The sequence below is a fragment of the Meles meles genome, chromosome 7, assembly GCF_922984935.1.
Source record: "Meles meles chromosome 7, mMelMel3.1 paternal haplotype, whole genome shotgun sequence".
NCBI classification, from domain to species: domain Eukaryota; kingdom Metazoa; phylum Chordata; class Mammalia; order Carnivora; family Mustelidae; genus Meles; species Meles meles.
In genome coordinates, this window is record NC_060072.1 from 67,509,713 (window position 1) to 67,570,660 (window position 60,948).

Here is a 60,948-nt window from a genome sequence, read left to right on the forward strand (position 1 = left end):
GAAATTGAAGCTACTCAGAGCTCTTCCAGCTGGGAGAAACCAAAACTATCTGCAGATGCACTTTTCCTTTCAGTTTCCTGTAACGTGGCTGTCTTCTACCATGATCCCATGCATGACAATGTCAACTGCCTCCATATTCACTGCCCCACACTGGAGAGTTGCATATTAGAACCCGGAACCAGTGCCATTTTATACAACATAACAGAAGGTAATGATTTGTGCATTTTGTATTTATGTTGAAGAATGTTGGTAATGCTTTAGTAGAGACGTATAACCTAGAAACTGGCTGGCAACAACCTGAACCACTATTTTCCCATGGTCTCTATCTGGATTAGTTTTGGGCATCCAGGGCAAAAAACTACAAGTAAATTTGCTTTAGTTTGGCATGCTCGGCAATGATGAATTCATTCCAGATGATAACAAATCGTATGTGATCGAAGAAGAGCTTAAGTATTACCTTTATTCCAGGAGCCCCCAGCAAAAGCCAAAAAAGGCATTCCTACTACAGGGGCTAAGGGTACTATTAGGAACAAAGAAAATGCTTAGTGGCAGTTTTGAGGTCTATGGACAGACACTGTATATAAGGATTCTACAAAGATTGATGTCAAGGACAAGGAAATGCACTTACTAACATACATTAGCCTACCAATGGTCCCAAGATAACCATTATTTTAGATAAATACACATTTAAGCATACCTTGCCCATGTATACAAACACATGGTGCAAAAATTGGTAAATGTGAAAGAATAAATTTTTGCCATCCGGACACAAACGCGATAAATTTCGTCATCAATTTTACTTACTGAACACCTAATTCAGTCCAGGAGCAGCACTGCAGAAGAGGGCAGCCGTATCTCTGCCCTCGAGTTTCTTACAATCTAGTTGATGTGACAAGGCTCACGATTAGCGTAGAATGTAATTGAATACAAAAATGTGTGATACTGCCTCAAGTACAAGCACTCAAAAGAAGAGGAGACTAAAGAAAGCTAAATTCAGAGGCAGCTTCGTGGAAGAGGCCAGACAGAAGCAAGCCAAGGAGTTCTGTATCACATGACGGGAGAGTAGAAAACAGGTCTGGCTATAAAAGGGGCACTTTTGGGGTTGCAATGAAAATCTGGGTAAGGATAGGGTAGGCCAGGTTACAAAAGTGTTTTGGACAAAGCAGTGTTTGTGCTTGACTTTGTCAGCAACAGAGAACCAGCAAAGGCATTTAGTGAGAAAGCATCATCATTAAAGTGATGAGTGTGATTGTCTTTAGTCTGGGAAAATGATATGCAGGATGCAAATTAGAATATATAGTGAGGGAAGCATTAGATCTGGAGAAGGTGACCATAACTGCAATGAAGAGGAGGGATGATTACCGGCACATTGGGAGGGAACCAGATAGGACCGACTTTTTGGATGAAGGAAGAGAGAGGAGTCAAAGATTGCTCTGCCGTACATAGATCCCAGCTTGGGTGATGGAAGATTGGTGAGGTCACCGAAAGGGATAGAGAGCCAGACAAAGTGATTTTGGCTTTGGGACTGTTCAGTGATGACATGAGATGTCTAGGTTGGAACTTTCAGTAGACCACAGGAGCAATGAGACCAGGGACCGAGAAAGAGGAAATAATAGGTGATGTGGATTTCAGTGCCACTGACATAATGGTGACAGCTGATGAGGATACTCGTGTGTGTGTGTGTGTGTGTGTGTGTGTGTGTGTGTGTGTGTGGTGAAGGGTGAGATGAAGAGAAAATTCAGCAGAAGACAACGGACTAAAGATTGTGGAAAGCACACAACCAGTTTGGACCAAGGAGAGAACCAGCTAAAGAAAGAAAAAAACAGGCAATCTGAGATAAAGTGCCAAGAGAGTCTGCGTTCCAGGGAGTCTCAAGAGGAGAATTTTAGGGAAAGGATGGCCAGCAGGATTAAGGGTAAAAGAGAAGTCAAAGCAATGAGGTGGCCAGGAAATAGGGAAACTACTGATTATCTCAGAAGCATAATTCTGACAGAGTAGTGTGGATGGAACAAGATGGCAGAAGGCAAACAACAAAGAAAGGAAATGGATATTGTTATGTCAAGAGGGAGAGAGGGAGAGAGACAGAAACTGATAGGAGAGACAACTGAAAAGCTGTTGAGAAGTTTTTCCCCTCCCCTTTATAGACAGAGCAATATTTGCTTGTGTCTGAAGTCAGAGGGAAAGGAGTTCCTTTACAAGAGAGAAAATACTGAAGACAAAGTCAATACCTTCAGGAACTGGGAAGGGAGGAGACAGAGGGCTTTGCTCATGATTTTGAATACAGTTATACTTCTGTATTATTTACTTTTTTAAAACTTTAAGATGCTACATATCTCAAATGGTTACTGTTTTTTTGCAATTCTTGCACTGACATTGGCTATTGTTACCCAGAAGCCCTGGCAGACACAAAGAATCCTCCACGATGTAGCCAGCTGTTTATAACAGAAAGTGTTCTTGAAAGTTAAGATAAATTCAAATGTGGCCAGTACGTTTCTAAGCCTCCCAGAAATATGCAATAGTAGAACATGAACTTAAGCTTAGTTCACTAACTCGGTGGCAAACCCAAGACTTCTCCAAGCTGTGCTTAGATATTCTCTCCTTGAAATAAAAGATAAAATGAATGATGCCTTATTTATCTTTCAGGTATAGATCCAGATTTGCTGGTTTTTGAACAATCACGTCCCACATATCTAAATACCCGTTCCTCATCTAACACATGGGACAGACTAAGGATTTTAAAAGCTTCGCGTTTAGATGAACAACAAACCACCATGATAAACCAAATGCTACCATCAACAGAGATGCCGTCATCAACCACACATCAAGATCTGGTTGTCAACACAAACAGTACGAGGTATTCCAAGGAATTAACCACAGATTCTTGGGCAAAACTCATTTCCCTGAATAACTCCATTACCACAGAGGTAAATATGGTGTCACACAGCACTGATTTCATCAATAATCCAGATAACAAGACTATTTCTCCTTTCTTTGTTCCCATAGACACAAAAGTTTTTCATAGGCCTATTCCATCCCGACTCAACAGTAGCAAGCAATTACTAAATAAAACCAAGGGGTCCAACAGCAGAAACCACACAGCTGAGAATGAAGACATGACACCTGATGGGGCATCTGTGACTTCAAAGACGTGGCTGGCTCCGGTGGCCCTCTGTGCCTCTGTCATCTTTCTTAGCTGTTGTATGATCATCCTGGCATCTGGATGCTGGAGAAAGCAGCAGGGCCAGTATAAGCCAGGGCAGAGAAAGTCAGGATCCAGGCATGTTGAAAAGTTAACACTCTAAAGAAGAACTCTTCATAGTAAAAGTTACAAGGAGATTGTAAGCTTTCGAGGGTATCGTTTTTAGTTTTCTGTAAGACAAGGGTTGTTTGTTTAAAAAGATAATTGCACAGGATGCCCCCCCTTACCAACCTCTAAAAAAGACCAAAATCTTCATAAACTTAACTACTTTGATCATTTCTATTTTGTGAACAGTCTACCCTTTGCCAAAGTTCCAAAATTCTGACCCCTGCACTTGTTTAGCACAGTGTGAGAGATACGCTTCCAAGTGCTATACATGTATTCCCTCATGGCTATAATTTTATGAATTAGATATACTTTTATTAACCACAATAGTATTATTATCACATTTTACAGATGAGGAAAATGAGAAGAGAGAGGCTACCCTAAAGTCACATAGCTTAATATTAGTGAAGGCAGGATTTAACAGATATCTGGTTCAAAAGCTCATGCTGGAAATCACTGTTAAGATTAAAAGCCTCCAAAAAATATGGAAAAAAAGATACGGAGAGGAAAACACCATAACATCATATTTCCTGTCAAGGTCAAATAATTGTCATGTATGTTAATAAAATCTTTCAGTAGATTGGACAGAAAAGCGCTATTATTACGGTTACTAACACATGTGTAAATGCTGCCTTTTAAAAAAATTTAGTTTTGATGTTCAATTGATTAATTCTTCTTAATCCTAAACCATCTTCATTTTTTAAAAGTTGACATGCCTTTAACTCTGGTACTGGAATCTTTGAGTTTGTGTTGATCTCTGTTGAATAAAGCTTGGGAGTTTTAGTTTACAGCCCTCACGTGTATGTAGTGTTTTCCCAGGTGCAAACATTAGCTGTAGGAATTTGAGCTCTGTCCAAATCTTACACCAGATCTACCCCACCCCCACCCGGAAGTGCAGACACTTTAATTCAATCACGTCTCCAATGATTTTAAGGTTTAGGCCCTTAATCTAACCCTTGAAACTCTTTTTAAATATGAGGAGAAATACTAAAAGATAGCCAATAAGCAAGAATAGATAAAAGAAAATCCTATTACAGGATTAATAAAATAGTACTGTTCTCTCTTATGTTAAAACAAATTGTCCAGTGGCTTAAGAGGTGTTTCTGTTTCTTTACCTAGTGTTGATCCTCTGTGGGGGAAAAATGTCTGTTTCTTTTTTTAATATAATAGAAATATAAAAAACTCTATCAGTGGAATATTAGCCACAAATAGAAATTTGATTTTAAAAATGTCATCAATTTACCCTTATTTACTAGTCATGATATTAAATGTTAAATTTTATCAATTTCTTTCCCAATTCATTAGGAAAAAAATTATTCATATTACATAGGGAGGATATAAAGATTTAAATTACCCTAAAATTACATTTCAATAAATAATTCAGGAAGCAGTCTTTAAAAATTATATGTACAATCTCTTAAAAGATTATTTTTCTTTAAAATATATACAAGTTTTTATTTTGTTTTATTTTTTATATACAAGCTTTTAAAGGTTTCCAACCAGGGCTACTAGAAAAAAGTTTTTCTTCCTTGGGGTTTCTTAGAATTTGCTCATTTCCTAAAATTGGTAGTTTTATAAAAAATGACCATAATTTGAGGGGCGCCTGGGTGGCTCAGTGGTTTAAAACCTCTGCCTTCAGCTCAGGTCATGATCTCAGGATCCTGGGATCGAGCCCCACATCGGGCTCTCTGTTTGGCGGTGAGCCTGCTTCCTCCTCTCTCCCTCTCTCCCTGCCTCTCTGCCTACTTGTGATCTCTGTCTGTCAAATAAATAAATAAATAAATCTTTAAAAAAAAAAATGACCATAATTTGAGAAAACATATTTATGTTTGTAAGAAACCAAACTCATACTCCTCTTCTTCAGTCACTATCTGTGACCATCAGATAAACTGAAGACATTTATTAGACTGTAGATGCAATCAGACCAGTGTCAGCCAGGAAGCAAAAATCGCCGAGCCTAGAAACCATGTCCTTCCTGGAAGCCACAAGGACCAAAAGAGAACTTCTGAATAGAATTTAAAACTTTCTTAAGAGGGGTGCCTGGGTGGCGCAGTGGGTTAAAGCCTCTACCTTTGGCTCAGGTCATGATTCCAGGGTCCTGGGATTGAGTCCCGCATCGGGCTCTCTGCTCAGCAGGGAGCCTGCTTCCCTTCCTCTCTCTCTGCCTGCTTCTCTGCCTACTTGTGATCTCTCCCCGTCAAATAAATAAATAAAATCTTTTAAAAAAAAAAACTTTCTTAAGAAACAATAAAAGATTCTCAAGGCCAACAACCAGTCAACAACCAAGGCCAAGATTGTCAAACTCAACTGCGAAGTAACCATGATACTGAAATCCTCCCAACATTGTAACTAGCCAGACCTCTTTTAAAAAGTCTGTACTGTCCAGTATTACGAAATACTTACCACTGTTGGGAAGGATATATGCAAAGAAAGAACTAAAGCATGTCACAATTAAGGGAACAGATTTATCCTATTTCTTAGTTGCCTATGTGTTTAAGCAACTTCTGAGTTATGTAATTTTAAGTTTGACGTCAGCAGTCAATGTGTTATCAATGTAGCAAATATCCCTTAGACTTGTTATAAGGATGACTATGATGTTCATTGTATATATTGGCTCAATTGTTTAATGGATAAAGATCCGATTAATGAAAAACAGTAGTTTAATTATTGCTAAAATTATAATGATCGTAACTGCTTTCCATCTGAGGTAGGTCTGTATTAATCTCACAGGTCTAAGATTTTGCCATTAGGTGTCAGTGCTATAGCCTATCTTTAGGTCAGTTGCCTGGAGATACCCAAACAGCAAAGGCTAGAGGGTACAGTGTGCTCTGTGACACACCAAGTATAAATTTAGAGCGGGAGGTCTGTCTGAAAACCACCCTCAGGTTTGGTAATTCACTAGAATAATTCACAGAACTCAAGGAAAGCTGTTATACTCATGGATATGGTTTATCACAGGGAAAGGATATGGAATAAAGTCAGCCAAGGGAAGAACATAGGATGAAGTCACAGAGGGTTCTGAAGTTATAGTTTCTGGTGTCTCCCCCTAGGGGCAAGATATGTTACTTTTCCTGTACCAGTGTATGGTAATATGCCCAGAGTACTGCCAGCACAAACTTTAGCAGTTCAAAGATTTTATAGAGGCTCTATTGCATGGTTATGACTGAGTGATTACCCGATCTCAGCTGCCAGGTGGACTGATCCCAGGTGACTTAATGCCCCTTCCTCTAATTTTGCCGGCAGGGCTAAGACTGTCAGGTGTGGCCAGCCCCACCCTAAAATCCACTGTGACTGGCTGTCACCCTAAACAAAGATATTCCTATGAGGTCTGACATAGATTACCTCCTAGAAGCTGCAAGCAAAGGCCAGACCTCTCTTTGGGCCAGGTCAGATTCTTTATTACACAACATTACCTCCTCTGTTTTATCTATTATTATAGTATTATTTCTACAAGATGGATGACCCTAACCTACCATCTCTTTACATGTTTCCAAAGGATTTCTCCTCAACCTCTTTTCAAAATATTCCCTTCTTCAATACTGTTTCTGCATCTGAAATTCCTTAAACTCCATGGATCTCTAAGAAATATAACATTTCAATACACTTAAAGTTTGCTTTTTTTTTTAATTTTTATTTTTTTTAAAAAAGATTTTATTTATTAGAGAGAGAGATCTCTAGCAGGCAGAGATGCAGGCAGAAGACAGAGTGGGGGGGAGGCAGGCTCCCCGCCAAGCAGAGAACCCAATTCGGTACTCAATCCCAGGACCCTGAGATCATGACCTGAGCCAAAGGCAGTGGCTTAACCCACTGAGACACCCAGGTGCCCTAATTTACTATTTCAATGCAGTGGATTACAATGTATCTCTTTTTGCAATCAAGGTCATATTATCATACTTAATAACATACAGATTCTTGGCCTTGCTAATACTAAACCATACCTTCATTTCATATAAATCCTTTGGGTAACTGTTTTCAAATTCTTTTTGGCTTTCATTTATGTTCTGTAATTCTGTTAGGCAAAATAAGTTTTGGACAAGTAACAAACTCAATAATTCCTCTATTTTAATTAACTTAACCACTTACAACTTTGAAAGTGATAATGTAAGGGCCTGGTTGCCAGAGGGAGTCATTCTGTGTTTATGTAGTGAACTTAGATTGACCCCACCCCTCCCAGAGGAACTTACTTGCAAAGCCTAGATACAAGGGCGGGTCAGGCCAGGTAAAGACATCCAATCAGTGGGGAGCACATATATCTACTAGGGTAAATTGAAATTCAATTGGCCACCCCTTTTTACCTAGCAGTTTTTTTCTGTGTGTGGCAGACCTAGCATGACTGTGCAGTTTTCTCTGTGTATTGCAATCCCATTGGCCACCTGTGTGTGGGCCAGGCTCAACCACCTCTATAAAAGCTGGTCTGTGAGGCTGCACGGGAATATAGCAGGAGTCAGAGTAGCCAGTAGGGGAGCCACTGGGAGCAGCCTCATCAGCCTCGCCGCCCTGAGCAGCAGCACCAGCAGCAGCCGCGCCCCGGCGGCCTCGCTGCCTCCAGCAGTGGGGTCGCCGGGAGCAGCCTCTCAGGAGCCAGCGGTGCAACCTCGTCATCGGGAGTGGCCTCGCTTGGAGCTCGCAGCCCGAGCTCAAAGCGTCATGAGCATCGTCGGGCAGCGGCCTCGCCAGGGAACAACGCTGCCAGAGTGTCATCATCGGGAAGCGGGAGTTGTCGGGTAAGGGAAGTAATTGGGGTCAGTGTCCTGGTCATCGTCGCCTCTTTGTAAGAGACGGCCCTGATTGGTTGATTTGATTTTTGATGCTTGGCATTGCTGGGAGCCTCGTTGGCTGCGGCCTCTCAGGGAGCGGCCTTGTGGTACAGTGAGGGTGGGGCAGGGAGCCTCCAGGAGGGACCCCAGGCCAGGGAGGTGGTGGCCCCCAGCAAGGCTCGGGCACCTACTGATCAGTTTGGTTTCTAATGCATGGGGCTCGGGCACCGACTGGTCAGTTTGGTTTCTAATGCATGGGGCTCAAGCACCTACCGGTCAGTTTGGTTTCTGGTGCATGGCGCGAAAAAGCTTTGCCTGATTTTCGCTTTGTGTCAGTCTCATTCCTTTGATCACAGACCCTAACAATAAGACATAATAGATAAAAATACTGAATTGACAGTTAAATTGAACGGAATGTTTCATAGGACAGTTCTTATTTTGTCATTTACTCCAAATAATTTCAAGGCCTTACACCTCATCTCTTTTCTGAGCTACAGAAACTCTAACTGGGGAATCTAAAGAGATGAATACCAGTTAATCTCCATTTCCACTTTTCTGCAAGCATTGGCTTGGAGAAGTAAGCCCCAGAAAACAGAAAGAAGGATGCTAAACAGAGTTGAATTAACATAAAGTGAACCCAAAAGAGAGGAATGGAGCAACCTTTTCAGATTAGAAAAAGCATTGGGTGGACAGTAGTTACGTAAAAAAAAGCACTGAACTATATTCAGGGGAGTAGAATCTGGACTTAGCTTCCTAAATAACCAAAGTCATTACAGCTGGTCCTGACTTATTATGACTCATGATTTTTCGAATTTACAATGGTGTGAAAGCAGTAACATACTGAGGAAATCATACTTCAAATTTTGAATTTTGATCTTTTCCCAGACTAGTGATATGTGATGATACATTTTCATGATACTGGGCAGCAGCAGCCAAAGCTCCTATCCAGCCATGTGATCTTAAGGGTAAACAACCCATATACTGACAACCACTTTGTACCCATAAAACCATTCTTTCACTTTCAGGACAGTATTCAATAAACTGCATGAGATATTTAACACTTAATTATAAAATAGGCTCTGTGATAGATGATTCTGCCCAACTGTAAGCCAATGTTAAGTGTTCTGAGCACGTTTAAGGTAGGCTGAACTAAGCTATGATGCTTGGTAGGTTAGGTGTATTAAATACATATTCAACTTACGATATTTTCATCTTAAGATGGATTTATTGGGACATAACCCCATCATAAGTTGAGGAAGATCTGGATTCAAAAGCAACCAATAGGTGCTAATTTGTAGGGAAAGAAATAGGAGACAAAAGAACAACATATGTATATACATGAATATTAAAGTGATGGCAGGAATAAAATACTTTCAAACCAGAAGGAATCACACAGATCTTCTAATCAGTTCTACTGCCACACCATACAATTAAGAAAATTGAATAATCATTGCCATGATGCCTTAGTATGAGAAAATATTTTAAATGTGATGTGGCTTCTAGAGTTAACATGGTGGAGTAGTAATGACCTTATGTTTATCTTATCCCTGGAATTCAGCTAGATAGTTATCAGATCATTCTGAACACTTGCATTTTCAACCAGAGATCTGATAAAAGAAATGCCGCAATGCTACAAAGAGAAAAGTGGCCACTTTTTAGAAATACTGTCGTCTTTACTCTCTCTCTTTCTTCTTTTCTGGACATAATAAGGAGAAACTTAATCACAAAAGAAAGAACAGGAGTTAATCAATATGGATATAAGTAAGATGTCTGAACTAGAACTTAAAACAATGATTATAAAGATACAAGCTGGACTTGTAAAAAGCATTGAAGATACTAGAGAATCCCTTACTGTAGAAATAAAAGAACTAAAATACAATCATGCCAAAATTAAAAATGCTATTATTGAGATGCAGTAAAAAATGGAGGCTCTGAAAGTGACAATAAATAAGGCAGAAGAGAGTCAGTAATACAGAAGACAAAATAATGGAAAATAAGTAAGCTGAAGAGAGACAACTACTTAATCACGAAGGAAGACTTCCAGAAATCAGTGATTCCATAAAGCAAAATAATATCCAGATAATAGGGGTCCCAGAAGATGAAGGGGAAGGAGGGGGGCAGAATGTTTATTTGAACAAATTACAGCTGGGAACTTCCCTAATCTGGGGAAGAAAATAGGCATTCAATCCAGGAGGGACAGAGACACCCCCACAAAATCAATAAAAAGACTGAGGTAATGATAAATCGTTCTCTACCCTCTTACTCTCAGTTTGGAGTTGTGTTTGGACATACCATAATGAAGGCTGCAAATTTCAGATAAAGAGAAAAACCTGAAAGCAACTTAGGACAAGAGGTCCATAACCTACAACAACAGAAACATAAAGCTGACAGCAGACTTGCCCACAGAGACCTGGAAGGCCAGTAAGGACTGGCATGATATATTCAGGGTACCAAATGAGAAAAATATGCAACCAAGAATACTTTATCCAGCAAGGCTGTCATTCAGAACAGAAGGAGAGATAAAGAGTTTCCAGGTTAGACAAAAACTAAAGGAATTTTTGATCAATACACTAGTCCTGTAAGAAATAATAAAGGGGATCCTTTGAGGGAAGAGAACCCAAAAGTAACAAACAGCAGAAAGGAACAGTGACAATCTACAGAAACAGTGACTTTACTGAAAATATAATGGTACAACTTCCTATGTAATTACTTTGAATGTAAATGGACTAAATGTTCCAATCAAAAGACACAGGGTATCAGAGTGGATAAAAAACAAGACCCATTGATAGGCTGTCTATAAGAGACTCATTTTAGACCCAAAGATACCTCCAGATTGAGCATGAGCAGGTGGAGAACCATTTATCATGATAATGAACATCAAAAGAAAGCTGGAATATCCATCCTTATTATCAAACTAGACTTTGTAAACCAAAGACTGTAATAAGAGATGAAAAAGGACACAATATCATAATAAAAGGGTCTACCCAACAAGCAGATCTAACAACTGTAAATACTTATGCCCCTAACTTGGGAGCAGCCAATTATACAAACCAATTAATAAAATTAAAGAAATGCACTGATAATAGTACAATAATAGTTGGGGACTTCAACACACCACTCACTGCAATGGACAGATCATCTAAGCAGATGAACAAGGAAAAAAGGGCTTTGAATGACACACCAGACCAGATGGACTTAAGAGATATATTTAGAGCATTTCCTCTTAAAGCAACAGAATACACATTCTTCTTGAGTGCACACAGAACATACTCCAGAACAGATCACATACTGCATCAAAAATCAGGTCTTAACTGGTAGAGAAAGACTGAGATCATACCATGCATATTTTTAGACCACCATGCTTTAAAACCTGAACTCAATCACAAGAGAAAAATTGGAAGGAGCACAAATACATGTTGGTTAAAGAGCACCTTACTAAAGAATCAATCAGGAAATTAGAGAAGAACTCAAAATATACATAGAAACAAATGTGAAAACAGGATAGTTCAGAACCTTTGGGATACAGCAAAGGTGGTCCTAAGAGGGAAGTATATAGCAACACAAGCCTTTCTCAAGAAACAAGAGAAGTGGGGTGCCTGGGTGGCTCAGTGGGTTAAGCCTCTGCCTTCGCCTCGGGTCATGATCCCAGGGTCCAGGGTCCCCACATCGGGCTCTCTGCTCAGCTGGGAGTCTGCTTCCCCCTCTCTCTGCCTGCCTCTCTGCCTACTTATGATCTCTGTGTCAAATAAATAAAGAAAATCTTTAAAAAAGAAAGAAAGAAACAAACAAGAGAAGTCCCAAATATACAACCTAACCTTAGACCTAAAGGAGCTGGGAAAAGACCAGCAAATAAAGCCTAAATCTAGCAGGAAAAGAGAAATAATATAGAGTAGAGCAGAAATCAATGAAATAGACATTAAAAAAAACAAAACAGTAGAACAGATCAACGAAACTAGGAGCTGGTACTTTGAATTAGTAAGATCGATAAACCTCAGTGTCTGGGTGGCTCAGTCATTAGCCGTCTGCCTTCGGCTAAGGTCATGATCCCAGGGTCCTGGGACTGAACCCGGCATTGGGTTGCCTGCTCAGCCGAGAGCCTGCTTCTCCCTCTCTTATGTCCCCTGCTTGTATTCCCTCTTCTTGCTGTCTCTCTCTGTCAAATAAATATATCAAATCTTTTAAGAAAAAAAAAAAAAAAGATCATGACTAAATCCAGACTAAATCCATGACTAAAGCCAGACTAATCAAAAAGAAAAGAGAAAGGACCCAAATAAATAGAATCATGAATGAAAACGGAGAGATCACAACCAACACTGAAAAAATACAAACAATTATAAGAGAATATTATGAGCAATTGTTTGCCAACAAATCAAGCAATCTGGAAAAAAAAATGGGTGCTAGGAACATGTAAACTACCAAAACTGGAACAGGAAGAAACAGAAAACCTGAATAGACCCATAACCAGCACAGAATTCAATCAGTAATCAAAAATCTCCCAAAACACAAGAGCACAAGGCTGGATGGCTTCCAAGGGAATTCTACCAAACATTTAAAGAAGAATTAATACTCATTCTTCTGTTTCAAAAAATAGAAATGGAAGGGAAACTTCCCAACTCATTCTATGAGGCCAGCAGCACCTCAAACCCCAAATCAGACAAAGACCCCACCAAAAAGGAGAACTATAGACCAACATCCCTGATAAACATGGATGCAAAAATTCTCATCAAAATACTAGCCAATAGAATCCAATAGTACATTAAAAGGATTATTCACTACGACCATGTGGGATTTATTCCTGGGCTGCAAGGGTGGTTCAACATCCACAAATCAATAAATGTCATACATCACATTAATAAAAGGACAAGGACCATATGATCGTCTCCATAGATTCAGAAAAAGCATTTGACAAAGTATAGCATCCTTTTTTGATAAAAACTCTCTGTAGTGCATGGATAGAGGAAATATACCCCAGTATCATAAAGGCCATATATGAAAAGCCGACAGTGAGTATCATCCTCAACGAGGAAAAACTGAGAGCTTTTCCCCTAAGGTTAGGAACACGGCAGGGATGTCCACTCTCACCACTATTGTTCAACACAGCACTGGAAGTCCTAGCTTCAGCAACCAGACAACATAAAGAAAAAAAGGCATCTGAACAAGCAAGGAAGAAGTCAAACTCTCACTCTTCACAGGCATGATATTCTATGTAGAAAACCCGAAGACTCCACTCCACTCCACTGCTAGAACTGATAGAGGAATCCAGCAAAGTTGCAGGATACGAAATAAATGCACAGAAGGCAGTTACATTTCTATATACTAACAATGAAGCTAAGGAAAGATAAATCAAGGAATTGATCCCATTTACAATTGCACCAAAACCTGGAAGATACCTAGGAAAAAGCCTAACCAAAGAGGTAAAAGATCTCTACTCTGAAAACGATAGAGCACTTAAGAAAGAAATCGAGGAAGACACAGAGAAATGGAAAAACGTTCCATGCTCATGGATTGGAAGAACACATATTGTTAAAATGTTGATGCTACCTACAGCAATCTACACATTCAATGCAATCCCTATCAAAATACCATCAAGATATTTCACAAAGCTGGAACAAAGAATTCTAAAATTTGTGTGAAGCCAGAAAAAACCCCGAATACCCAAGTAATTCTGACAAAAGAAAACCAAAGCTGGAGGCACCACAATTCTGGACTTCAAGCTCTATTACAAAGCTGTAATCAGCAAGACAGCAAGGTACTGGCAAAAAAACAGACACATAGATCAATGGAACAGAATAGAGAGCAGATATGGACCCTCAACTCTATGGTCAACTAATCTTCAACAAAGCAGGAAAGAATGTCCAATGGAAAGAAGACAGTCTCTTCAACAAATGGTGCTGAAAAAATTAGACAGCCACATGCAGAAGAATGAAACTGGACTATTTCCTTACACCATCACAAAAATAAACTCAAAATGGATAAAAGACCTAAACATGAGATAGGAATCTGTCAAAGTCCTAGAAGAAAATACAGGCAGCAACCTGACCTCAGCTGCAACAACTTCTTGCTAGATATGTCTCCAAAGACAAGGGAAACAAAAGAAAAATGTACTATTGAGACTTCATCAAGATAAAAATCTTTTGCACAGCAAACAGCTGACAAAACTAAAAGGCAACCTATGGAATGGGAGAATATATTTGCAAATGTCTTATCATTTGCAATATTTGGATACAGAGGGCCAGTATCCAAAATCCATAAAGAAACTTATTAAACTCAATACCCAAAAAGCAAAAAAATCCAGTCAAGAAATGGGCAGAAGATGCCAACAGACATTACCCCAAAGAAAACATACAAATGGCTAACAGACACAGCATCAGGGAAATACAAATCAAAACCACAATGAGATACCACCTCACACCAGTCAAAATGGCTAAAATTAACAAGTCAGGGACAACAGATGTTGGTGAAGATGCGGAGAAAGGGGAACCCCCTTACACTGTTAGTAGGAATGCAAACTGGTGCAGCCACTCTGGAAAACAGTTTGGAGGTTCCTCAGAAAGTTTAAAACAGAGCTACCCTATGAACCAGCAACTGCATTACTGGGTATTTACACCAAAGATACAAATGCAGTCATCCAAAGGGGCATCTCACCCCAATGTTTATAGCAGCAACGTCCACCACAGCCAAAATATGGAAAGCGTCCAGATGTCCATGGACAGATTAATGGATAAAGATGAGGTATATATACACAGTAGTAATTTTATCCAAAAAGAATACAATCTTATCATTTTCAACAATGTGAATGGAATTGGAGTATTATGCTAAGCAAAATAAGTCAGAGAAAGACAAATACCGTATTTCATTCATTCATATGTGGAATTTAATAAAAGAGATGAACACAGGAGAAGGTAAGGAAAAATAAAATAAGATGAAAATTGACAGGAAGGCAAACTGTAAGAGACACTGAACTCTAGGAAACAAACTGAGGGTTGCTGAAGGGGAGGTGGATGGGGTGATGAGGTAACTGGGGGATGGGCATTAGGGAGGGAAACTGATGGAATAAGCACTAGGTATGTTATATGCAACTGATGAATCACTAAACTCTACCTCTGAAACTAATAAAACAAATCTGAAATGTGTAACAATGGGTTTTGTTTTTAGCATTTTAAAATTTATATAAAGTGAGATAATGATTACAGATCTATCATAAAATTAAATCAAGGAGATTTTTCTAAATAAATCACATTAAATTTAATAGTTTCTTCACTGATTCTTTGTACTGAGAAAGGGTATTTTCATTGTCCCCTTCATTCTTAAGACTAACAACAGACTTTTTGTACTCTTCAACTTCTTTTGTAGCAAGGAGCTCTTCTTTATTTACTTCCAGATTGTTCTCAGCAGCTTTCATTTGAAGAAGTGTTTCCAGAATATTTTTTTCAGAGGAGCTATTGTTCCATACATACTCTTCCATGTCTGCTTCAGTCTTACCTTTCTCCCATTCTTCAGTTTTCTGAAAGGAAAAAATGAGTTCTGAAATCTGAGAAATACTATTCCAAAAACAAAGTTTTGTTTTTGTTTTAGGGAAAGAGAATCTGCAAAATGTGGAGAGTCCCTGTGGATACTTTGTATGTGAACTTTGATTTCCCTCCCTTACAGCACTGCTATCCACCTGCGCCAACTGTTTCAGGACCCCACACTCTATGATGTGACTACTCCATTACCACTCACTAATTCTACAGAATTTATCTGGCTTGCAAATTCCACTCACAAAGCAACACTATTTCCCAAAAGATACAGAAAACTCATTTTTTGCAGCTTTCTAATCCCTAAACTCTTAACACATCAACACTTCACATTTCTGAGGTTAATAATAAAGAGTTGAGAAAAGATTGTATTTGTCTTTGTAACATGCCTATGGGGATGACAAGGAATACCAATTATTACAATAAAATAAAAAATATAATATACATGTGTAATACATGATTTTTAGTCCTAATGACTTCACGTATTCTGGAACTTTATTTTGTTATTATCTTTATTTTCTGTTCCTCTAAGGGAAACAATTTTTGTTACTACTTGTTTTCTCTTTTCTTTCTTTTTTTTTTTTTAAAGATTTTATTTATTTATTTGACAGAGAGAGAACACAGTGAGAGAGGCAACAGAAGCGGGGGCAGCGGGAGAGGGAAAAGCAGGCTTCCCTTGGAGCAGGAAGCCTGATACGGGGCTTAATCCCAGGACTCTGGGATCATGACCTGAGCTGAAGGCAGATGCTTAACAACTGAGCCACCCAGGCTCCCCACTTGTTAGTTTTTTCTTACAAAAGTTAATACTATGCTATCTTAGGGAACACTGTTAGGTTTTATAGTAATATAATTCAGATTTATGATTTAGATGAAGATGTAACATTCTGTGAAAAATCAAGGAACGCAGCTGATAAATAATAAGCCCTGGTTCAATGAAGTGCTGAATGCCAGCCACATTCTTTCCAAACTAACACATAATATATTCTGAGCTATATGCTATTATAGAATCATCCAATATTCTTAAAACTTTTGAAGGTGGTAAACCCCATAAATTATAACATTTCTGAAGTATTAAAAGAAAGACAGATTTGTAAGGCTGTCAAAAATATTTTATCTCTGAAAACTCCTCTTGAAAAAGACCCCAACTTGAGCAGACAGAGCTCAAGTCTGTTCAGAATTAAGTGAGTACCAAGGAGACGGTTTCCACTTCTGCCTCCCTCCTGTCCCCAACCTCACTATTAGAGTCCATGAAAAGAGAAAAAGCACAAGAGGGGCGCCTGGGTGGCTCAGTGGGTTAAAGCCTCTGCCTTCGGCTCAGGTCATAATCTCAGGGTCCTGGGGCATCGGGCTCTCTGCTCAGCAGGGAGCCTGCTTCCTCCTCTCTCTCTCTCTCTGTCTGCCTCTCTGCCTACTTGTAATCTCTGTCAAATAAATAAAATTTTTTAAAAATCTTAAAAAAAAAAAAAGAAAAGAAAAGAGAAAAAGCACAGGAAATGCGTCCCTCAAAGGGTAAAGAGGAGCCCCACCAACTGCAAATAGGCCCCTGGACATGCCATGGACTCAGCTAACCCCATTCAGGTTAACTGAAGGCCAGGAAAGAGTCTCCTCCACCACAAAGAACCATAAGAAAAAGAAATCCTGTTTAAATCCTTCAAACTAAATAACCTTTCCTTCAAGATAAACCAATAGGATGTGGAGTGTTTCCCTGATCTTCAAATTCCTTAGCCAAAGGGGCTATACTCACAACTCCCTATATACTGTTTGCCCCACCTCCCTATCCTGAATTTATGGCCGAGGAAAACATCTCAACTAACGTTCTAAAAACATTATCTGGTTGAGAATTAACGCTATACTCCTTTTTTAATCTGGCTGTGATTCACCCCATAGGCTTGGCAAAGGGTTGGGGTGGGTGAATAATGTGAAACAACTTCTTGTGTCTTGTGCATACAAGCCTGTTGCAAATAACTTCTAACAGCCAAACTCTGAATTTTACATTAAAAAGAAAACTGACAAAATCATCCTACCCTACCTATTTTTTACTGTAATATTTGGGGAAGAAATAAATGTCAGCCCCTTAAAAAAAATGCCCTAAATTAAATGTATCTTTGGTCCTATCTACTCTTAGAAGTGCTTTAAATGCTGAAACAGTGTCATAGTTTCTTCATAATTCTAACTTACAAATGAGTATCCTTAAGATTCCAACAAATACATTATATAAAGCACTACGTAAAACAGTCAATCTACCTCATACTTTAAAAAAAAAATCCTAATCTACCTTCATTCTTGACTGCTAGAAGACAATTAAGAGAAGCAACTTAGAGATGAAAAATTTTAAAAATTATAACTTTCACCTAGGTTTATGTGGATTTTTTTCACGTACTCTGAAATAGATACTTAAAGAGGTAACAAAAGTAAATTCACGGTAATCTCCATCATTTCATTTATCTTCCGCTTACGTTTGGTGTACACAATTCTAGGCTGCTTTGTCAAAGCGTTACAGGTGTGCCATGCTATTGATTCCCTCGGCCCTCAGGTGGCCAGGTGAACCTGGAGCAGCGGAGCACAAGCACCCTCTTCCTTCATTTATCTCAGTAAAGACTTTTCTGTGTGTGCAGCGACACCAAAAAGGTTAGGAAATACTGCACTAAAGGATAACAAACATTTACAGGAGAAAATCATACTGTGTTAAATAGCCAGTGGTAAGTGAAAGTGACTACAATGTGTAGAAGGCATAGTTTCCTACTAATCCTACACAGACATAAAGCAGTCTTAGGCTTCAGCTGCAAGCTAAACAAAACTCATGTTTTCAACAATTCTAATAACTTTAGGATCCAAACTCTGCACAGTTGAATAAAAATTCCAAGATAATGATAGTAAAATACCAATAAATTAAATACTTATATACCATGGACCTTAAATGCTTACATACATTAATTATTTCATATAATTCTTATTAAAACCTACTGGGTTCGATGTTAACATCTCTACAGAAAGAAAATTATGTATTATGGAAGTTAAATAGGGGCCACAGCCACCTGGGAATGTCTCAGATTTCAGAATTTTTTGTATTTTAGAAAATCAATACAGTGCATACACCATATATTTTGTAACATTTCCAGAGAAGATCGACCACAGGACACCTTAAATCAAATACATCACCATTTTTGCAGCAACGTGTATGCAGTCACACTAAATGGGATAAACAAAGGCTATAAATGCTTTTTATCCATTCAAGTCTCATTTTGCCACCAAATAAGTTATGAAAAAACTAGCAATTTCCAAAGCTTTGGGGGTTAGAGAGTTAGGCTGTGTATGTATGTGATTTGCTCATGATCGCACAGGGAGGTGGTATGATACAATATTTAATATGGGCTTTGGTGTTTTACAGAACTCAGTTTACATCCTAGCTTCAGCACTTACTACTGTGACAGACTTGTGTTACAGAAGAAGCGATTCCAAGGGTTGTTCTGTGAATTAAAAGAGGTAAGGAATAAAAATAAAATAAAATAAAATAGGGGCGCCTGGGTGGCTCAGTGGGTTAAAGCCTCTGCCTTCGGCTCAGGTCATGATCCCAGGGTCCTGGGATCGAGCCCCGCATCGGGATCTCTGCTCCGCGGGGAGCCTGCTTCCTCCTCTCTCTCTGCCTGCCTCTCTGCCTAGTTGTGATTTCTCTCTGTCAAATAAATAGAAAAATATTAAAAAAAAAAAAAAAAAAAAAAAAAAAAAAAAAAAAAAAAATAAAATAAAATAAAATAAAATAGGTAAGGAATATCCATTGTACTTAGAGCAACTGGCTCAGAGTAAACACTAAATAAATGCTTGCTACTAATAACAACATAGCTTATTAAGATGAATGAAAGAGAGTGGGATTCAAATCCTTGTTAGCCTACCTACAAAATATGTTTCTATGTCAAGGGCATCACTACCCCCATCAAACAATAAATAGAAACTTTCAGTAAATATAAACACATACCAAATTGTTCGAATGTTCTGCAGTTATTCCCACTCACAAAAGTGTATCATTATTTTTATAATGTTTAGATAAAATAGTTAAAGAAACAAGAGGTCTTTATTTCTTACCACTGATATAAAGGTAATGTTTTTCATGGTTCTTGTAACTTCATGTCTTCTTGATAAATGCTATCACTGATCAAATTTTCCCAGTTAATTGCCTATTCTTACTAAGTTATCTCCAGTTTTCCTGCAGTTTCCTTTGGGTATAGGCATTTTATGTCTAATCAGATGTAGATTAGAAAACACAGACACATACACACGCACACAAAATAGCATTCTTTTTTTTTTTTTAAGATTTTATTTATTTATTTGACAGATAGAGATCACAAGTAAGGAGAGAGGCAGGCAGAGAGAGAGAGAGGAGGAAGCAGGCTCCCTGCCAAGCAGAGAGCCCGATGCGGGGCTCGATCCCAGGACCCTGGGATCATGACCTGAGCCAAAGGCAGAGGCTTTAACCCACTGAGCCACCCAGGTGCCCCCAAAATAGCATTCTTGTCAAGAAAAAGAAATTTACTTTTTTGAAGTCCTGTGTTAAATGTAAGAAAATATCTTTACAACATCTTTAGAATGTCTCTGTTTTTCAAGCAGGAAAAGTAAAAGCTACTTATTATCAATATATTTACTTTTTGAGGGAAATCTTTTCTAGTCATTAATGTATAAGTTTTCACAGATGAGTATCAACCAAATAGAGCTTGTCAGTGAAGAGAGAACAGAACTAACTAAAAGAGATGCTGTCTATAAATGATATATTAGGAAGCTATTCTAAAACATCTTAATCTTTGTCAATGATATAAAAGCAGTAATACTGTCCATAATACTTGTCACATTAGAATATTCTTCATTTCTGAGAGGTATAAATATAAAATCCTTGGGGCACCTAGGTGACTCAGTTAGTTAAACACCCAACTCTTGATTTCAACTCAGGTCATGATCTTAGGGTCCTGGGATAGAGCCCCCAGTAGGCTTCATCCTCAGCAGAGAGTCTGCTTGGGAATCCCTCTCCATCTGCCCCTCCCCGGCTCTCACTCTTTCTCTAAATTTTAAAATCTTAAAAAAAAAAAAAGATATCAGAGAGTTACAGAATCAGTGATGACTAGATGAATGTGAATTCCAGGCTGCAAGGATGTGAGGAGGATCCTTCTGAAAATCCTTAACCATTTTCTTTCCTGAGGGCATTTTCCAATTCTGTACAAGACTGGCACTTGGCACATGCAGGATTCTACTTGGGTATAGAGAAATACGTGAAATTTGAGCTGTTACACAGGGCTTTGTACAACAGAATGGAACTGAAGAATCCCAAACATGACTGGTTTTAGTTCTGGGGTTACTTATGGAGAAGTTGCGGAATCAGAATCATGCCTCTAAAAAGCACAGTAAAATCCCCCATAATTTCAAAGTGTTTAGGAGACAAAGTCCCACTAGAAGGAGGAAGTGTGTTTTAAATGCACAACCAATCACCCCCCCCCGCCTTTTTTTAAGATTTTATTTATTTGACAGACAGAGATCACAAGTAGGCAGAGAGGCAGGCAGAGAGAGAGAAGGGGAAGCAGACTCCCTGCTGAGCAGAGAGCCCAATTTGGGGCTCGATCCAGAACCCTGGGATCATGACCTGAGCTGAAGGTCCCACTGAGCCACCCAAGCACCCCCCACCCCAATCACCCTTTTAAAACATCTGCCAGATTCTGCTTCAAGGTTAGAGGTTACCAAGCTAAGCTCAAAACTTCTGAAGAGTACAAATGACTCTACAGCAGATATAGAAGTTGATTAACCAAGTTCCCAATCAAAAGCCTTAAAGGCTATGCCTAAGGAAGAGCTGGACTAAATCTTAAAAAAACTGCAGCCCAGCCCTGGTGTAGCTAAATCATGACTGGACTAAAATGATAAATCCCTGGACCTTTCTGCCTAAGAGAAAAAAAAGAGGAAATTCATTCTGATGGATGACAGCAGCTGGAGCATCTGTGAGTCTTTTATACATAATGTCTAGAATGCAAGAAAGTTCCTAGGCATTTGAAACATTTGAAAAGAAGAAAAATGTAATTAATAACCAAGGGGAAACAAACAATAGCAGAACTCCAGATGATCCAGATAATGAAGTTAGCAGAGAAGGACAGTAACTAAGAAAAAATGTGTTAAAGAAAAAAGAGGAAAAGAAAACCAATATGACCAATATAACAATATGACTTAAATAATGAAAAGTTTCAACACAGAATTAGTATCCATAAAGAAAAAGCAATTAAATGAACACCTGGAATTGAAAAACACAATATCTAAAATTAATAAATTATTGCATGGGATTAATAACAGTCTAGATACAGCAGAAGTCAGAATTAATGAATGCAAAAACAGACCAACACAAAACTACATTGTTATATATATATCAGATCTGTATTATGGGATTATAACTATGAGATTCTGAAATCTTTTTATATTTTATGACATAACTCCAAGATTCCCAATGATTCTACTTAACAAGTTCCAACAAATCTTTGGAGGATAACTCTTAACATATTTCTTATAGACTGAATGCTAGGGTCTCCCCCCCTCCCCGCCCACCCTCAGTTCTTGTTGGAATGGAACTCCCAAAGTGGTGGCACTGGAGGTGGGGTCTTTGGGAGATGCATAGGTCATGAGGTAGAGCCCTCATGAATGAGATTAACACCCTTATGAAAGAGCTTCCGGAGAAAGCCCTTGCCCCTTCTGCCATGTGAGGACACAGCAAGACGACAGCTGTTTATGAAACAGGAAGTGAGTCCTCACTAGACACCCAATCTGTCAATGCCTTGATCTTAGATATCTCAGCCTTCAGAAAAACAAGAAACAAATCTTTTGTTTATAAACAGACCAGTCTGTGGTATTGTGTTATAGCAACCTAAATGGAATAAGACAATGTCTTATACAAATAAAAAATCAAAACTTATCTTTTAACTTTGCAATAACAAATTTTGGGAAATTTAGTCTGGATCAATTTTCTTAAATAAGTTTATTTAAAAGCCTATAATTTTCACCATCTAAAACATAATTTTTCTATAACTTCAAACTTAAAGAACTAATAGTGCTAAGTGTCACAAAAATAATCCAATACCATAGACTTCCTGATGGGAGAGCACAATACTAATTACACAGTAGTTTAAAAAAAAAAATCAAAATAGAATCTGACGAAGCTCTAGATCCAAATATCAACTTAAAAAATTACAGTATGGTGATACGATCAGCAGAATTCAAATGATGGAAAAGCCCACAGCTAACAAGAGCCCAAGTTTTCCTCAACAAATAAATTGCAAGGAAAGAGCTCAACAGAAAAAGCTCCCTTTCGGTCTGTGACTGCTCCTGCATAGTCTTTCAAAAAACATTTCCTGAGAACCTACCATGTGCTAGGCAGTACTGGGAGAAGCAGGATGTCTCTAGGCACCTTGACTAAAAATGAATGTTTTCATATCCAAGTATTTTAGAAAAAGGGTACCTATGCTTGTTCGTATTAGGCATCTGCTGATGAAATAAAAAACAGAAAAAATAAAAAATTCCTCATTATTCAAATACAATAATAATGTAGTGGAACAAAATCCATTTTTTTTTTAAAGATTTTATTTATTTATTTGACAGACAGAGATCACAAGTAGGCAGAGAGGCAGGCAGAGAGAGAAGTAGGCTCCCAGCTGAGCAAGGAGCCCGATGCGGGGCTTGATCCCAGGACCCTGAGATCATGACCTAAGCCGAAGGCAGAGGCTTTAACCCACTGAGCCACCCAGGCGCCCCTAAAATCCAATTTATAAGCTAATTATTTTTTTTCTAATTCTTTCTTTCTTTTTTCAGAGAGAGAGGGCACGTGCTAGCAGGAGGAGGAGCAGAGGAAGAGGGACAAGCCGACTTAGTGGTGTGCATGGAGCCCAACTGGGGGCTCGATCCTATGACCCTGAGATCATGACCTGAGCCAAAAATCAAGAGTCCAACACTCAATCAACTGAGCCACCTGGGCACCCCTAAGTTAATTATTTTCTATGAGGCTAAATACATTTTGTTTTTGCAATTTAAAGGAGTCTGTTACAAAAAATTTCAAACACATACAAAAGAGAATAGCACTATATAAACTCTCACGTACCCATCAACCAGTCTCTCTCCACCGCCCCCCCAAAGATTTTATTTATTTATTTATTTGAAAGACAGCAAGAGCGAGAGCAAAAGAGATAGCATGAGTGGGGTAAGGGGCAGGGGGAGAAGCAGACTCCTGGCTGAGCAGGGAATCCAATGCAGGGCTTGATCCCAGGACTCTGGGATCATGACCTGAGCTGAAGGGAGAGCTTAACCAACCGAGCCACCCAGGCGCCCCAAGAGTTTCTTCTTTTGAAGTGTAGTTGCAATGTATTAATTTTAAAGTATAAATAATGGCATCTTCAAATTACTGGGTGGCAATTAAAAATACCACTAAGCTTAAATTGATCACCATTTAGACAGAGTTTAATTCACCTATAGACTCCTATTTTAATACTTCAACCACTAAACATTTATAATTTTAGCATTTAATTTGTATGAGTGTGTATATAATACATATACATATATCTGGGCTCTCTTTTTTCTTCCCTGCCTACAAGGAGAGAACCTGCTCTGACTACAACCCTAGTGGAAGCAACCTTCCATTCCACATGATCAGTTCACCTCTCTACAACTGCCTCAATTATTCATTCTCTCAATAAATATTTATTGCACAACTACCCTGCCAGGCACACACTGTGCTGTCCTGCAATTGCCAGTCTAGCAGGAAACTTGGAGTTGAGTAGGTGCCAATCAAATGGAAGACTGCGATCCCAGCAGTGAAAAGAGCATCCACAAAGACCTGGAGACAGCAAAGAGCTCAGTATATTCACGGAACTGAATGGAGGTCAAGGTGAGGAAAGCAGTATGGGATAAGTATAGCTATTAGAATACTTTAGAATATTTACTACGTATGTCAGCACCTTACATACATTAATTCACTTAACTTCCACAACAACCCTATGAGGTAGTACTATTACTATCTGCTTTACAGACCAAAAACTGAAGCCTAGACCCATTAAATAATTTGCCAAATCATACTGATTTTTACTGGTAGAACAATATATTCCAAGAAACACAGAGACACTGTAAAAAAGAATATAAAGAACAAAAGAATAATTTAACTGAATCTATCACCTTTTTGTCCTCTTGTAAGCATAAATTCAATACAAAGAAAAACACTGCATTCCATGCATTGGTCAGTGTATTCTGATATAATAGAAGGCAAAGAAATAGCTGTTCCACTGAACACACCACGTTGTCACCTTCTACCATCTTATTTACAGCTGCCTTTGCCTAGAACATGAATCACAGTAATATTCCACTTCTCATGATTATAAGTAAGGCATTGTGCTACATGAGGAAAAAACAATTTAACCATTAGGAAAAAATTCAAGTTATCTGAAAATCATAAAAAATAAGAAGAGGTAAATATCCATAATGGATTTAAAAAAAAAGGAAGACTACTGCCAATTCTTTCAGTTACCATGGCCAAATGTTTAACTGAATATGTCAAGGAACTCAATTTAATTCAGATTGGTTTTTTAAAAATTTACTGAATGCTGTTTTGCCAGACATTGTACTCGGGGTTGGGAATACAACAATAAATGAAAGGTACGTCTTTCCCCTCAGTAATCTCACAGTCTAACAGGGTCAGTCAGACATGTATATGGACAATTACCATAGAAGCAATAAGAAGAATGCTAACAGGAGAAGGGGAAAAGGATGCACAGATAACTTCTAGGACATGCTACATCTGAAGAGTATTAAAAGATTCGTATGAATCGGCAAGGCTGATCAATTTGAAAAAGAGATCATAAGCAGAAAGAACAGCATATGTAAAGTTATAAAAGAATACATTATGTTCATTACAACTGAGATACAGAATACATAGCTTATATTTCCTGAGAACTGGTAATGAGGTGGCAAACTGTTGTGAACAGACAGGCTAAGTAGTTCAGATTTTATCCTGGGTAATAGGGAACCACTCACTGAAGGACTTTATAAAGGAATATGACACAATAGACTTGCTTTTTAGAAACAATTACTTTAACAGCAATCCAGAAGATACGGGATGGGAAAATCAATAAGGCTATTACAGTTAAAAGATGATGAAGACTCAGGGTGGTAGCAGTAGGGAACAAGAAGAGAAAATAGTTTTAAAGGTGTAATATGATGTTTTCCCTGACAGCAAAGAGAAGTGTCACCTTTATTGTACCATCATCCAAGAATACAGAACAGCTGCCTACTGCCTAACACATCAAGTCAAAAAAGTCCGTATCAGAGACAAATTTTTTTGCTCTTATTCTTTTATTTTTAACGATCTTATTTATTTATTTGAGAGAGAGAGTATGAGAGGGTAGAAAGTCAGAGGGAGAAGCAGTCTCCCTGCGGACCTTGGAGCCCAATGCAGGACTCAATCCTGGGACTCCAGGATCATGACCTGAGCTGAGGGCAGTCACTCAATCAACTGATACTAGATACATATACAAAAACCATCTTAAAAGTGATATACCAGCCTTCAGTGTAGTTTCTTTATTAAGAAGACTCAAAGATTGGGGAAATTATTCACATCAGAACTTACATCAGACTCCCCTGTGGAGACTTTAAAATGAAACCTTCCTGAGTTTCACCACTAGAGATTTTAATTATGTAGAGTTCATGGATCTGTAGTTTAAAAAAAAGCTTCCCAGGTGAGTCTAACGCAACCCCTAGCTGAAAACAGGTTAGGGGGATAAATTTTCTTTCTTTTTTCTTTTTTTAAAAAGATTTTATTTATTTGAGAGAGAGAGCACAAGCCGGGGTAGAGGCCGAGGGAGAGGGAAAAGCAGGCTCTCCCCTGAGCAGGGAGCCTAATAGAGGGCTTTCCATCCCAGGACACTGGGATCATGACCTGAGCTAAAGCCAGAAGCTTAACCAACTGAGCCACCCAGGTGCCCCGGAATCAAAATTTCAACTGTCAATTGTTCAGTTTGAGAACACAGTAAGCTAGCAGCTAAAGTGCATATTTGATTTCATCTCTTATTCATAATCTGTTTTAACGGAAGTAAAAGTTGAATAACACTAAATATGATACCATGGGAAGAATATGAACTTTGAAGCTACAGTTCAAGTCTCGAGTCCCTCAGCTAACAAACTGTAACCTTGAGAAAAAGTACGTATCTCTCTAATTCTTGATTTCTCAATTTATATCATGAAGAGGTTGTAACAGATAAATCTGATTCCTGATTTTCAAAGTCAGTACTAATTTAAAATAGATGGATACACTAAACACTATTGTGTTCAGAAAAAAGACACCATTTTAAAGCACTTTTTAAAAATGGAGCTCCTCAGAGCACCTGGGCAGTTCAATCAGATAAGCGTCTGCCTTCAGCTCAAGTCATGATCCCAGGGTTCTGGTATAGAGCCCGGCATGGGGCGCCCTGCTCAGTGGGAGACTGTTTCTCCCTCTCTCCTCTGCTCATCATGCTCTATCTCTCACTAGCTTTCTCTGTCAAATAAATAAATAAAATCTTAAAAAAAAAAAAAAAAAAATGGAGCTCCTCTCTCACTCCTCATCCCCTTTTTGGTTTCCTTTGTATTTTTATCCAGGGTGATCATTTGGAAAGCAGAGGTAAAAAAAGAAAGAGACACAGGTGACTCCTGGAGCAACACTAAAAATTTCTTTTAAAACGAAAGCCAAAGGGAGCCTAGGTGGCTCAGTCAGTTAAGTGTCGGACTCTTGATTTTGGCTCAGGTCATGATCTCAGGACTGTGATACCAAGCCCCACATCTGGCTTGGTGCTGGATTTGGAGCCTGCTTAAGATTCTTTCTCTCCTCTCTGCTCCCTCTCTAAAAATAATAATAACAATAATAAAAATAAAAAATAAATTAAATAAAGGCCAGATGTGCTATTTGCCGGAAATCAAGGAAAAGGTAGCAAGTAAGCACTCTTTATTGTTACTAGTCTACTACAAATACTCAGACTCATCATGGGAATCCAATTAATGTGTTTAGTTATTTTTTTCTTTAATAAACACTGTAATATTAGTTTATACATAATTAGATTACAAAGAAGTTTATGCATAAATACATTTCACATTGAAGAGATGTACCCTGTTAGAGCAGCCATTATTTTTCTAGAATACAGAGGATATTATCAATATCAATTGTCAAATATAAATTAGCATCAGGAAATAAACTCATAGAAGCAAATGTTTGTGGAAAACTTCCAAAACAATAAAGAATTAAGAATACTTTTTAAGTGTTTGAGAAAACATAATCAAATGAAAAGCAAACCTAATCTACACATAAATCATACATCCATGAAAATTAAGTATCTCAAACTGTTGCAAAGATATTTCTTATAAACTGGGCATAATTATGATTGCTGATTATTAATAATTTTATCAATAGATCATTAATCTATACCAGTAAGCTAATTATTGCTAACATCTAACAAGTATGCTACATTTTTACTAAAAAGGGAGTTTGATACTTTGTCGCCTTACTTTTGAAGACTTCTACTTCAAAAGTCTATGGAAATCAGGCACCTGGGTGGCTGGCTCAGTGGGTTAAAGCCTCTGCCTTCAGCTCAGGTCATGATCCCAGGGTCCTGGGATCGAGCCCCACACTGGGCTCTCTGCTCCGCAGGGAGCCTGCTTCCTCTTCTCTCTCTGCCTGCCTCTCTGCCTACTTGTGATCTCTGCCTACTTGTGATCTCTGCCTGTCGAATAAATAAATAAAATCTTAAGGAAAAAAAAAAGTCTATGGAAATCTAAAAGAATGGGCAACTGTTATTAAACATTCAGTGTTCTTATATAGCACTGACCTAGATACTATGAAGAACAAAATACAGAAAGATTGGATATATGCTAATGAGGACCTTATGATTAGTCAGAAAGACAAAACATACATGGTATAACAAAAACACACATGGGTAACAGTCAACTGTTTCCAGTCACACATGGCACAACTCTCTGTGGTCAAGGGCCCTATTAACCAATATAGATGAGACAGTATAACTTGCTATTTATGTGAAGTAGGAGTTACACAAAGAATAAGAGGCTCAAATCCATCTGTTGAGTTAATATCCAAAATATATAAAGAACTCATAACAACTCAAGCAGAAAAACAATTTGAAAATGAGAAGATCTGAATACCCACTTTTCCAAAGACATACAGATGGCCTAAAAGACACATGAAAAGATGCTCCACATCAGTCATCAGTGAAATGCAAATCAAAAGGACAATGAAAGACAATGAAAGAATACTTCACACCTGTTACAACGGTTATTCTCAAAAAGACAAGAAATAACAAGTATTGATAAGGATATGGAGAAAACTGAACTCTGCACTGTTGGTGGGAATGTAAATTGGTACAGCCACTGTGGAAAATAGTACAGAAGTTCCTCAAGAAAGTAAAAATATAACTATCATAAGATCAAGCAATTCCACTTCTGGGTATACATCCAAAGAAAAGGAACATTAACCTGAAAAAACACCTGCACCCTCAAGTTCACCTGCAACATTATTTACAATAGCCAAGACATGGAAACAATCTAAGTGTCCACTGATGGATAAACGGATAAAGAGTTAAGTGTGTATGTATGCAAGCATACATACATATACACTATGGACTATTATTCAGCCATAAAAACGGAACTCCTGCCATCTGTGACAACATGAATGGCTCTTGAAGGCATTAAGCTAAGTGAAAAAAAAAGTCAGAGAAAGATATATAACATATGATCTCATTTATGTGTGGAATCTAAAAAACCTCAATGCACAGAAACAGAGCAAATTGGTGGCTGCCAGAGGCTAGGGTTGAACAAAGTGAGTGAAGATGGTTAAAAGGTACAAACTTCCAGTTAGAAAGCAAGTCATGGGGATGTCATGTACACCGTGGTGACTATAGTTAATAATACTGTACTATATATTTGAAAGTTACTAAGAGTAAATTTCAAAAGTTCTCATCACAAGAAAAAAACATTTTTAACTATATGCAGTGATGAGTGGATGAATGTTAACTAGACATAATGTGATCATTTCATAACATATATATTATGGAAGCATTACACTTTACCACCTGAAACAAATATAATACACATCAATTATATCATAAAAAATAGGCTCAAAGCAGGTATCAACTGAAGTCTTGAAGGATATATAATAAATAGAAAAAATTAAAAATTAAATAGTACACTATATACACTAGTATATATACACTAGTAAACTATACAATAACACTTTTGTAATATTTACTACTAAACCTTGTTGCTACTAATGTTCCTCAATGGAAAAGACAAAGTCTTCCTCCTTATATATTAATCCCCATATGCAACAACACCAAGCAATTAATAGGCAACCAGTACACATTCACCCATCAATCAATAAACAGTTCATTTTAATGAAAGCACACCTGACATTTGCTATACGGATGGTTTACTATTTCATAAACATTAAAAAAGTGAAAGGGGTACCTTTTCAAACAACTAGTAAAATGCTACCTCAGCTCAATTTTGCCCTCTGGATACAATTTTACACTCTGTAAATAAGCTATACAACCCGTTCACAACCTGGCTCTCACTTGTCTTCCTCCTCTCAACTCCTTACCTCTGCCCTATCAGCCTTATACCCCGGCCACACCCAACTTCTGCGGGCTCTCTACATCCACAAAGCCAGAGTCCTTCACCCACTGCTCTACTGCATCTTCCTATTTATCTCCCAGAACCAGTCACCAGTTCTTGTGAAGCTTCCAGGGAGAATTAATACTCATCAGTGGCTCTCACAGCACCATGTTCCTACCTCTGTTACTGAGTGAAACAGACTACATTATAACTACTGGTTCTCTCCAGAAATAAAGGTACCTAAAGGCAGAGCTCTTTCACTTTCATAGTCTGAGCAATACCTAGCACTGTACCTGGTACACAAGACAAAATCACTGCTGAACGCAGGAAAGAGTACACAACATTACAAACATCATTCAAGAGTTCTTTACTATCACCTGGAAATGTAGGTGCATTCCATGTATTGCACGCATCATAAGGAACTCACAGACCAAACAGATTAAATGGTGATGATGGAGCTGCAAAAGGACTCTTCATTTGCATCAGATATATCTGCGATAAGGTCTGCTTTAAAAATGAACTTTTTTTTTTTTTTTTAAGATTTTATTATTCGAGATAGAAAGAAAGGGAGAAGCAGGACCCCACAGAGCAGAGAGCCTAACATGGGGCTCAATCCCAGGATCCTGGGATCATGACCTGAGCTGAAAACAGACGTTTAACCAACTGAGCCACCCCACTGCCCCTGAACTTCTTACTTTAACATGAACTCTTTACTTCAAAAAGGAACTCTCTAAAAATGAACTCTGGGGGCGCCTGGGTGGCTCAGTGGGTTGAAGCCTCTGCCTTCGGCTCAGGTCATGATCCCAGAGTCCTGGGATCGAGCCCGCGTCGGGCTCTCTGCTCCACAGAGAGCCTGCTTCCTCCTTTCTCTCTGCCTGCCTCTCTGCCTAATTGTGATTTCTCTCTCTCAAATAAATAAAATATTAAAAAAAAAAAAATGAACTCTGAATGTGAAATTACCCAACTCAGAAGTTTGTTACATGACTTTCCAGAACCAATTTAGTACAAAGCTAGATGTATTTTTGACCGGCAATAAGACTACCATGGAATCCACATAAGAGAGTTGAAAATTCAAATTTTAAAAAGGAACTATTAGTAATTAAATATCAAAATCATTCAAGAATCCTTGGAATTTGATTTCAGATCTCTATAAAGTAAGTGTTTTTTTCTTCCCCCGGTGTCTTTTGTGCAAATCATTTTACAAAATGTTTCATCTGATCATTACTTAACCAAATTACTTGTGGAAGCTTTAAAGAATATCATGGCACAAAATTAAAATTTAGGAAGTTTTGTTATTATCAGCATTTCAGAATGCCGAGTAGGATACCTGTTCTAAAAATCCAAATACAACAGGGCACGGATCTGATTACCTATATAAAGTCTCTGTCAAGTTAAATGGGAATAAATGAATTTGAAATCCAAAGATAAATCTTTCCTCCTTTTAGTATTAACAATAATATTAATAGCCACCATTTACTGAGAGCCTGCTACCTGCCAGACATTTCATGCAAATTCTACCCGAAAACGCTTAGAAGAAAAGTGAACCTAGGAGGCCAAATAGCCGGCCAAAGCTACATAAGAAGTAATAGAATTCAAATTCAGGTCTATCAGGTTCCAAAGGATAAAACTTAATTCACTCCTATTCTAACAACGTGTCACACTGAAAGACAGAAACAAATTTCTACAACTCTCTTTCCTTCTTTGAACTGCGGAAGGATAAATGGTCTAAAGCATGTCTCTTATCACCCCCTAGCACTGCCATAACCATTCTTTAACTCACTGCTTGAAGTCTATGGTATGTGAAATCTATGCTTTTCGACATCTACTTTGATACTTCCAAAGTTAAACTGTTTGAATAGCATACAGTAGTAATTTCTTTATCCTCAAGTCCAGATGAACACATTTTCATAGAAGTTTCCGAACTGTGTGCTACATAAAATCAACTACTTTCCCCTCAACACTTAGAGGTAACCTCCACAAAAAGGTTAAAAAGTCAGAAAATTAAGAGCAGCTTACTTTTAGGTATTAAATATTCCAAAACTAGTTTAAAAATAAAGAAATGGATTAAAAGGGGGTTCTCTAAATATTTGATTAAATACCAGCTTGGTAACATAAATTTCAAGTCTGAATTCCAGAAAGGAAGGAAAGTAAAGGAAAAAAGAACTTCAATTCAATAAAAATTCTGTTCCACCAGCTTTGCAAAATTTCACGGTTCATCTGCATTCTCTTAAAGCTTCTTCACTGATGGTACTTATTTAGAAAGGATTAAGAGCCAACTTTAATATAGAAATTCTTTAACTGTATCTGTTTAGGACAGATGTATGTGGCTACTTATTCTGGCATCAAAGTAATTAGCATTAAAGATCAAAGGCTACTTGTGTGAATCCAGAATACAAACTTGTTTGGATTCTATGTCATGGAACCACAGAAAGAATCCAATAAGTCAACTTTCACTGAATTTATTTATGCCTGTCATTTCCTTTGGGGCAAATTCATTTTACAGGCTGCTGGCAAAAGAGACTCAAAACTGGTCAGTTTTTGGGGCGCCTGGGTGGCTCAGTGGATTAAGCCGCTGCCTTCGGCTCAGGTCATGATCTCAGGGTCCTGGGATCGAGCCCCGCATCGGGCTCTCTGCTCCGCGGGGAGCCTGCTTCCTCCTCTCTCTCTGCCTGCCTCTCTGCCTACTTGTGATCTCTCTCTCTCTGTCAAATAAATAAATAAAATCTTTAAAAAAAAAAAAAACTGGTCAGTTTTTATTGTTTGGTATTAACTCTTTCAGGATCAGCCATAGAGCTGTAGCTAATTCAGCCATGTTGCTGGTTCAAAAGAGAATTTAATTACATTAAGCCAAAGGCATTTATAAAATCAATTGACAGGAAAGAGAGATTAACTGCTATTATGATGTTGCTCATGAAGCCAGGAACTAGAAAATCCGGATGAATTATGATAATTAGAATACCTCAGAAGAAAAGAAAAGCTACCAGCTACTTTTTGTTCTTTACTAACCTGGCAACAAAATTTCCTTTTCTTTTATTTTCCACCTAAGCTCTTGTGCTACAGTTTTACTGTTATTATGAAGGGAATGCTGTGAGCAGTCTGGAGAATGGTTGCATGTGTTTACTCAATTACAACATCTCAGGGATGGCAGGAGATTCCCAAGGGCAACTAAACAACTATCTATCCAAAGAGAGTGATCCTTTCACCACCATATCCCCATTAAGTAGCCAACGGATGGAACGTTCTCCACCTATTAAAAGTAGCCCACTCCATCTTTAGAGGACTCTTAGAAAGTTTGTACTCAGTGACAAAGTCTGTTTCTCTATTGCTTTTACCTTGTTGTATATCTAAAAGTCATGAAAAACAAATCTAACCTTTCTTTAATATGAAGTCCTTCAAACATCTGAAGAGAGTGACACTCTCCTATCTCCATTCCTTCAAATGTTCCTAATAGAAAATACTACTGAGTCCCATGTCTGTTAGGCAAGCCACAAAAAAATTAATTTATGCATATTCAAAATTATTTTAATTTTTAAAAATAATATTTAAAACTTTGAGTTACCCAAACATATTAGATACCAACTTTAAATTAGTAAGTTGATGCTCAAGCAAAAACTTCTTTATAAATAAATGTGTATGCCTGTATTAAACCTCAATAAACCCAGACATAAGACTATTTTTAATACTAAAATTAAATAAATAATTGCCCTTAATTGTCCCTAATGTAAACTAGTGAAATGTTCACACAAAAGGCTATGTGTTAACTAAAAATTTTAATAGATATTTAAAATACCTTTCTATAAAGTTTTGGGGTTTTGTTATGAAGTTTATTTGAACAGCAGGATGCATTCTAAATTCTCAAGTTATACAGATGAACTCCCTTCTATAACTTTGACAATTTTCAGCCAAAGTCAAACAAAAGAAAAAAAAAAATTCAACTCTTCCAACCGAAGACAGAAACTCTGAATTTTAAAGGCATTTAGTATTTGGTCATCTGATTTCTGTAAGATGGAACTGAGATGGACTGCATAATCTATTTCAAGGTCCTCAATTTCAATGTCAGTAGAAGTTATTTATAACATTTCATCTGTAGTTTAGTGGTTCATTAAATCCTCAACTGAGTACTTGTCACAGACTGCTTTGAAAGGTTAACACCATCTAAATTATACTGACAACATTATTAAACATTCACACAATCACTTACCCAAGACTCATGGTATAAAACTGTTAGCAGATATAGTGCATAATCATAATTCTGTCTCTTTAAAGGGCACCTGTAAGAGAAAGAGAGAGAAGTCAAAATTTTAAAAATACAGTACATAAAATAATTTGCAAAATATACAAACACTAAATACCAAGGATAACTTATATTCAGGTATTCTCTATATTCAGGGAATATCCTACCTTTTATTTCTCTTTGTTTTCATCACTAATGGAGTTATTTGTATCTGACAATAGTTTTACACTATTTTTAATATGATTGTGTCCAATCCAGTGCCCTTCACAATCTTAGGGCTAAGAGTCTGCTGGACAGTGTGAGTGTATCTACTGAGTTCATTTTTAAAATAGAGATAGACTAAAGACAGAGGCTAATCAAAATGTTCATCTTGATTTCTCCAGAGCCAAGTTTTTAAAAAATGAGCTATACTATTCAATGCTATATTGAAGTTGTTGTATTTAAAATGGAGTTAATGACCTATTAGATAAAGCTTCTATATAAATATGAGATAACAAATTAAGCTTTTAGAAATCATTAATTCTAATTTCTTTAAATATAAAATAAAATCATCATTTGACAGGAGCACATGGGTGGCTCAGTAGGTTAAGCATCTGCCTTTGGCTCAAGTCATGATCCCAGGGTCCTGGGATGGAGCCCCACGTTGGACTCTGCTCAGTGGGGAGCTTGTTTCTCCCTCTGCCTGCTGCTCCCCCTGCTTGTGCTCGCTCTCTCCCTCTTTCTGTTAACCAAATAAATAAAATCTTAAAAAAAAAAAAAAACAACAACCGGGGCACCTGAGTGGCTCAGTGGGTTAAAGCCTCTGCCTTTGGCTCAGGTCATGATCCCAGGGTCCTGGGATCGAGCCCCACATCAGACTCTCTGCTCAGAGGGAAGCCTGCTTCCTCCTCTCTCTTCCTGCCTCTATGCCTACTTGTGATCTCTGTCTGTCAAATAAATAAATAAAAATCTTAAAAAAAAAAACAACCATTACATGACAAGTGACTTTAACGGTACTCTGCTTATTCTATATATTTAGGTCTAATAGTTCTCTAAATAGTTGCTACCATACCCCAACATCAATTTCAAGTCTGAAAGTAAAGGAAAAAAGAACTTCAATTCAATAAAAATTAAAACTTAGGGGAAAAAAAACCTTTGTCAAATACTTACAGAATTTCAAAGAGCAACACTTTAAAAGTATTTTTAAGTTGCACAAACTAAAAACTCAACCTTATTTTACATTTTCTAAAGACAGCAAAAAAGATTATTACTAATATATTTCAAATCTATTTTCCCCCATAGAGTAATAATCTAAAACCAGGGTTCCCAAGTTTTTTGCACCCCCACATTATTGCCTTCATTTATATATGCCATACTACTTCTTCTCACCATGAAGAGGGAAGACATAAAACTTAATTGATATTGACTCCTCCAAGAGCTTTGAAACTAGAATGGGAAGGGAGAGAAGAAATCTGCCCACTTGCTTTTCTCTAAAGGCAGGTCTTTATATTTGACATAATTCAGAAACAGCCAAAATGGTAAGATAGAAATAAAATAATCCTGGGACACCTGGTGGCTTAGTCAGTTAAATGTCTGACTCTTGATTTTGCTCAGGTCATGATCTTGGGGTGACAAGATAATGCCCCGTGTTGGGCTCTGTGGTGAGCATGGAGCCTGCCTTAAGATTCTCTCTCCCTTTCCCGCCTTCCAGAAACAGAAATAAAATAACCCTTTTGTAAAAACATACCAATAACCCTTCTTCACCTTAAATAACCTAATTTATAAATTCATATGAGGTAAATTTAATACTGTTTTTATGAAGCAAATTCACTAAAATTCTTATTTACAAAATTGCCTGGGTAAATTAAATTTCCGTATTTCATCATTTAAATTTTGAACTGATGACTTTGTAAAAATCGGTTTAAACCTTAATCACTAGCAAATCACACTTTTGTTCTCTTCTAACATCTTCCCTGAGTCTTCTACACATGGATATATTAGAATCAAGACTGAAAAATAACAATAATAATTTAGGCAGTTAGGCAAGCCTCACCCTGTCCATAAAGAGGACAGCAACAGTAGACTAGTGTGAAGATATTAAACACATGAACTGCAGGTGGCTGGGTGGTTCAGTTGTTAAGTGTCTGCCTTCGGCTCAGGTCATGATCCCAGGGTCCTGGGATGGAGCCCTGCATCGGGCTCCCTGCTTTGTGGGAAGCCTGCTTCTCCCTCTTCCACTCCCCCTGCTTGTGTTCCCACTCTCACTGCATCTCTGTCAAATAAATAAATAAAATCTTAAAAAATAATAAAATAAACACATGAATGGAACAACTTCACTGACCTAATACGTTAATGTATGTTGACGTAAAAGGCTATCCCGATTTTTTTTTTTTAATATTTTATTTATTTAACAGAGAGAAATCACAACTAGGCAGAGAGGCAGGCAGAGAGAGAGGAGGAAGCAGGCTCCCTGCGGAGCAGAGAGCCCGATGCGGGGCTCGATCTCAGGAACCTGAGATCATGACCTGAGCCGAAGGCAGTGGCTTAATCCACTGAGCCACCCAGGCGCCCCCCGATTTTTTTTTATTGTTTTAATTTCTTTTCAGTGTACCAGAATTCATTGTTTATGTATACCCCAATTTTCAATGTCATTTCTTAAGGAAAGGACTGCCAGAGGACTGGAAGATAATAAAACAACACAATGACCAATAAAAACAACACAATGACCAATCCGCTGAACTTTTCTTTACCTGTCTGTTTTGATGGTAAGTACATCTGTAGTCTTGCAGTATCGCTCTCCCACAAGTTTAATGAGTTTCTTCTTTGCATGATCATCTAAATTCAAACTGGAAAGTTTAACCTTAAAAATACAAGAAAAAGTTATTTGAAAAGAATTATTTCAGATACTTTTAGTGAAAAGAAAACTCAAAAACCCAGTAACTATATTATTCAATGTTAAACTAACCAAAAAGAAACTTTTGCAACCTGTACCTTTATCTATATAGCGTTAGCAACCGGCATGCATTATGAAGCCTGATCTTACTCATGGGGAAAAAAAGGAGGAGGAGGAAACTGTTTTGAGTTGAAAGTTCTGGGCATTAGCACCTTTCCTGTAAGAACCAATAACAAGTCTCTTAAATAAATGATATTACCGCTTATGAGTAACACTAAGAATTAAACTCAATTAGTATTAGTAAAGCTGGAATATAAGAATACTTGGATAAAACAAAAATGCTTTAAGATATTTCCACCATGCAATTATGAGACTTTTATCATTGCAACTTGCTTAGGGGTATTTATTTTAAAAGGTGCAGGTATCTCACGGAAGATGGTATAGAGCATTCATGAAGGATCAAAACATTTGAAATTCAGCTCAACATTTCTCAAAATGTTAGTACTAGTCCCAGAGGCTTTTAAGAAGAATTATTTCTCTAAAAAGGCCATTTTTATTCAATACATTCAGATAATACAAAGTTAAACTGGGTTCTTTATGGAAGGAATTCTTAGAAGAGGTAATATGCTAATGAGCATTCTGAAATTTCAAGACGCAGGGTTCTTATGTAACAATTTCCAAATTTATCTGACCTCATATTCTATTTTTTTTTTAAGATTTTATTTATTTATTTGACAGAGAAAGAGATCACAAGTAGGCAGAGAGTCAGGCAGAGAGAGAGGAGGAAGCAGGCTCCCCGCGGAGCAGAGAGTCCGATGCGGGGCTCGATCCCAGGACCCTGAGATCATGACCTGAGCCGAAGGCAGCGGCCTAATCCACTGAGCCACCCAGGCGCCACTCATATTCTATTTTTTGAGGGACAGTTCATGGAATTAGTCTTCCTTAAAACATATTTTGGGAAACACTGGACTATATGAACAGTTTTTAATTTAGAGAGAATTATGGCATGGATTGAAGGTATCTAAAAGTAGATTAGACTTGACATAGAAAAATAGGTTAGATATTAGAATACAGCTAAGTAAGGTAAACCACACAGTGTTTTTCCATGGACGGCATTAAGAATAAGAAAAATCCATAACTATATGAAGAGAAAAAAGGCTCAATAAGATTTTACAATCACATCCACTTCTCTCTAGCTTCAATTAACCCTGCACTTCCCTCGAGACATTATAGCAGAAGAGCTTATTTATTTTTCCATTTTTCCCACTAGACTGCAAACTCTCCAGGGTAAGAATGGTATCAGTCCTATTTTTGGTGATGGCCTAGCACTTAACATATGACAATATTTGTTGAATGAACACATAAATGAAAAAAAGAAAGGATACATTATTTTTTTTAAGCACTGTGAATTTTTATTTGAACTACAGAAAATATAGGAAATAAATAAATAAATAAAAATAAACCTTTAAAGGACAAATGCAGGAAAAACATTGACTATTAAGTATCAACCTAACAGAATGGTCCTATGTGCAGGCAGTGCAAATTACCACAGTCGCCTGGAAAGAACATGTATCAACAACCAGGTTATCAGCTTGAGGGATAAAAGAATATAATTCTGATTATTAACAATAAGAATTACTTATAAGGAAATAGTGAAATGAATGTACATTATAATTATTAACATATTTGTACATATGCATGCATACAGATACAGTACAAAGAATAGTTTTGACGTTAGAATAAGAGAATGGAATGATTTTTTCCTTTTAAAACTCCCTTCAATGTAATCATTTTCAACAATAAATTTAAAAATTTACAATTTAAAAAATTTAAGTGTTCTAGCTTTTCATGTAAGAAGTGGTTAAAAAAAAAGGCACCAATGCTGATTATTGTAACTGCTTTAAAAACTTACATTCACATTAACATTTTGAATGTTCAAAAATTATACAGCGTTTATGCCAGAAACTCAAAATATTTTAGAGCTATGTGGTACACTCACGCCACCTGCTAGCACTCAAAGGCACTGCAAAATTGTATTCGTTAACCTAGATTAATAGTCTGACTCTGAAGTTGAACAGCAATCATTACCATTCTTTTTCCAAAATTCTAAAGAATGCTTGGACTTTTCTTTTGCTGCATTTTAAAGCATCAATACGGTACTATTAACATTATCCCCAAAAGCAACACTGACATTTTCAAATCACAGGAGATCATGGTTTTATGTATGTACTTTCAAATGCCCATATTTAAGAGTTACATAAATTGAGAAACATCTAATTGTGTGAAATATCTTCTCTATTTAGAAGCATAGTACAGTTAGTTAAAGAACTATAGCTATATACAAAAGACAAGACCTGGGTTTGATTTCTAGATTTGCTACTTTATTTGCTAAGTGACCTTATATCATTTGATCTTACTGTTTCCTCATTTACAAAACAAAGTACTCACAGGAATTTTGTCAGGAATAAATGAGAATAAATAGAAGAAAACCATTTTTAAAGAAAGTCCTACACAAATATTGTTTTTAATTCTGCACTACCTTTATGACTATCAAGAAAAATATACCATCTTTCTTTCTCTGAATTTAAAAATTTGAGTATCCTTTTTTTTTTTTTAAGATTTTATTTATTTAGGGGCGCCTGGGTGGCTCAGTGGTTAAAGCCTCTGCCTTCAGCTAAAGCAATGGTCTCAGGGTCCTGGGATCGGGCCCCGCATTGGGCTTCTCTGCTCAGCGGGGAGCCTGCTTCCCCCTCTCTCTCTGCCTGCCTCTCTGCCTACTTGTGATCTCTCTCTGTCAAATAAATAAATAAATAAAATCTTTAAAAAAATTTTTTTTAAAAAAAAAGGAGACAAAAGAGGATGGTGGCCTGATAGGTAAGTGGTATCTTGTGGGATACTTCAAATAATGCAGTCAGATTATTTTTATGTAAAATAAAATAAACAAACAGAACAAGTAGGGAACCAGACCAGATGGCTATTCTGGTACTGAAGATTAAGGCCCACAAAAAGTAAGGCAAAATTCTAGATTTCCTGATTCTGAGTTCAGAGATTTTTTTAAATCACTTAACATAGAGCTTGACAACAGTTGGTTGTTATTATTATCATTATTATTAAAAAGAGGCAACATTTACTGAATTATTAAAAATGTATCAGGTAGGGGTTCCTGGGTGGCTCAGTGGATTAAGCCACTGCCTTCGGCTCAGGTCATGATCTCAGGGTCCTGGAATCGAGCCCCCGCATCGGGCTCTCTGCTCAGCAGGGAGCCTGCTTTCCCCTCTCTCTCTGCCTGACTCTCTGCCTACTTGTGATCTCTGTCTGTCAAATGGATAAATAAAGTCTTAAAAAAAAATGTATCAGGTATTAATTACCCCTAGGTACTTTTTAAAAAAAAATTTTTTTAAACATTTTTAGGTAATCTCTATACTCAACATGGGGCTCAAACTCACATCCCTGAGATCAAGAGTCACATCCTCCTCTGACTGAACCAGCCAGGCACCTTACTCCCTAGGTAATTTATATTAACCTGTGGAATGTTGGCCAAGCATAATTTTAAGGCTTTTTTTTTTCTTTTTACCTAGATTTTCTAAAATTTATATAGTAAACATGTATTGTCTTTTGTGATTTTAAATATTTTCAATTTCTCCAAACATATAAATATAATGCTATGATATTTAAACTATTCTAGGGGGGAAAAAGGCTGACAAACTTTGTAAATTTATTTCATAAAGAAGGCACAATCCTGGGGCGCTTGGGTGGCTCAGTGGGTTAAAGCCTCTGCCTTCTGCTCTGGTCATGATCCCACGGTCCTGGGATCGAGCCCCACATTGGGCTCTCTGCTCCGCGGGGAGTCTGCTTCCTCCTCTCTCTCTGCCTACTTGTGATCTCTGTCAAATAAATAAATAAAATCTTTACAAAAAAAAAAAAAAAAAAAGAAGGCACAATCCTGATACCAAAACCTATCAAAGAAAATTACAAATCAAACATTGATGTACCTCTGATAAAATTTCTAGAAATTAAAGTTTATCTATTTGTTACCTTATAGTGTAAAAAATGTTTGCAAGATTGTCAACATATTTTTGCAGTCCACATGGAATGTTCTTTTTCATTTTTTTTTTTTAAAGATTTATTTATTTATTTGACATAGAGAGATCACAAGTAGATAGAGAGGCAGGCAGAGACAGAGAGAGGGAAGCAGGCTCCCCGCTGAGCAGAGAGCCCGATGCGGGACTCGATCCCAGGACCCCGAGATCATGACCCGAGCCGAAGGCAGCGGCCTAACCCACTGAGCCACCCAGGTGCCCCTCTTTTTCATTTTTTTAAGAAATACTTTATTTATTTATTTGACACACAGAGAGAGAGATTACAAGTAGGCAGAGAAGCAGGCAGAGAGAGAAGGGGAAGCAGGCTCCCTGCTGAGCAGAAAGCCCGATGTGGGGCTTGATCCCAGGACCCTGGGATCATGACCTGAGCCGAAGGCAGAGGCTTTAACCCACTGAGCCACCCAGGAGCCCCTTCTTTTTCATTTTTTAAAAAGATTTTATTTATTTGACAAAGAGAGAAAGAGTAAAGGGGAGGGAGGGAGAGAGAGAGCACACATGAGCAGGGGGAGGGGTAGAGGGAGAAGCAGGCTCCCTGCTGAGCAAGGAGCCCGAAGCAGGACTTGATCCCAGAACCCCGTGATCATGACCCTGGCCAAAGGCAGCCGATTAACTGACTGAGCCACTTAGCACCCCATATATGGACTGTTCTGATTTAAAATACAGACTACATGGAGTACAAAAACTAATTTTTTGAGCGTCCTAGAAGGTATCTCAAGAAAGGGACAGTCAACCTCCAGAAGAGATGAATCAAAAGTACATTAGTCAGGGCTCCCCAGAGAAATGGCTGATTCTAGGACTGGGATAGGGAATGTGTATTATAAGCCTGGAGTATTTTGTGGTACCCAAAAAAATAAAAAGTATTTAAAAGCAAATGATGGGGCATAGCAAAGTAACAGAGTAGCCAACTGAAAGAGTTACCAATGGCCAAAGCTGGAACAATTTGAGCAACAAAACAAACAATGTATTATTGGATTATAATCCAAATACTAAAATAAATAATCTGTGAGTCCATACTGATATAAATGGTTGAATAAACAGATAAATGGAAGAGAACAGATGAATCTCCCATATAGAAGAATTACAGACAATTTATGGGTATTTCTCCCTGAAGGAGGCATAGCATAACTGCTAGCTCCTTAAGTATGGACTATGCATTGTGACTTTCTTCTACAGGGTGCAGTACAGAAAGGAAGAAAAAAAGAATACTTTCATAGTGAAGAAAACTTGCAAATAATACCTCAGCCAGGTAATCAAGGCATCATCTTTAGAAACGGCATGTTAGGAGCCTCTACCCTTGGGGTGCCTGGGTGGCTCAGTCATTAAGCGTCTGCCTTCGGCTCAGGTCATGATCCCAGGGTCCTGGAATGGAGCTTCACATTGGGCTCCCTGCTCAGCGGGAGGCCTGCTTCTCCTTCCCACTGCTTGTGTTCCCTCTCTCACTGTCTCTCTCTCTCTCTCTGTCTGTCAAATAAATAAATAAAATCTTAAAAAAAAAAGGGGGGGGGTCTCTACCCCTGCTATGATGTGATGAAATGGCACTTTACTGGTGAGGTTTTCCTCCCCAAAATACATACCAGTCTAAGCATGAGAAGAACATTAAACATATCTAAAATGAAGCACATTCCACAAAATACATAACCAGTACTTCTCAAAACTGTCAAGGTCACTAAAAACAAGTAAATTCTGAGAAACCACCACAGTCAAGAGGTGCCTAAAAAAATCTGATAGGAGCACCGGGTGGCTCAGTCTGTTAAGTATCTGCCTTTGGCTCAGAGCAGGATCCCAGGGTCCTGGGACAGAGCCTGGTGTCAACAGGGCTCCCTGCTCAGCAGTGAGCCTGCCTCTCCCTCTCCCATGCCCCTCAACTCATGTTCTCTCTCATGAGTGCTGTTTCTCAAATAAAGAAATAAAATCTTTAACAAGAAAATCTGAATAAAGTATAAACTTTAATTAATAATGTATCAATATTGGCTCAGTTGTAATAAATGTACCATAATAGTAAATATGTTAACAACATAAGAAATTTGGTGTGAAATATAGGGGAATTCTGTGAACTATACTTGAAACTTTTTCATAAATCTACAACTTTTTTAGTTAAAAACAAAAAAACAAAAACCTATCAGGTAACTGCTCTATGACTGCTGTGTGAGAAAGCTATGCCGCAGTGGTTTCAAATACTAACTTGGAAGTTACTACAGCACGACACTTGGAGCTGCAATAGTATGTGACATGCTCTTGATGGGTAGGGGTGAGGATTTAATGTTTCTCCAAAGCAACATGAGATGAGGACGAACGATCCTAAATAAAATGCTAACAGAGCAGATCCTAGTAAAGTAAAAGAATGATGTACTATGAAATAATCAGGGTTCAGAACACTTCAGTAAGTGTAAACATAACAATATAATTCATTACTACATTAATTCAAAGGAGATCATTTCAAAAATGCTATAGGACTAGGACACATCATTAACATAATAGAGGCTATTATCTCAAACTGAATACCAATGTATACTTGGAAGCCAAAAGTCAGAGGCACATCCATTGTATAGGACAGCATAAAGGACTACATAAACATTATTTTAGAACTTTCACCTAATGAAAAAGACAAAAAGAAAAGATAAAAACAAGGTATAGATATTTAAAAAGAGGAATTAAAACCACTATTATCACTTATTTCCTAAGAAATCTCTGAAAGAGTAAACAAAAAGCCCAAATATTCAGATTTTGGTCTCTTATTATATATCAATTTTCAGCCTCAAACACTCTCTTAGCACAGAAAAGACCCTGATTTACGTTATTCTATGTAGCCATTAATAATATATTAAAGAGGGGCACTTGGCTGGCTGAGTCAGTAGAGCATGTGACTCCTGATCTTGGGGTTTTGAGTTCAAGCCCCACATTGGGTATGGAGATCACTTAAAAATAAAAAAATAATAATAATATTAAAGAGTGATAACTTTGTATGCTAACAGATGGTAACTGCACTTACCATAGTGAGTATTTTGTAACGTATATAATCGTCACTAGGTTGTACACCTGGTATTAATATAATAATATATGTCAATTATACTTCAATAAAAAAATTAAAGAATGTTTAATAACCTTAGAAAATTTTTAATTCATATTGTTAAATAAAAAAGAACAGAAAACTAATCAAAAATAGTATCATCCTATTAACATACACAAAGGTCGACTATATATATACTAAAATGAACTCCAGTAGTCAAGGTTACTTATAAGTGGTAGAATTAGAGGCAATTTTATTTAATACTTTAAAACTTTCACTGTTTTCCAAATTTTCTAAGGTATCAGTTTTATATATACAAAATGTTATTTTGAATTAATGTATTATAATAATTCTTATTTTAAAAAAAATATTCCTTACCCTTAAGGTTACTACTCGTGCTTTGGGGTTTCGGATAGATGGTCCTGCTGAAACATAATCAGTTGTGTCCACTTCAATGGGAAAATGCTTCTCACATTTTTCATCACTGTCCAGAGTAGCTGGCCACTCAGTGCAGAAATCTGAGAATTAAGAAAAATAATCTCAAGTATAGTTTTCTTGTTGCAATGTGCGCTACCAGACAAACTCAAATTACTGAGGGAGATGACTCTCGAGCTACATGGAATGAAAGAGCAGACTCTCTTCCACACCTCACAAACACATCATCATCCTTCACCCCTTTTCTTCTCAGATGAATCCTAGTTAGGGAATGTGATTACATGAATGACTCAGATAACTTGGATTTGGTGAGGAGCAGTAAGCTTGGTTAAAAGGAAGCTATGACTTGATGGAAGTTTATTATGGCTTCGCACATACCCAGTTATGGGAGAGTTTAATCTCCCCTCACTCACCAACTAAAAGCAAACAGTTCATAGTGCTCAGAGTGTTAATTATTTTTGAGAAAAGGAACAGTGAATAGTAATTCATTCCCAAATGAAAGTTACTAAAGGTCTACCGAGGAGAACTAAAAGAGGCTCTGAAAGAGCTCTGAGAAGAGAGATACGGTCTCCATTCTCTCAGAAACTGAGGTGAATAGGGCCTCAAACTGAACAGGTATAGTCTAGGGCATTATTAAATAGATTCTTACAGTAACTCATGTTTCCTTTAGGTGACTTCTGTGCCAATGAAGCTAAATGGAAAGAGGAACAGACATGTCCTCATATTCAGGCAACACAACTAGCTTAGAGGGAGGTGGGACTGGCTGTGAGAAGTGGGCCACAACAGGAAGTTTCAAGCACTGTGACAAAAATGTGGTGCACTATCTCCACAGCACAGAGATATAAACTCAGGCCTCCAGTGGAGGGGTGGGGCATAGGCGAGAGGGGACTGAAAAGAAAAAGAGCTCCTGGCATGTCCTATAAGCTATCTATATTGAGGGACTCCGTAAGATTGTAGCTGATTTTGTTTTGCCCTATTCCTATAAAGTTAGTGTGGTAGAGGGCTCTCAGCTTGAGATGAAAACTTCTGGCACTATCAGCCTCCCCTCCATGGAAATTTCACTGCATTCTAAGAATCTTCATTTAAAGAATACCTAAAACTAATCAGTTTCTTAGGTCAAACATATTAAACCTCAGGGGTCTGTGCTTTCTCCAAAAAGCATGACTGCAGGAGAGGCTGGTCACAAGCACAGGCATATGTGGGAACTCTTCCATGCGATGATTTAAAGGACAGTGAAAGGTACTTTGTCAATAACATTTCCTATAGTTAACAATTTTCTTATAGTAGGTACTATATTTAGCTCCCTTTATAGGCTTTAATACCAGTAAGCAAAATGCCACTCTACGTTACAAAGACTCTCCAAGATCTGTAACTAAATATATCATAACAAATTAAGTATAGCTCACACCATTCCCTAAACACCCTGCTTAAGAGAGCAATACTCACACACTTGAGGGGAAAGAAGGAGCTCCGCAATTCTGACATTTAAATAAAATGAAAAGAGCATGATTACTGAAGTTAAATTTTATTCCCATCATGGAATAATTCCAGTATCCTGCACTATAAGATGCCACACTGCCAAGCACTTTATAAGAGACTAGTTTGGAGAATTTTATGAGTTCTTGGGTTTGTACTGAGTCCTTTATTTTTTATAACTTTGAATAAGTCATTTCAATAACCAGATGATAATTACAACTTTTAAATTACCGGATTATATGTCTAAAAAATATAGCCAACTGGAAAGTACATAATAGACCCCTATTCATCTGATAGGTAGAGCAACAGACTAGACTTCGGAAGACCTTGGTTTTTACTTAACTTCTACCACTGATTATTAAAGTTTGGGTAAATTACCTAACTTTCCTGTGCTTCAGATTTTCCACTTGCAAGTTAGATATAAAATCTGAACTGACCTACTTTAAAAGAAAATTGAGAAGAAATATTTTAAAAGCTTTTGAGTTATTTGGAAGATACAAGCTAAATCTAGAGGCTGGCAAAAGTGTAAAGACAAAATCAAAGAAAGATTAAACACTTAAAATATAATGCTACTCTTCTGAATGTGCTATATGAAAACCATTCATTTAAGAATTATGAAGTATTTTAGAAGTACCTCATTTAAAAACCCATTTCTAAATTATAAATGCACATTTATATGTTTAAAAAGGAGAAAAATGAGATTTATCAGTGTAGTACATTCCTTAACTGGCTTCACAAAGGATCAAAAAGTGCTACATGGTTTGTGCCAAACAAGGAACAAATCTGGAATAATGATCAGTGTCAGTCTATCACTAGGCACCAATGAAAACAGGAACATACTAAAAGGATAGAAATGCATTCTACTATCCCAAAAAGAAGACCACATACATGAAAGAAGATAGGAGAGACTATTCTTCCCTCATGTAAGAGTAAAGTCATTCCTATTTTTTAAGACTTCTTTATTTCTTCCTTACATTTCTCAATAAAAAGCCCTTCCAAAAGCTCAAATTTTATCATAATCATGATCACTATACTATTTCTCCTTCCAGCATTATCAGGCTGCCTGTAAAGAGTTTTTACATTTCATTTTCTTTTCTGAAAAGCCTTAACAAGTGTACTGAGCATTTATATATCTCCTTTTTAATTAGCATGAAGAATTCATTCAAAGGTACTAACTCTTGAATTAAACTACACAACCAATCGCTAACAGCTGTGAACCTAAAACAATCCCAATGTCCTTCTGTATGTAGTCCAATGCAAATTAGATGAGAAATTGAGTCTATGTATATGTATGAAAACATGCATGAAACTATGAAAAAAAATTCTTTGCCTTTACCTCCATGCATGTGGGAAGGAAAAAGAATAAGTGAATGAGGGGTATCTGGGTGGTGCAGTCAGTTAAGCCGACTCTTGGTTTTGGCTCAGGTCACAATCTCAGGGTCATGAGACTGAATCCCCTGTGAGGCTCTGTACTCAGCAAGGAGTCGGCTTCAGATTCTCTTTCCCTCTTCCTCTCTTCCTCCCCTCTGCATGCTCTCTCTCAAATAAATAAATCGTTAAAAAAAGAGGATAAGTGAGTGAAATCTGTTTATATCTAGGAATCAATAAATATTGTTCAAATTCAATAAATTTAGAACTGGAAATATAATCATGGTCTGGTGATTACTTCCATTTTACATATGTATAACGAAAAATATATACTAACATAACTATACATATATAAAATATATAGAGAAAGAATATATAATAAATATTATATAGAAAGAGACTATGTGGGGCACCTGGATAGCTCAGTGGGTTAAGCCTCTGCCTTCGGCTTGGCTCATGATCTCAGGGTCCTGGGATCAAGCCCCGGGCTCGAGCCACTGGGCTCTCTGCTCAGTGGGGAGCCTGCTTTCTCCTCTCTCTCTGCCTGCCTCTCTGCCTACCTATGATCTCTCTCTCTCTGTGTCAAATAAATAAATAAATAAACAAATAAATAAAAGAGACTATGTGGAAAAATAAGCAAATATACTCTCAGCAAGTAATTATCAGACCTAAACAATGACTAAAAGAGAACACTTCTAAAATGAGGGGCTGAGGGGAAAGGAGAAATAAAAGACTACTGCTTTTCATCATCAGTTTTTCTGCTACTTGATGTTACCACATCTATGTATCACTATGAAGTTCTTATTTTAAACAATTTCTTCAAGATAACTCTCTGCAAAGTATCCCGTTACAGACTCTCTTAACTATTGACTTGGATCTTTCTACATTATCTTCAGTTTGGATTATACTGATTTCTATCTATTGGAAACACTCTGCAATATTTTCTTCCATCACTTTATGTATGTGCTATCTATAATGCAACAATTAAGTCCCTAGCCTACCTGAACAAGGACTACGATTTCTGGTTCTATTTATTATTTGTAGCCACTTGCAGAGTAGTCTTCAAAAAAAAAAAGGAACTTGCAGATTTGACACCTTAACAATTCACTGAAAACTTGAAAATTTTTCTAAAAAAGGGAGAAACTAGCAATGAATATAAGGCAATTTAATACACTAAAAATGAGGTTTTGTTCTTCCATTTTTATTGAGATATAGTTGACATAAAACACTGTATAAGTTTAAGATATATTGACTAGATGCACTTATATATATGTTGCAACATGATTACAATCACAACGCTAACACAGTGTCACGTAATTACCATTTCTTTTTGTGTTAAGAATATTTATGATCTGCTCTCTTGGCAAATTCCAGTTATAGAACACAGTATTAATAACTATAATCACTATTCTGTATGTTAGATTCCCAGAGCTTATCATAAAACTGGAAGTTTGTATTCTTTGACCAACATCTCCCTCCCCCACCCAGCCCCTACTATTCTGAGTTCTGCCTTTTTAAATTTCACATGTAAGTGAAATAATAATCCAATTGTCTTTTTCTGTCTTATTTCATTTAGTACAATACCCTCAAGGCCCATCTATGTTGTCATAGATGGCAGGATGTCCTTCCTTCTCATAACTAAATAATATCAAACACACACACCACTTCTTTTTTTTTTTTTTTAAGATTTTAATTTATTTATTTGACAGAAAGAGAGACAGTGAGAGAGGGAACACAAGCAGAGGAAGTGGGGGAGGGAAAAGCAGGCTTCCCACTGAGCAGGGAGCCCAATGCAGTGCTCAATCCCAGGACCCTAGGACCACAACCTGAGCTGAAGGCAGACGCTTAATGAATGAGCTACCCAGGCGTCCCCCACTTAGGGCAAAAATGTTTCCATTTTTTGGTTGTGGTAAATAATGCTGCAGTGAACAGAACAGTACAGATATCTCTTCAATACCATGTTTCCTTTTCTTTAAAAAAAAAAAAAAATATATATATATATATATATATGTGGGAGTTCTAATTTTTTAAGGAACCTCCATACTGTATTCCATACTGGCTATATCAATTTACATCCCTAACCATCAGTACAATAGGGTTTCCCTTTTATCCACATCTTCACCAACATTTGGTATCCCTTGCCTTCTGGGTGATAACTATTTCTAGCAGGTGAGAGGTAACGGCTCCTTGTAGTTTCGATTTGCACTAATCTTTCCACAATTAGTTATACTGAGCATCTTTTCACTTGTCCACTAATGATCTGTGTGTCTTCCTTGGAAAGACATCTATTTAGGTCCTCTGCCCATTTTTTAATCAAATTATTTGGGGTATTTTGGTGTTGAGTTGTGTAAGTTCTTTATATATTTTATATACCCCTTATTAGATATATCACTTGCAAATACCATCTCCCATTCAGTAGCTTGCCTTTTCATTTTGTTGATGGTTTCCTTCATTGTGCTTTTTATTTTGGTGGTCTCAAAAGTTTATTTTTGCTTTTATTTCCCTTCCCAAGGAGACATATCAAGAAAAATAGTACTAAGATCAATGTCGAAGAAATGCCTGTTTTCTTTAAGCAGTTTTATGACTTCAGGTCCACATTTATGACCTTAATCCATTCTGAGTTTATTTTTGTGTGTGACTTAAGTCACTGGTCCAATTTCATTCTTTTGCATACGGCTGTCCCATTTTCCCAACATCATTTATTGGAGACTGTCTTCTTCCCAGTGCATATTCTTGCCTCCTTTGTCACAGCTAAATTGACCACATAAGCATGGGCTTATTTCTGGGCTCTCTATCCTGTTCCATTGATCTATGTGTCTACTTTTGTCCTGATATCATACTGTTTTGATTACTATAGCTTATAGTATATCTTAAAATCTGAGACTGTGATATCTTCAGGTTTGGTCTTTCTCAAGACTGTTTTGGCTATTAGGGACTTTTGTGGGTCCATACAAATTTTAGGATGCTTCCTTCTAGTTCTGTGAAAAATGCTGTTGGTATTTGATAGGGATTATATTTAATCTGTACTTTGTTTTGAGTAGTATGAACACTTTAACAATATTAGTTCTTCCAATCTTCTATTTATTTTTTAATTGAATTGTCGGGGATTTTTTGTTATTGAGTTGTATGAGTTCTTTATATATTTTGGATATTAACCTCTGACCCGAGGTTTGCAAATATTTTCTCCCATTCTGTAGATTGCCCTTTCCTTTTGTCAATGGTTTACTTTGCTCTGCTATAGCTTTATAGTTTCGTATAGTCCCACCTATTTATTTTTGCTTTTGTTGCCTTTGCTATTGGTATCGAATCCAAAAATCATTGCCAAAACTCACGTCAAGGAGCTTACTGCCTATGTTTTCTTCTAATTTTGTTTTGTTAATGTGATACATCACGCTGACTTTTATGTTGGACCATCCTTGTATCCCTGAAATAAATCCCATTTGATCTGACATGATCCTTTGAATGTACTGTTGAATTTGATTTAGTAATATTTTGTCAAAGATTTTTGAATCAATGTTAATCAAGGAATTTGGGCTGTAATACTTTTCTTGTAGTACCCTTGTCTGGTTTTGGTCATCAAGGTAATGCTGTCATCATAAGATGAGTTTGGAAGTGCTCTCTCTTCTTCAGTTTTGGGATGAATTATTTTTTAAACAAGATTTTTATTTATTGATTTGAGAGAGAGAGAGCATATGTGGGGGAGGAAGAGAAACAGAGGAATAAGCAGACCCCCACTGAGCAGGGAGCCCCGTGCAGAGCTTGATCCCAGGATCCCAGGATCATGATCAGAGTGGAAGGCAGATGCCTAACTGATTGAGCCACCTTGGCGCCTCTTTTTTGGAAGAATTTGAGAAATATTGGTACTATCTCTTTAAATGATTAGAATTTGCCTATTAAGCCATCTGAGCTTGATTTCTTTGTTGTTGTTGTTGAGAGGTTCTTGATTATTGATTCAATATCCTTTTTTTTTTAAGATTAAAGATTTTTTTTTAAGATTTAAGATTTTTAAGATTTTTTTTTTTTTAAGATTTCCTTTATTTATTTGAGTGAGGAAGAGTGAGAGACCACACGAGCAGGGTGAGGGGCAGAGGGAGAAGCAGTCTCCCTGCTGAGCAGGAGCCCGACAGAGGACTTGATCCCGGGACTCCGGGATCATGACCTGAGTGGAAGGCAGATGCTTAACCAACTGAGCCACCCAGGAACCCTAGATTTCCCATTTCTTCATGGAACCCTTGAACCCTAGTAAGCTGCATGTTTCTAGAAATTTATCCATGTCTTTTAGGTTGTCAAATTAGTTCGCATATAATTATTCATAGTAGTCCCTTATGATCCTTCATATTTTTGAGGAATCAACTGTAATGTCTCCTCTTTCACTTACAGTTTTATTTGAGTCCTCTCTTTTTTCCTAATGTGCCTAGTTAAAGGTTTGTATACATTGTTTATAGCACCAAAAAACCAGGTTTTAATTTCGTTCATCTTTTCTCTTTTTAGTCTATACTTCCACTCTAATCTTTGTGATTTCCTTCCTTCTACTAACTTTGAGCTTAGTTCTTTTTTTCTAGTTCCTTGAGGTGTACACTGAGATGTTTATTTAAGATCTTTTTTTTTCTTAATGTACGCTAACAACTCCCCTCTTAGAACTATTTTTGTTGCACCCCGTAAGTTTTGGTACGTTGCTTCCATTTTTAATTGTTTCAAGATTTTTTTAAACCTTTCTTTTGATTTTTTCCTTGAACCAATGGTTGTTTAGGGGACATGTTGTTCAATTCCCATATATCTGTGAATTTTCTGGTTTTTTCTTGTAATAGAGTTCTAGTTTTATACCACTGTGATCAGAAAGGGTGCCTGATACGACTTCAGTATTTTAAAATTTGTTAAGACTTGTCTTTTGGGCTAACATATGATCTGTTCTGGAGAATGTTTCACATGTGCTTGAGAAGAATCTATATTCTGCTTCTTTTGGATGCAACGTTCAGTAAACATCTGCTAAACCCATCCAGTCTAACATATAGTTTATATCCAGTGTTTCCTTACTGATTTTCTGACTGATCCATCTATTGTTGGAAATGGTATACTGAAGTCTCCTATTGTTGTATTGCCATCTGTTTCTCCCTTCAGTTCTGTTAATATGTGCTTTATAGACTTAGGTATTCCTATCATAGGTGCATAAACTAAGATACATAAATTTAGGTGCATAAACAAATGTTGTATCTTCTTGTTAAACTGACCCCTTTATCATTAGAAATGAAATTCTTATGTTCAAAGTTATTGTTAAGTTCATATACTGAAACAATCACTTACCTTTAAGAGCTTCACAGTGCTTTTTAATTGCTACAGGAGTTAAATGCAGAAAATTGGGGATCTAAAATAGAAAAATTTAAAGGATAAATTCGCCTACTCCCTCAAAAACATAAAAAAAATTTCATAAAACTAAATCCTAAGCACAACAAACCTTGTAATAAATAAAATCTAGTTTTTACAATATTAATTCTATGTCACATGTGTTATGAATTCAATAAATGAATTCAATAAATAGAATTCATTTATATGAATTCTATACATATATATAAATAGATATATATAAATATGAATTCAATAAATTATTCAATAAATAGATTCACGATGTATCTTATGCCATTGTGGGAAAAAAAAAATCTGTTTTTATAGTACTCTTCCTGCCAAAAATCTACAGTTACACATATTTTAGTTATAAAACTAAAAGCACTCAAGGACACAGACTATTGTTTAATCATCCCAATTTCCCTGGAATACAAAAAGAAATAAAAATTATTCAAGGTTCTATAGTCTTAACACTTTGGTTAACATCCTTGTAGACATCTCTTTAAAAAATAGATACATGTATACGACTTTACATAAATGGATTCATACTGTTCTAGAAACTGCTTTTTAAAGACTTACTTATTTGAGACAGAGAGAACATGCACATCTGTGCACACAACTGGGAGGGGCAGAGGGAGAGGGAGAGAATCTCAAGCAGACTCTGCACTGAGTATGGAGCCCAATGTGGGGCTCGATCTCACAACCTTGAAATCACGACCTCAGCTAAAACCAGGAGTCAGACACTCAACCACTGTGCTACGCAGACACCCCAAAACTAAGATCCCTTCTTTCATTTAAAGAAATGATACGTTTCTTCAATGTTTGTTTTCTTTTATCCTTTGAAAGATTCAGATTTCCAAATTTCATTTACCCCTCTCGAGCAGCAGTCAACTCCTTCTCCATGTTACCGTCTCTTTAACCATCATCTTTTAGCAATTTTTTTTTGTTTTTCGGTTTTTCAATACTGAACATATATATATGCTATGTATATAAAAGTAGCATACATATGCTAAGTGAAGTAAGTCAGAAAAAGACAAATACCATATGATTTCACTTATATGTGGAATCTAAAAACAAAATAAACAAAAAGCAGAAACAGACCCATAAATTCAGAGAACAAACTGGTGGCTGATTGCTAGGGGGGGGAGGGATATAGAGGGATGGGAGAAATGGGTGAAGGGGAGTGGGAGATAAAGGCTTCCAGTTATGGAGTAAGTAAATCATAGGGAAAAAAGGTAGAGCATAGAAAATATAGTCAATGATATTGTAATAGTGCTGTATGGTGACAGATGGTAGCTACATTTGTAGTGAGCACTGTATAGCACACAGACTTGTGAAACCACTACATTGTATACCTGAAACTAATGTAAAATTGTACGTTAACTATATTTCCAATAAAAAAAAGAAGAAAAAGATTCTCATATAGTGGAAAACACAGTTTATGACAATTATACTGTATATAACATGAACCATCTAAGATATGCCTTCTCAGGAAAAGCATATTCATATTTTCTTTAAAAAGCTTATAGTTCATGGCACCTGGGTGGCTCAGTTGGTTAAGTGTGTGTGTTCAACTCAGGTCATCCTGGGATTGAGCCCTGCAGTGGGCTCCCTGCTCAGTGGGGAGTCTTCTTTTCCCTTTGCTCCTCCCCTTCCCTGCTCATGCTCCCGCGAGTTCACACGCTCTCTCTCACAAAAATAAATAAAATCTTTAAAAAAAAACTTATAGTTCATAAATCATTATAGATGTTACCAACTGAAGCATTTTATATGACATATTTTGCTTCACGTAATAAAGAAGTTTAAGGACTATAACAATATTAAATGATATTCTACTTTTCTGGGCAGAACGTTTTAGAATCTCTTTTTTTTTTTTTTTTTGGAGTATAATTTATTCAAAGCATTTCACATTAAAATTATATTAGGTTCAAACACATGAACATACAGTCACAATCTCTTTTTTAAAAGTAGATTTCAGGGGGACCTCGGTGGCTCAGTTGTTTAGGCGCCTGTGTTCAGCTCAGGTCATGATCCCCATGATCCCAGGGTCTTAGAATCAAGCCCTGCACCCTCTGCCTCTCCCCCCATTGGTGTTCTCTTTTGTGCATGGTTCCTCTCCCTCTCTCTCTCAAATAAATAAATAAAATCTTACAAAAAAAAAAAGGGTAAAATTCAGTCACTATTCTCAATCTCAAATTAGGTTATTTCATTTTTCTGAGTTCCACTCGAAAGATATAGGTAGAAAAAATACAACAGAAAAGAAAAAGCCCGCAAGGAAGCCATAGGACCAACTGGTTATATCTTAAATGCTCAGGACTCTTTGAGTCTTCTTTACCATGGACAATCAGAATACATCATCCATTATTACCTGAAAGAAAGTTTAAACTAAAATACAATACCTGCTGCTACATACTGAACCCTCAAGTACAAGGCAGGGTAGGAGTGGGAAGAGGACCAGCATTTATTTAGAAATAAGTCTTAGCCAATGAATCAGCAAATTATCTTACCTTTAATAGTTCTAGATTTCCCTCCTTTGCCATAGGCACCCCCCTTTTTACTGGATAGCCCATTCGAATGGGAAGAGGTACAGCAGAGGGTTTAAATGGTGCTGCAACAGGATAAACACTAGGCCAATCTTGGTCAACAGTCATTTTCTCTGTCCTAGGAGGTAGTGCCTACAGAACATAGAATGGTTTAGTATTTTAAATATGAATATGATCTTTAATTTTAAAGCAAAAAAGCTACAAAAACAGAAACACAAGCAGAATTGCAACCGATGTAAAATCTGACCTCTTATAAAGCTGCTGCTATTCAAATGAAAAAACACCAAACCTACCTAATATTTTTGCACTGTTTCTGCAAAGCTTCTGGTAAGGATCTCCTTTAATAGCACACTTCCTTCACTAAAAATTTCTTTAGTTTAAAAATTTCTTTAGGATTTAGACTTTTAGCAAATTTTTTACATTTTGTCAAAGAGTAACAATGTATTTTGAAATACAGATCTTCCTCAACTTATGATGGATTTATTGGACACTCGGTGTTTAAGTTGAAAACACTTTAAGTTAAAAATGCTTTTAATACACCTAACCTACCAAACAGCATACGTTAGCCTAGCCTGCCTTAAATGTGCTCAGAACACTTACATTAGCTTACATTTGGGCAAAATCTTCTACAACAAAGCCTATTTTATAATAAAGTGTTGAATATGTCATATAATTTATTGAATACTGTACTGAAAATTACAAAAAAAAAGAATGGTTATATGGTACAGACTGGATGTTAAGTATATTGGTTATTTATCCTCATGACTCTGTGGCTATGCCTAGCTGCCACTGCCCAGCATCGTGCAAGCTCATACCGCATAATGCTAACCTAGGAAATGATCAAAACTCAAAATTCCTAGTATAGTTTCTACTGAATGTGTACTGCTTTCTCACCACCATAAAGTTGAAAAATTATAAGCTGAACCAGTATAAGGTGGTGACTGTTTATAGTTTTCAGAACTTTATTGATGGAAGTCAGTACAGGAGAAGACACTGAAAACTGAGAAATAGAGGAAATATGAAATAAATAATAAGAACTCATAAATAAGTAAGTAGTTTAAACTGAATACAGATATAATGACAGAGTATATGTCTCCTAGTTTCAGAGAACAGCTATGTGACAGTTTAGTCAATCACATTAACATACATGTATTTTTTTAAAAACTGTATTCATTAGTAGGGGATGGCCAGCATATAAAAGTAGGGTTTAAAGAAGCAAAATCTGGCAATGCCTAACAATGCAATACCAAAACTAGGATAGTACATGCCCCAGAAGAAGGTAATATTCCTGTGAAAATAACTACCTAGATAATTATAGTTTGGTACTATTTAACTTCCATCTAATAATTTGTCTCTGTTCTGACTCCATCCTCAACAAGTGACCTTAGGAATCGGATTCTTTTATAGACTTGCCTACAGGGTAAGACCAAACTGGTGAGATTAATACACACATCCCAGGCTTCATAATTATTGAAAGCACCATCAAAAATAATTCTATATTCTAGTTTATATACCTATTTCCCAGGAATATGAGTCTATTTCTCAAAGATGATCCATTTCTTGAGGTACTGACAAAAACCAGTCAAAGACTAGAGCCAAGGCTCTGGCAGTCACCAAGTACGCATCCCCTTGTGAAGCCTTCTTGGGCAGCATTCTTCTGCCTGATCATCAATATCTGCCTCATTTAGAACTTCAGAGAGCATGAAGATAATACATAGTAGAGTACATTAATTGTTTACCTTTCTTCTCAGTGGTCTTTCATATCTGGGTGTTCTGTCTGCTGTACCTAAAAGATAACACAGTAGTTACAGAGAACTGAATATGTACAGTTGTTCAACACTGATCATGATCCCAAAACTCTGAGATTATTTCAGGTATTCATGAAAATGAAACAATAATCCATTTTCTGTAAGCACTGGGACTAAATCATCTTAATGAAAAGTCAGAAATAGTTAAGAAAAGTCCAGTTATTTAAATATAAAGTGCATTGTGACTGATGATATAGTGAATTAATAACCTAAAGAAATATTTTTAATAAATGTTAAGGTTCACAATCAAACTCACTTTCCCAAGTTAAAATATCTAGTTAGAAATAAGAACTTTTAGGGCGCCTGGGTGGCTCAGTGGATTAAGCCGCTGCCTTCGGCTCAGGTCATGATCTCAGGGTCCTGAGATCGAGCCCCACGTCGGGCTGTCTGCTCCGCAGGGAGCCTGCTTCCTCCTCTCTCTCTGCCTGCCTCTCTGCCTACTTGTGATCTCTCTCTCTGTCAAATAAATAAAAATAAAATCTTTAAAAAAAAAAAAAAAAAAAAAAAAAAAAAAAAAAAGAAATAAGAACTTTTAGGGCGCCTGGGTGGCTCAGTGGGTTAAGCCGCTGCCTTTGGCTCAGGTCATGATCTCAGGGTCCTGGGATCGAGTCCCGCATCGGGCTCTCTGCTCAGCAGGGAGCCTGCTTCCCTCTCTCTCTCTGCCTGCCTCTCTATCTACTTGTGATCTCTCTCTGTCAAATAAATAAATAAAATCTTAAAAAAAAAAAAAAGAAATAAGAACTTTTACATCTTTAAAGATATTTGAATGGAAATGTTTTAACTATAAATATACTTGCTCATATTTGGCATTATTTGGTTCCACCAAAAAAAAAAAAAAAAAAAACCTTTGTTTTTCCTTCTGTATTGCATATTAGAACTGCCAATGTTACCGTAATGCCAGTAATAACAAAAATCATGGCCATTCCTAAAAGCCGTGTAAGATCAGATCATTACTTACCTTTCTGACATCTTAAGACTACCACTTACCTATGTTCATTTACCTCATTGACCTTCTTTCTGTTCCTTGATTACACCCCTAAGCTTGTTCTCAATTCCTGGCCTTTGCACTTGTAGATCCCTATGTCAACAATGCTATTCCCCCCGGATCTTGGCATGGTATATATACCATGGGCTCTGCTCAAATGTCACTTCCTCAAGGAGGTCTTTCCTAACTACCCAAATTTTATCTACCCTATAGCCAGTACTCCTCCAATCCATCATTTTCAATACTCTATTTTCCTTCAAAGCCCTAATCACCACCTGACACTGTACTGACATTGTTTTGTTTATAGTCTGACTTACCCCAAACAATATAAACTTCATGAGGTGAAAGACCTTGCTATATCTCATTATCTAGAACACTACCCAGCACACAGTAGGAGTTAAGTATTTACAGAATGAATAAAAAACTTACAAGACACAATCATTAAGACGATAAAGGGCCACTCTGACAAGTTAAGGAATCTATCCTATCTTAAAGCAATGAGAAATCATTCACAGATTCTGAACAAGGGAGTGGCAAGGAAGATTCGCTTTTTGAATACTTCACTCTATGGCTTCTCGGTTCGCTTTTTGAATACTTCACTCTATGGCTTCTTGGCCTTTTGGCTAAGATCAAGCGTGAATACTTCACTCTAGTTGTGAGAATTCAAGGTAGGAGAGCATGAGCAGAAATAGGGGCCAGTAAAGAAACTACTATAGAAGTGAGAGATGGTGGCCTAGACTGAACTCTTGGTAATTCAAAGATTAGTGATTAGTACAGAAGGTAGTTTGGAGAGCAGCGGGTGAATGACTGGACACGCCCCCTCTTTGACACAGTTTTCCCCGACTCCCTCCCGCGGGCTCTTCCTCAAATGCCCCTGTTACTCTATTCACGCTTCCATTACAGCACCTCACACTGCACGTAGTACGACTCCGTTAACAGATCTGTCTTTTCCACAGATTCTTCCAAGTAAGAACAAGTGTCTTGAATGAAGGTCATCTCAATGATGTCTGTTGAATGAAGATCATCCCATTTGGTTGCCTAGCTAGGGCTGGAATTCAGAGCTGCAATTTGTCCCACGAGAGCTGTATGCTTCTCTTAACGTTCGAGAAAACCCATGGTTCAACACTGCCCAACAAACATCACCTGGCCCCAGTAACTAGCGTGACCCTGTGCCAGTGGCCGCGCAAAGGGAGGACCAGAAAGCGCGGGTCACTGTAAGGGGCTAGGGGCATCAAGCTCGCAACGTTCAGCACATCCAGAAGCAGAAATCCGCGACTAAAAATCCGATGACAGGGGTACAGAAAAGAGACCCACACGTGCGGCTTTGCTACCGGGAGCAAAGGACGTACCAGCTTCCCCTAGGACTTGCGGACTCCGCCACCGCGGCGGCTAGCATGGATTCGGTGTTCCGCCCTTTCACCTCCCCCAAAGCCCGAATGGGATGCGACAGACACTCACGCGGGCTTGGTATCGCGGAGCGAGTGGCCGGAGACACGGAGGTACAGAAAGCACGCAGGGTCCTGGTCCCCGGCTGTAGGGCCAGCCGCGCGGCGGCAGCCGCCATGGTCGCGAGGACGGAAAGCCGGCTGGGACATGCGCAGTCTGGAGTCACGGGGCGGCTCTGAGGCCGCTACCGCGCAGGTTCGCTCCGCCTTGCCCCGCCCCTACGGTGGAGAAACAGGAAATAGGCGGGCCTGAAAAGTGCACTTGGAGTCAAATGTGCAAGAAGATAGTCTCAAAACAGGGAAAACTAAAAAAAAAAAAAAAAACAACAAAAACAAACAAACAGGGAAAACTAATAAAAGAAAACAAAAAGGTAACAAAATTTAAAAATAAATAAATAAATAAAAAGAAGCAGTGAGTCCAAAGAGGACCCTAAGGGATGGGAGAATATGTGGCTTACAGAAGGCAAATGTGATCTGGCTGGGATTTCAGATGACACAAGAGTCTGGCAGTTTACCTTAGGGCCCTGCTCCTTTGCCATTGCTGCCTTTCCACACTTTCTCGGTTTAAAGAAGTCTTGAGCTGGTGCAAGTGGTATACTCTAAGAGCGAGACAGTATCTGAGAGTAGTTAAAAGGATGGCCTCTAGCCAAACTACTTCTGTTTAAAACTTGACTTCATTTTTTCTTGGCTGGGTTGATCCTAATCAAGTAAATATAGCGAAAGCTCTGGGTGAACTGTTAGCCTACAGTGAGCGCCCTGTGTGCCTAGGCTGTGACTGTTATTAATGATTTCGTTAACTTCTTTGTAGATCAGGTTAGAATTACAAAAAGACCTCATCAGGACCTCAAAAATAATGGTCATTCTTCTTTTTTAAAGATTTTTTAAACAGTTTATTTGACAGAGAGAGCGCACGAGGGAGCATGAGCAAGGGGAGCATGAGCAGGGGGAGCGGGAGAAGCAGGCTCCCCGCTGAGCAGGGAGCCCCATGCGGGGCTGGAGGCTCAATTCCAAAACCCTGGGATCATGATCTGAGAGAAAGACAGACACTTAATGACTGAGCCACCCAGGCGCCCCAATAATGGTCATTTTTAAAATGAGATTTTTTTTC

The 60,948-nt window shown here is 37.5% G+C and overlaps 2 protein-coding genes across 2 annotated transcripts in view; one reads left to right on the top strand and one right to left on the bottom strand.

Annotated features, from left to right (window-relative positions):
- Positions 1–3,891, top strand: part of MANSC4 (MANSC domain containing 4) — an 8,706-nt gene extending 4,815 nt beyond the window's left edge. Inside the window, exons 3-4 of the mRNA XM_046010947.1 lie at positions 74–208; positions 2,644–3,891. Coding sequence (XP_045866903.1) covers positions 74–208; positions 2,644–3,302 — 794 coding nt within the window. The 3' untranslated portion in view covers positions 3,303–3,891. The remainder of the gene's footprint in view (positions 1–73; positions 209–2,643) is intronic.
- Positions 3,892–15,281: 11,390 nt separating this feature from the next.
- MRPS35 (mitochondrial ribosomal protein S35) lies at positions 15,282–59,988 on the bottom strand. Its single transcript, XM_046010948.1, has 8 exons — positions 59,854–59,988; positions 57,342–57,388; positions 55,567–55,734; positions 53,021–53,081; positions 44,819–44,958; positions 37,191–37,300; positions 34,429–34,498; positions 15,282–15,565 (listed from the first exon to the last, which is right to left on the bottom strand). The coding sequence occupies exons 1-8, from the start codon at positions 59,957–59,959 to the stop codon at positions 15,296–15,298; spliced, it is 972 nt and encodes a 323-aa protein (XP_045866904.1). The 5' UTR covers positions 59,960–59,988; the 3' UTR covers positions 15,282–15,295.
- Positions 59,989–60,948: the final 960 nt, after the last annotated feature.

Excerpts from the sequence above, each read along its gene's own strand:
- MRPS35 (XM_046010948.1), bottom strand. The coding sequence starts at position 59,959 with ATGGCGGCTGCCGCCGCGCGGCTGGCCCTACAGCCGGGGACCAGGACC. Across the intron at positions 57,389-59,853 it reads CTCCGCGATACCAAGCCCGC|GTACAGCAGACAGAACACCC; the intron begins GTGAGTGTCTGT and ends GTTATCTTTTAG. Across the intron at positions 53,082-55,566 it reads GAAATCTAGAACTATTAAAG|ATCCCCAATTTTCTGCATTT; the intron begins GTAAGATAATTT and ends TTTCTATTTTAG.